Below are 72089 nucleotides of genomic sequence, written 5' to 3'. Positions count from 1 at the left end.
TTTTGCTCCTTTGCACCCCATTATTTCTATCTCTACTTTTTTTTACTTTTTTTTACTTGCTATATTGTATTTACTTCGCCACCATGGCCTTTTTATATTTTTATTTATTTATATATATATTTTGTTTGCCTTCACCTCCCTTATCTCACCTCACTTGCTCATATTGTATATAGACTTATTTTTCACTGTATTATTGACTGTATGGTTGTTTTACTCCATGTGTAACTATGTGTTGTTGTATGTGTCGAACTGCTTTGCTTTATCTTGGCCAGGTCGCAATTGTAAATGAGAACGTGTTCTCAATTTGCCTACCTGGTTAAATAAAGGTGAAATAAAAAAAATAAAAAGATCAAATCAAATTGTATTGGTCAGATACACATGGTTAGCAGATGTTAATTAATGGGAGTGTAGCGAAATGCTTGTGCTTCTAGTTCTGACAGTGCTGTAATTGTAACGATCTGAGTGTCGGGAGGTGCGAAGTCAGACGCAGGAACAGCAGAGCTTCAATAGGTTGAGTCTTTAATACCCAACTAACAAACGAAATGTCCAACACGGACGTACTGGGTGTCATACACAACGGTCCAATGACACGGGAAACAAACCCAGTCCACAATAATCATAAACACTCCCGAAATCCCAAAAGCTACAATGAAACAATCCCGCACAAAGAAGCGTACGGGCTGGCTGACTAATAAAGCCACACTAATTAACAATTAACTAAACACAGGTGATACAAATAAACACATAAGGAGGGGGAGGAAAAAGAGTCAGTGGCAGCTAGTAGGCCGGTGACGACGACCGCCGAGCGCCACCCGAACGAGAAGGAGAGCCTCGGTTGAAGTCGTGACAGTAATATCTAACAAGTAATCTAACAATTCCCCAACAACTACCTAATACACACAAGTGTAAAGGGATAAAGAATATGTACATAAAGATATATGAAAAGGGGTGAATAAGAATATGTACATATAAATATATGGATGAGCGATGGCCGAGCGGCATAGGCAAGGTGCAATAGATGGTATAAAATACAGTACATACATGTGATATGAGTAATGTAAGATATGTAAACATTATTAAAGTGGCATTATTTAAAGTGGAATTGTTTAAAGTGACTAGCGATCCATTTATTAAAGTGACCAGTGATTGGGTCTCAGTGTAGGCAGCAGCCTCTCTGAGTTAGTGATGGCTGTTTAACAGTCTGATGGCCTTGAGATAGAAGCTGTTTTTCAGTCTCTCGGTTCCTGCTTTGATGCACCTGCACTGACCTCGCCTTCTGGATGATAGCGGTGTGGAACAGGCAGTGGCTCGGGTGGTTGTTGTCCTTGATGATCTTTTTGGCCTTCCATTGACATCGGGTGCTGTAGTTGTCACGGAGGGCAGGTAGTTTGCCCCCGGTGATGCGTTGTGCAATACAATGAGGTTTTCAGTACATTTATCTAAAGCCATTCCTTTAAATTTGGTGTACCTTTAATTACAATTTTTGTGATAGGCTCACTAGAATATAATGTAGGGAGAGAACGGTTCAGAATATTAGGGATCAATGACAGAAAACCATGTAAATACATACATATTCATCTCCTTTTCAGCACCAATTGGTATATAAAAAAATACTCTGATCTTGCATATTTGTTTGAGATAGGAAATTATTTGTGAATAATAATAATAAAAACAGGTTTGGAGAGCCAAGACACAAAACATACCACTGAACAAAAATATAAACACAACATAGTAAGTGTTAGTCCCATGTTTGATTTGCTGAAATAAAAGATCCCAGAAATGTTCCATACGCACAACAGGCTTATTTCTCTATAATTGTGTGCACAACTGTGTTTATATCCCTGTTAGTGAGCATTTCTCCTTTGCCAAGATTATCCATCCACCTGACAGGTGTGGCATATCAGACGCTGATGAAACAGAATGATCATTATACAGGTGCACCTTGTGCTGGGGGACAATAAAAGGCCACTCTAAAATGTGCAGTTTTGTCACACAACACAACGTCACAGATGTCTCAAGTTTTGAGGGAGTGTGCAATTGGCATGCTGACTGCAAAAAATGTCCGTCAGAGCTGTTGCCAGAGAATTGAATGTCAATTTCTCTATCATAAGCCGCCTCCAACTTTGTCTTAGAGAATTTGGTAGTACGTCCAACCGGCCTCACAACCGCCGACCACGTGTACGCCAGCCTGAGACCTCCACATCCGGCTTCTTCACCTGCGGGATGGTCTGAGATGAAACTGTGGGTTTAGACAACCGAAGAATTTGTGCACAAACTGTCAGAAACCATCTCAGGGAAGCTCATCTGCGTGCTCGTCATCCTTGCCAAGGTCTTGACCTGACTGCAGTTCGGTGTTGTAACCTACTTCAGTGGGCGAATGCTCTCCTTCGATGGCCACTGGCATGCTGGAGAAGTGGGCTCTTCATGGATGAATCCCGGTTTCAACTGTACCGGGCAGATGGCAGACAGCGTGTATGGTGTCGTGTGGGCGACCGGTTTGCTGATGTCCACGTTGTGAATAACAAATACAATTGCAATTTATCTATGGCAATTTGAATGCACAGAGATACCGTGACGAGATCCTGAGGCCTATTGTCGTGCCATTCATCCGCCGCCATCACATGTTTCAGCATAATAATGCACAGCCCCATATCGCAAGGATCTCTACACAATTCCCAAAAGCTAAAAATGTCCCAGTTCTTCCATGGCCTGCATACTCACCAGACATGTCACCCATTGAGCATGTTTGGGATGCTCTGGATCGACATGTACGACAGCATGTTCCAGTTATTGCCAAAATCCAGCAATTTCACAAAACCAATGAAGAGGAGTGGAACAATATTCCACAGGCCACAATCATCAGCCTGATCAACTCTATGCGAAGGAGATGTGTTGCTCTGCATGAGGCAAATGGTCACACCAGATACTTCCTGGTTTTTCTGATCTACACTCCTACTTTTTTTTTAAAGGTATCTGTGACCAACAGATGCATATGTATATTTCTAGTTATGTGAAATCCATAGATTAGGGCCGAATGAATTTATATCAATTGACTGATTATCTCATATGAAGTGTAACTCAGTAAAATCTTTGACATTTTTGTATGTTGTGTTTATATCTTTGTTCAGTAAATTGGTAAAAAAAACAACTATACTTTTATTCATTCTGAAAGTTGTCTTATTCAATAATGCAATCCATGAAATATTGGAAGGTGAGAAAAGTGTACTGTAGTGGTTGAACAGTATTCCAATCCCAACTAATGATGGAACTGTGTCCAATGGGTCCATTGATCGTGGACCGTACGCCAGGCTCCAGGTTTAAACTGCTACAGTATGGTGGGAGTTCCAATAAATATTCATATAGGATGTCCCAAATTATTGTCCAACTTGTTATACGTTAGCCTAATATGATTCATTGTTGCTAGCGATCCTCAGCAACAACCTCAGCAACAATAACAATTTAAATTCATTAAAAGTCCTACATTGTGATTTTCTGGATTTTATTTCCTCATTATGTCTGTCATAGTTGAAGTGTACCTATGATGAAAATTACAGGCCTCTCTCATCTTTTTAAGTGGGAGAACTTGCACAATTGGTGGCTGACTAAATATTTTTTGCCCCACTGTACAGTATAGAAAAACAGTATATACATAAAGAGATGATTAAAGCAAGATAACAAATCAAAGGTTATTTGTCACGTGCGCCGAATACAACAGGCACTGTACAACCTTACAGTGAAATGCTGAATACAACAGGCACTGTACAACCTTACAGTGAAATGCTGAATACAACAGGCACTGTACAACCTTACAGTGAAATGCTGAATACAACAGGCACTGTACAACCTTACAGTGAAGTGCTGAATACAACAGGCACTGTACAACCTTACAATGAAGTGCTGAATACAACAGGCACTGTACAACCTTACAGTGAAATGCTGAATACAACAGGCACTGTACAACCTTACAGTGAAATGCCTAATACAACAGGCACTGTACAACCTTACAGTGAAATGCTGAATACAACAGGCACTGTACAACCTTACAGTGAAATGCCGAATACAACAGGCACTGTACAACCTTACAGTGAAATGCTGAATACAACAGGCACTGTACAACCTTACAGTGAAATGCTGAATACAACAGGCACTGTACAACCTTACAGTGAAATGCTGAATACAACAGGCACTGTACAACCTTACAGTGAAATGCTGAATACAACAGGCACTGTACAACCTTATAGTGAAATGCTGAATACAACAGGCACTGTACAACCTTACAGTGAAATGCTGAATACAACAGGCACTGTACAACCTTACAGTGAAATGCTGAATACAACAGGCACAGTACAACCTTACAGTGAAATGCTGAATACAACAGGCACTGTACAACCTTACAGTGAAATGCTGAATACAACAGGCACAGTACAACCTTACAGTGAAATGCTGAATATAACAGGCACTGTACAACCTTACAGTGAAATGCTGAATACAACAGGCACTGTACAACCTTACAGTGAAATGCTGAATACAACAGGCACAGTACAACCTTACAGTGAAATGCTGAATATAACAGGCACTGTACAACCTTACAGTGAAATGCCAAATATAACAAGCACTGTACAACCTTACAGTGAAATGCTTACTTACAGTCTCTAACCAACAGTGCAATTTTTAAGTAAAAAAAAAAGGTATTAGTTGAACTATAGATAAGTAAAGAAATATTAACAACAGTGAAAAAGCCTGAAAAATAACAGTAGCGAGGCTATGTAAGGATTAGTAAGTGAATGAGATATCGTAGAATACTATAGAAAACAGTATATGCATATGAGATGAGTAATGGCAGATTTGTAAACATTGTTAAAGTGACTAGTGTTCCATTCCTTAAAGTGGCCAGTGATTCCTAGTCTATGCCTATAGGCAGCAGCCTCTAATGTGCAAGTAATGGCTGTTTAAAAGTCTGATGGCCTTGAGATAGAAGCTGTTTTTCAGTCTCTCGGTCCCAGCTTTGATGCACCTGTACTGACCTCGCCTTCTGGATGATAGCGGGGTGAAGAGGCAGTGGCTCGGGTGGTTGATGTCCTTGATGATCCTTATGGCCTTCCTGTGACATCGGGTGGTGTAGGTGTCCTGGAGGGCAGGTAGTTTGCCCCCGTTAATGCGTTGGGCAGACCGCACCGCCCTCTGGAGAGCCTTACGGTTGTGGGCGGTGCTGTTTCCGTAACAGGCGGTGATACAGACCGCCAAGATGCTTTCATTTGTGCATCTGTAAAAAAAATGGTGAGGGTTTTACGTGACAATACACATTTCTTTAGCCTCCTGAGGTTGAAGAGGCTCTGTTTCACCTTCTTCACCACACTGTCTGTGGTGTGTCGGTGATGTGTACGCCCAGGAACTTAAAACTTTCCACTTTGTCCACTGCTGTCCCTTCGATTTGGATAGGGGGGGTGCTTCCTCTGCTGTTTCCTGAAGTCCACGATCATCTCCTTTGTTAACGTTGAGTGAGAGGTTGTTTTCCAGGAACCAGCCCACACCTCATCCCTGTAGGCCGTCTCGTCATCGTTGGTAATCAAGCCTACCACTGTTGTGTCGTCTGCAAACTTGAGGATTGAGTTGTCGGCGTGCTTGGCCAAGCAGTCATGGGTGAACAGGGAGTACAGGAGGGGGCTGAGCACGCACCCTTGAGGGGCCCCAGTGTTGAGGATCAGCGGAGTGGAGGTGATGTTTCCTACCTTCACCACCTGGGGGCGGCCTGTCAGGAAGTCCAGGACCCAGTTGCACAGGGCGGGGTTCAGACCCAGGGCCTCCAGCTTGATGACGAGTTTGGAGGGTACTATGGTGTTGAATGCTGAGCTGTAGTCAATAAACAGCATTCTTACATATGGTGCCTTGCAAAAGTAATCGTCCCGCCATGGCGTTTTTCCTATTTTGTTGCATTACAACCTGTAATTTAAATGTATTTTTATTTGGATTTCATGTAATGAACATACACAAAATAGTCCAAATTTGTGAAGCGAAATGAAAAAAATAATCTAAAACGGAAAAGTGGTGCGTGCATATGTGTTCACCCCCTTTGCTATGAAGCCCCTAAATAAGATCTGGAGCAACCAATTACCTTCAGAAGTCACATAATTAGTTAAATAAAGTCCACTTGTGTGCAATCGAAGTGTCACATGATCTGTCACATGATCTCAGTATATATACAACTGTTCTGAAAGGCCCCAGAGTCTGCAACACCACTAAGCAAGGGGCACCACCAAACAAGCGCCACCATGAAGACCAAGGAGCTCTCCAAACAGGTCAGGGACAAAGTTGTGGAGAAGTACAGCTCAGGGTTGGGTAAAAAAAAAATATCAGAAACTTTGAACATCCCACAGAGCACCATTACATCCATATTTTTTTTTTTTTTTAAGAATATGGCACCACAAGACACCTGCCAAGAAAGGACCGCCCACCAAAACTCACGGACCAGGCAAGGAGGGCATTATTAATCAGAGAGGCAACAAAGAGACCAAAGATAACCCTGAAGGAGCTGCAATGCTCCACAGTGGAGATTTGAGTATCTGTCCATTGAACCACTTTAAGCCGTACACTCCACAGAGCTGGGCTTTACTGAAGAGTGGCCAGAAAAAAGCCATTGCTTAAAACTTCTACTGGGTCACCATCCCGGATCCGGGAGCATCCTCATCTGTAAAAAGCTGACTAGCATAGCCTAGCATAGCGCCACAAGTAAATACTAGCATATAAATATCATGAAATCACAAGTCCAAGACACCAAATGGAAGATACACATCTTGTGAATCCAGCCATCATTTCTGATTTTTTTAATGTTTTACAGCGAAAACACAATATGTATTTTTATTAGCTAACCACAATAGCAAAAGACTCAACCGCATATTTTCACTATTTTTTACCGCATAGGTAGCTATCACAAAACCGACCAAATAGAGATATAATTAGTCACTAACCAAGAAACAACTTCATCACAAATATCACCAAAGCAGCCGGAATAATTACAGAGAGCAACGTGAAATACCTAAATATTCATCATAAAACATTTATGAAAAATACATGGTGTACAGCAAATGAAAGAGAAACATCTTGTGAATCCAGCCAATATTTCAGATTTTTTAAGTGTTTTACAGCGAAAACACAATAAAGCATTATATTTGCTTACTACAATAGCCAACCACACAACTGCATTCATTCACCGCAAAGGTAGCGATCGCAAAAAAACAGCAAAAGATATAAAATGATTCACTAACCTTGACAAACTTCATCAGATGACAGTCCTATAACATCATGTTACACAATACATATATGTTTTGTTTGAAAATGTACATATTTAGCGGTACAAATCGTGGTTTTACAATGTGAATATGTAGTCAAAATTCACAAAATTCTCCGGAGATATCTTGGACAGTCACCTAATCTAATCAAATAACTCATCATAAACTTTACTAAAAAATATATGTGTACAGCAAATGAAAGATACACTAGTTCTTAATGCAACCGCTGTGTTCGAATTTTTAAAATAACTTTAGTACAACATACAGCTTACGTTATAGCAAGACAGTGCCCAAAATAAGGGCGGAAAATATGACTAAACATTTTCCACAGAAATACGAAATAACATCATAAATGTTTCCTACTTTTGCTGAGCTTCCATCAGAATCTTGTACAAGGAGTCCTTTGTCCAGAGTAATCATTGTTTGGTTTTAGAATGTCCTCTTCTCCTGTCGAATTAGCAACCATAGCTAGCCATGTGGCGCAAACGTGGCCAACTTCACATGACGCAAAGAAAAGAAAATTCCAAAACTCGCAATAAACGTTCAATAAACTGATAAAACTCGGTTTAAAAAAACTACTTTATGATGTTTTTATCACATATATCAAATAAAATCAGAGCCGGAGATATCTAACGTGTATACCGAAAGCTTTTCAGAAGGCAATCTCGGGTTCCTTCTCGCGCCAAGACAATGACATTTCCAGACATGTCATTCCAAAAGCTCTTGTTCGGCCTCAGATCAAGCTAGACACCCCATTCCACCTCTCACTGCCTGTTGACATCTAGTGGAAGGCGTATGCAGTGCATGTATATCCATAGATTTCAGGCAAATTAATAGGAAGGCCCTGGAACAGAGCCTCGATTTCAGATTTTTCACTTCCTGTCAGGAAGTTTGCTGCAAAATGAGTTCTGTTTTACTCACAGATATAATTCAAACGGTTTTAGAAACTAGAGAGTGTTGTCTATCCAATAGTAATAATAATATGCATATTGTACGAGCAAGAATAGAGTACGAGGCAGTTTAATTTGGGCACGATTTTTTACAAAGTGAAAATAGCGCCCCCTATTGACAAAAGGATTTATTAAAGAAAAAAATAAGCAAACACATTTGGTGTTTGCCAAAATGCATGTGGGAGACTCCTCAAACATATGGAAGAAAGTACTCTTGTCAGATGAGACAAAAATGTTGCTTTTGACCATGAAGGAAAATTCTAAGTCCAGCACAAAACCAACACCTCCCATCACCCCGAGAACACCACAGTGAAGCATGGTGGTGGCAGCATCATTTTGTGGGGATGTTTTTCATCGGCATGGACTTGGAAACTGATCAGAATTTAACCTGTTTGGCGTGCAAGCCCGACCTCGGACCGAAAATGACACCCCTGCAGGGCGCGAAATTCAAAATCTATTTTTTAAAAATATTTAACTTTTACACATTAACAAGTCCAATACAGCATTTGAAAGATAAACATCTTGTCAATCCAGCCAACATGTCCGATTTTTTAAATGTTTTACAGAGAAAACACCACATATATTTATGTTAGCTCACCACCAAATACAAAAGTGGACAGACACGTATGAATTATGATTATGAAGTATGAATTATGATTGAAGTAGCATGCACAACCAACCGAAATAAACTAAAACCAACCTAAAGAGCCCAGAAAAAACGACCTCAGATGACAGTCATATAACATGTTACACAATAAATCTATGTTTTGTTCATAAAAAGTGCATATTTTAGCTATAAATCAGTTTTACATTGATGCTACCCAAAAATGCTAATACATAGCTTGAGTCTGAATCCAGCCGGGAGTAGCCAGAGAAAATACATACACCAACGTCGGCTACTAATTACACCTCATAAAACATTTCAGAAAAACATATGGTGGATAACTAATGAAAGACAGATATCTTGTGAATACAGACAACATTTCCGATTTTTGAAGTGTTTTACAGCGAAAACACAATATATCGTTATATTAGCTAACATCATAAGCTAGCATAAGGCAGCATTGATTCTAGTCAAGCGCTAGCCTAGCATAGTTAGCAGAGTTAGCATTCAACAGTTCGACATATATATGAAAAAGCATCCCAAATTGGGTCTTATCTTTCTTGGTGCTCCATCAGAATGTTGTAACGGGGTCCAATGTCCAGTAGAGTCTTTAGTTGGGTTCCAGAACGAATTATTTCCCTCTTTGGTTAGCTAGCACGGTAGCATTGCTGCGCCAGAAAGCGTTTCTTCAAAAAATTCTTCCGTCGTTTCACATCTAAAGTCCAGAATAAATTGCAATAATATAATTAAAGTATATTGAAAAAACATACTTTAGGATGATTTTGTGACATGTAGCAAATAATATCGTAGTCAGGCATCATATTCAACGTTATCTACCTTGTTCCAGAAGCCGAGATCAAATTATCCTTCGCGCCCGGATTTTTATTTTAACTGCGCAGGTCTCACAAGAAGTTCTGTTATTCAGTCCAGGGACGAGATATTCGACTCCTTTCAATTCTCACTTCCGCATTACAGTCTGACGAACGCCTCTGACGTGTTAATATGGTCCCAAGTCAAATGGCCTTTTATAGAGAAGGTCTTAAAGAGACACATCGCATTTTGGGAAACTCAATTCGGCTGGGAAAATGGCTGTAAAAATATTTCTGTTCGACTTAGAGAAACAATTCAAACCTTTTTAGAAACTACAGACTGTTATCTATCCAACAGTAGTAAATATATGCATATTGGAAAATAAAAAGTTTCTTAGGAGGCCGTTTGAAAATGTGCACACATTTTCCAGTTTTTTCAATATTCAGCGTGCAGCCATAACAGGTTAATCTCATCAACTTTGTTATCCAAAGACTGAACATTAGCGAGTAATATACTCGGAAGCGGTGGGTGGTGTGCGCGCTTCCTAAGTCGAACCAGCAGGCCGCCTCGAGTGCCTCTCCTCCGCCGGCGATGTTTCCGGAATAAGTTCAGTTGCTCTGGAGAGAGAGAACAAAGGATCTGCTCCAGGGAAGTCGTATTCCTGGTCGTAATGTTGGTAGATCTGGTGAGTTACCGCCGCTCTAACATCCAATAGTTCTCCCCGGCTATATGTAATGACACGAAGCATTTCCTGAGCTAATAATGTAAAAAAAAAAAAATACAGAAAAAAACGAAATACTGCAAAGTTTTCAAAGAGCTAGTCGTGGTGCTGCCATCTTCGTCGGCGCCATCTTTGTCCTTTGATCGCACGTAAAGGTTGTGGAATTATGAGGGAATTAGGTCAAGATCAGAATACACCGTGTCTGTAGACACACCGTCATTTCATTGATCTCCACCCCAAACGAATAGCGGGTGAATGATATTACATGATATTATCATGCTTAAATTCAAGGTCAGAATATGCGTAGAGAGATAATTGCATAAAATGGGAATTATGTTCCATTTACGCTTGAATTTCACCCCCTAATGAACAAACTAAAATGTGTTGTTATCAGTGACTGAGATACTTTTATTATAAATATAAAATGATCCATTCTAACAGCAGGTGTGAGAGCCACGGGAAGTGTTTTTTCCTGGTGGGCAGCTAGGTGTAGAGAGACACTGGTGTGGGAGTTCAAGTGCCATGTATCAGGTCCAAGATCTCAGAAGGAACTGAGGAATTATCGAAACAGGTGGTGAGTGACCTCACAAACTGTGAATAATCCTAGAGAGAGAGACACAGAGAGAGAGATAGAGACAAACACTGAAAGAGAGAGAGGGGTAGAGAGAGAGAGAGGGGAGAGAGAGAGAGAGGTGGTGAGAGAGAGAGAGCGTGAGAGGGAGAAACATTGAAAGAGAGAGAGGAAGATAGAGAGACAAACACTGAAAAGAGAACGAGGGGAAGAGATAGAGAGAGCAAGAGGGGAAGAGAGAGAGAGAGGGGAAGAGAGAGAGAGATAGAGCGGGGAAGAGAGAGAGAGAGAGGAAGAGAGAGAGGGGAAAAGAGAGAGAGAGAGGGGAAGAGATAGAGAGACAAACACTGAAAGAGAGGGGGGAAGAGATAGAGAGAGAGAGAGAGGTGTGAACGGAAACCTTCCCTCTCACTGAGAGATGACTAAGGCTTAACCATCTGTTGCTGGATCAGAGAGAAAAGGAGGTGTGGCAGAAAAGAGAGTGTTCTCAAAATGTACACTACCATGCTCCAAGCACACACATCGGAGTATGAGTCCAAATCAAAGTATGTGAAACGGAGCAGGGAGGGCACTTCTCGAATGCGTACTCTGTTTGTACATATTTTGAAGCATGCATCAATGCAAGCTTCAACAGAAAGTATGCATTGTAATATTTCTTTAAATCAATGGCAGCCATTATTTGAGCTGACACGAGAGAAAATACACTCCGATTTCGGAAGAAAATGTTGCATATTCACATCTCATATGTTGCCTGACTACAATATTGTATCTTGATATGTCAACTTCTTATGGCTGGGTGGCAGTATTGAGTAGCTTGGATGAAAAGGTGCCCAGAGTAAACTGCCTGCTACTCAGGCTCAGAGGCTAAGATATGCATATTATTAGTAGATTTGGATAGAAAACACTCTGAAGTTTCTAAAACTGTTTGAATGATGTCTGTGAGTTTAACAGAACTCATATGGCAGGCAAAAACCCGAGAAAAAATACAACCAGGAAGTGGGACATCTGAGGTTTGTAGGTTTGCCTATCCAATATACAGCGGGATATTGGTAATTTTGCACTAGATGTCAACAGTCTTTAGAACCGTGTTTGATGCTTCTAGTGTGAAGAATGAGGGAAGGAGAGCTCATTGAGTCAGGTGTCTGGCATGAGCTGAACATGCGCGCTCACGTGAGAGCGACCTGCGTTCCATCGCATTTCTGAAGACAAAGCAATTCTCCGGTTGAAAGATTATTGATGATTTATGTTAAAAACATCCTAAAGATTGATTCTATACATCGTTTGACATGTTTCTACGAACTGTAATGGAATTGTTTGACTTTTCGTCTGACCTGCTCGTCATGAATGCGGATTATTGGAATGAACGCGCGAACAAAATGAAGGTATTTGAACATAAATTATGGACTATATCGAACAAAACAAACATTTATTGTGGAACTGGGTTTCCTGGGAGTGCATTCTGTTGAAGATCAACAAAGGTAAGTGAATACTTATAATGCTATTTCTGACTTCTGTTGACTACACAACATGGCAGATATCTTTATGGCTTATTTGGGCTCTGAGCGCCATACTCAGATTATAGCATGGTGTGCTTTTCCGTAAAGTTTTTTTGAAATCTGACACAGCGGTTGCATTAAGGAAAAGTTTATCTAAAGTTCCATGTTTAATACTTGTTACTTTTATCAATGTTTATTTTGAGTATTTCTGTAAATTGATGTGGCTCTCTGCAAAATCACCAGATGTTTTGGAGGAAAAACATTGCTGAACATAACGCGCCAATGTAAACTAAGATTTTTGGATATAAAAATGAACTTTATCGAACAAAACATATATGTATTTTGTAAAATGAAGTCATATGAGTGTCATCTGATGAAGATCATCAAAGGTTAGTGATTAATTCTATATGTATTTCTGATTTTTGTGACTCCTCTCTTTGGCTGGAAAAATGGCTGTGTTTTTCTGTCACTTGGCTCTGACCTTACATAATCTTTTGTGGTGCTTCGCCGAAAAGCCTATTTGAAATCAGACACCGTGGTGGGATTAACAAGAACTCTATCTTTAAAATGGTGTGAAATACTTGTATGTCTGAGGAATTTTAATTATGAGATTTCTCTGGTTTTGAATTTGGCGCCCTGCAGTTTCTCATCCCCGCTGTAATGCCTCAGCGGCTGTAAACTGTCATCACATCAGTCAGACGGTGATACAAACTAGCAAAAAACTTCACTCTGTAGATCTACCCTAACTTATGTATGTATTCCCCCAGTGGAAGTGTATTGGGACCTTGTAATAATGTATTTTTTTACTTTGACTTTAGCCTGACTATATCCTTTAAGTCACTCAATGGACGAACACGAGAAAACACTGTAGAAGCCTGGAGGTGAAAGTGGCTATTTATTTGGACAGCTGTAGAGCTCTGGAAGGCCATGTAGCTGTTGAAAAGCATGTGGGGTGTTTGACACGCTTTGGCTGTGGGAGATTTATTGCATCTCATTGTAAAATAGACTGACTAAATTTCTGTTACTCCGCATATTCAACATCACTCCCCTCAACAACTCTTTAGATGAAATATTCAACAGCATTTTATCTCCAAGACAAATTGCCTCCGTCTTACAAACCCCACAAACAGCTTCTCTGTTAATGCCTCTGTGCAGAAAGATTTCCACTCAACTTGACAAACATGCTGCTGTAGTCATTTATACCGGGTACAGAGGGTGCACACAGACACATCTCACACAGACACGTCTCACACAGACACATCTCACACAGACACAACTCACACAGACACAACTCACACAGACAGATCTCACACAGACACGTCTCACACAGACACATCTCACACAGACACAACTCACACAGACACAACTCACACAGACACAACTCACACAGACAGATCTCACACAGACACATCTCACACAGACACGTCTCACACAGACACGTCTCACACAGACAAAACTCACACAGACACGTCTCACACAGACACATCTCACACACATCACACAGACACATCTCACACAGACACAACTCACACAGATCTCACACAGACACGTCTCACACAGACACAACTCACACAGACATGTCTCACACAGACACAACTCACACACACACACATCACACAGACACGTCTCACACAGACACATCTCACACAGACACACATCACACAGACACGTCTCACACAGACACAACTCACACAGACACAACTCACACAGACATATCTCACACAGACACAACTCACACAGACACATCTCACACACACACACATCACACAGACACATCTCACACAGACACATCTCACAGACACAACTCACACAGACATATCTCACACAGACACAACTCACACAGACATATCTCACACAGACACATCTGACACAGACACATCTCACACAGACACAGACACGTCTCACACAGACACAACTCACACAGACACATCTCACACAGACACATCTCACACAACTCACACAGACACGTCTCACACAGACACAACTCACACAGACACAACTCACAGACGCATCTCACACAGACACATCTCACACAGACACAACTCACACACACACACATCACACAGACACGTCTCACACAGACACAACTCACACAGACACGTCTCACATAGACACAACTCACACAGACACATCTCACACAGACACAACTCACACAGACACACATCACACAGACACGTCTCACACAGACACAACTCACACAGACACGTCTCACACAGACACATCTCACACAGATCTCACACAGACACATCTCACACAGACACGTCTCAAACAGACACGTCTCATACAGACACATCTCACACAGACACATCTCACACAGATCTCACACAGACACATCTCACACAGACACAACTCACACAGACACAACTCACACAGACACATCTCACACACAACTCACACAGACACATCTCACACAGACACAACTCACACAGACACATCTCACACAGACACGTCTCACACAGACACATCTCACACAGACACATCTCACACAGACACAACTCACACAGACACAACTCACACAGACACATCTCACACACAACTCACACAGACACATCTCACACAGACACATCTCACACAGACACATCTAACACAGACACAACTCACAAACAACTCACACAGACACATCTCACACAGACACAACTCACACAGACACATCTCACACAGACACAACTGACACAGACACGTCTCACACAGACACATCTCACACAGACACATCTGACACAGACACGTCTCACACAGACACATCTCACACAGACACATCTCACACAGACACATCTAACACAGACACATCTCACACAGACACAACTGACACAGACACGTCTCACACAGACACATCTCACACAGACACATCTGACACAGACACGTCTCACACAGACACATCTCACACAGACACATCTCACACAGACACGTCTCACACAGACACAACTCACACAGACACGTCTCACACAGACACAACTCACACAGACACAACTCACACACACACGTCTCATACAGACACATCTCACACAGATCTCACACAGACACGTCTCACACAGACACATCTCACACAGATCTCACACAGACACGTCTCACACAGACACATCTCACACAGATCTCACACAGACACGTCTCACACAGAACTCACACAGACACATCTCACACAGATCTCACACAGACACGTCTCACACAGACACATCTCACACAGACACATCTCACACAGACACATCTCACACAGACACAACTCACACAGACACAACTCACACAGACACAACTCACACAGACACATCTCACACAGACACAACTCACACAGACACAACTCACACAGACACGTCTCACACAGACACAACTCACACAGACACAACTCACACAGACACAACTCACACAGAAACATCTCACACAGACACATCTCACACAGACACATCTGACACAGACACATCTCACACACACACACATCACACAGACACGTCTCACACAGACACAACTCACACAGACACAACTCACACAGACACAACTCACACAGACACATCTCACACAGACACATCTCACACAGATCTCACACAGACACGTCTCACTCAGACACATCTCACACAAAGAGACTCAAGAAGTAGGAATATGATTTAATTGATTTAATTTTTACTTCTGTTGACACAATTTTAGTAAAAACATAATTGAATGTTGATAATAATTCATCAGGCTACTATAAAAACAGAACTGTATCATACAATATAAATATGTCTAATTTACAACATGTCATTTTTTTTTATTTCTCAGAGCAAGTGGAATTAATTATATAACAGAATGGTAGGACAGTTTTTTCACCCCGGCAACAGCTACGCTCCTTTACGTACTTATCTGGACAGCGAAGCTACTACTTTTAATTTGTCTCCATAGATTAACTGTTTCATATGAAGCGACAGTAGAGAAGGTACTACATTCATACGTATCTGTTTATAAACCGTTTAGATATGACAGTACTTTATGTATCTCGTTCCTCCCACACAGACACATCTCACACAGGTGTCTATAAGTATTTGTACAAAATTCACTTCAAGTGTATTACATTTTTTTGCGTGTCATTTTGTGTCACTTTAATTAAAAGAATAGAACATGTTCTGAAAATGCATTAATTGTTAAGGCTGTCGCTTTCCTCATCCTCGGAAGAGGTGAGGAGAGAAGGATCTTCAGACCAAAATGCGGAGTCAGGGAAATAAGCCATCTTTATTACAAATAACGAAAACTGATGACACGAAAACAAACACTTTCAAAACTTACAAAAATAACAAAACGACGTAGAACGGAACCTGAACATAAACTTACATCGACAAACGTAAACTCACGAACAGGAACGTTACATCGAAACGTACGAACAGCCAAACAGCCCCGATAGTGAATAACATCGAACACAACGAAGACATCACAGGAGACAATCACCCACAAACAAACAGTGAGAATGCCCTACCTAAATATGACTCTTAATTAGAGGCAAACGCAAACCACCTGCCTCTAATCAAGAGCCATACCAGGCAAACCAAAACCAACATAGAAACAGATAACATAGACTGCCCACCCAAAACACATGCCCTGACCATAAACACATAAAAACAACATAAAACAGGTCAGGACTGTTACAGTACCCCCCCCTCAAGGTGCGCACGCCGGGCGCACCAGCACAAAGTCCAGGGGAGGGTCCGGGTGGGCAGTTGACCACGGTGGTGGTTCCGGCTCAGGACGCTGTCCCCATACCACCATAGTCACTCCCCTCTTCTGTCTACCCCTTCTAATGACCACCCTAACACTACCCTCCCCTAAATAAACGGCCAGCACCGGAACAAGGGGCAGCACCGGGACAATGGGCAGCACCGGGACAAGGGGTAGCACCGGGACAAGGGGCAGCACCGGAACAAGGGGCAGCACCAGGATAAGGACCAGCACCGGAATAAGGGGCAGCACCGGGACAAGGGGCAGCACCGGGACAAGGGGCAGCACCGGGACAAGGGGCAGCACCGGGACAAGGGGCAGCACCGGGACAAGGGGCAGCACCGGGACAAGGGGCAACACCGGGACAAGGGGCAACACCGGGACAAGGGGCAGATCCCGGCTGAAGGACTCTGGCAGGTCCTGTTTGGACGGCTCTGGCAGGTCCTGGCTGGACGGCTCTGGCAGGTCCATGCAGGCTGACGGCTCTCGACACTCATGGCAGACTGACGGCTCTCTACGCTCATGGCAGGCTGACGGCTCTCGACGCTCATGGCAGGCTGACGGCTCTCGACGCTCATGGCAGGCTGACGGCTCTCGACGCTCATGGCAGGCTGACGGCTCTCGACGCTCATGGCTCTCTAACGGCTCTGGCTGCTCATGGCTCTCTGACAGCTCTGGCTGCTCATGGCTCTCTGACAGCTCTGGCTGCTCATGGCTCTCTGACGGCTCTGGCAGATCCTGTCTGGTTGGCGGCTCTGGCAGATCCTGTCTGGTTGGCGGCTCTGGCAGATCCTGTCTGGTTGGCGGCTCTGGCAGATCCTGTCTGGTTGGCGGCTCTGGCAGATCCTGTCTGGTTGGCGGCTCTGGCAGATCCTGTCTGGTTGGCGGCTCTGGCAGATCCTGTCTGGCGGGCGGCTCTAGCGGCTCCTGTCTGGCTGACGGCTCTAGCGGCTCCTGTCTGGCGGATGGCTCTGTAGGCTCATGGCAGACGGGCGGCTTTGCAGGCTCATGGCAGACGGGCGGCTTTGCAGGCTCCTGGCAGACGGATGACTCAGATGGCGCTGGGGAGACGGATGGCTCAGATGGCGCTGGGGAGACGGATGGCTCAGATGGCGCTGGGGAGACGGATGGCTCAGATGGCGCTGGTGAGACAGATGGCTCAGATGGCGCTGGTGAGACGGATGGCTCTGGCCGGATACGGCACACTGTAGACCTGGTGCGTGGTGCCGGAACTGGAGGCACCGGGCTAAGGATAAGCACCTTCCTACTAGTGCGGGGAGCAGGAACAGGGCACACTGTATTCTCAAAGCCTACTCTATCCCTGATGCGTGGTACCGGCACTGGTGACACCGGGCTGAGGACAAGCACATCAGGATTAGTAGGGGGAGAAGATACAGTGTGTTTAGGGCTCTGGAGACGCACTGGTAGCTTAGTGCGTGGTGCCGGAACTGGAGGCACCGGGCTAGATACACGCACTACAGGGAGAGTGCGTGGAGGAGGAACAGGGCTCAGGATACGCACTGGTAGCCTAGTGCATAGTGTAGACACTGTAGGTACTAGGCTGGGGCGGGGAGGTAGTGCCGGAAATACCGGACCGTGGAGGCGTACTGGCACTCTTGAGCATTGAACCTGCCCAACCTTACCTGGTTGAATGCTCCCGGTTGCCCGACCAGTGCGGGGAGGTGGAATAACCCGCACCGGCCTATGTAGTCGAACCGGGGAAACCATGCTTAAGGCAGGTGCCATGTATGCCGGCCCGAGGAGACGCACTGGAGACCAGACGCGTTGAGCCGGCCTCATGACACCTGGCTCAATACCCAATCTAGCCCTACCAGTGCGGGGAGGTGGAATAACCCGCACTGGGCTATGCACTCGTACAGGAGACACCGTGCGCTCTACTGCGTAACACGGCGCCTGCCCGTACTCCCGCTCTCCACGGTAAGCCCGGGAAGTGGGCGCAGGTCTCCTACCTGCCCTTGGCCCACTATCTCCTAGCCCCCCCCCAAGAAATTTTTGGGAATTACTTACGGGCTTTTTTGGCTTCCGTGCCAGACGCGTTCCCTCATAGCTCCGGTTCCTCTCTCCGGTAGCCTCCGCTCTCCTCAGTGCCTCCAGCTGTTCCCATGGGAGGCGATCTCTACCAGCTAGGATCTCCTCCCATGTGTAGACACCCTTTCCATCCAAAACATCGTCCCATGTCCATTGCTCCTTTCTCTCCTGTCCCTTACTCCGTTTAGTTTCCCTTTGCCGCTTGGTCTTAGCGTGGTGGGTGATTCTGTTAAGGCTGTCGCTTTCCTCATCCTCGGAAGAGGTGAGGAGAGAAGGATCTTCAGACCAAAATGCGGAGTCAGGGAAATAAGCCATCTTTATTACAAATAACGAAAACTGATGACACGAAAACAAACACTTTCAAAACTTACAAAAATAACAAAACGACGTAGAACGGAACCTGAACATAAACTTACATCGACAAACGTAAACTCACGAACAGGAACGTTACATCGAAACGTACGAACAGCCAAACAGCCCCGATAGTGAATAACATCGAACACAACGAAGACATCACAGGAGACAATCACCCACAAACAAACAGTGAGAATGCCCTACCTAAATATGACTCTTAATTAGAGGCAAACGCAAACCACCTGCCTCTAATCAAGAGCCATACCAGGCAAACCAAAACCAACATAGAAACAGATAACATAGACTGCCCACCCAAAACACATGCCCTGACCATAAACACATAAAAACAACATAAAACAGGTCAGGACTGTTACATTAATGTGGATGCTAACATGATTTTTTTGCTCCCGATTGGCACAGCTGTCCAAGGCACTGCATCTCAGTGCTTAAGGCGTCACTACAGACACCCTGGTTCGATTCCAGGCTGTATCACAACCGGCCGTGATTGGGAGTCCCATAGGGCGGCACACAATTGGCCCAGCGTCGTCCAGATTTGGCCTGTGTAGGCCGTCATTGTGAATAAGAATTTGTTCTTAACAGACTTGCCTTGTTAAATAAAGGTAAAAGAAAATATAAAAATAAACAGATAATTCTATAAATAGATAATAAATCATGAATAATGATGAGGGAGACATGTTTAGGGGTAATGATTTGTGTCACTTTTTTAGTCACCATTATTCATGATTCATTCATGATTCATTCATGATTCATTCATGAATAATTCATGATTGTCCATAATCATGATAGCATACACATTATTAATGTAGTAGTGTTCGGGAAACGTATTCTACTCTCATTTACAGTAAAAGTCAATCCAAAATGACACAATACATTATTGACCATTCATTCTTTTTGACCAAAAAATTTAATACACTTTAAGTGAATTTGTCCAAATACTTAGGACACCTTTCAAATGGAGGGACTAGATATAGTACATCAAATGCATGCCTTTATAACCAGTATCAAAATACCTTCAAATAAAAGGTGACATTCTGTACTGTCGCCTCATATAAACCATTAAAAAAAAATCTCAAATCCAAAATGCTGCGTTTCAGAGCCAAATACTTTTGTTTCAGCTTCACTGTCCAAATAAATATGTAGGAGAGTATATCTACTGTATTACAGCTACATGAAGACCTACGGAGAGGCTTGAAACCACACGGCAACCAGGTTTACATATCAGATCTGTGTTTTTTACGTGATTATAAAGACACTGGGTCATTTTTAAACCAAAGAAAACTAGTTGATTAGACATTTTCTACGCTATCCTGCTTTAGAATCAGAAGGGGTCTCATTTACGTCAAATATAAAGACGTGTAACGGTGAAGTCACCAGACCCGACCACATCAGTTGTGTTTCTTGTTCAGAAACTAAGGAAGAATAGAATAAAATAGAATAAAAATAAGTAAATAAAAATAGTGGACAAATTTAAATAGTGGTCAAATTAATTTAGAGTCAGATGGGTAAATCCTTACAAAGAACATATTTTAGGACATAAAAAAAAAATATATACTTTTGGAATACTGTAGTATCTGGATCAATTCAGGGGTAAATGTTACATGAATGAATTGTCATCGTTTAGGAAAGCAAATGAACGTAGAGGGAACGTCATCGACACACGCTATTACACTAGATACAGCACTTTATTGTGTGTGTTCATGTTTAATTGAACTAGTATTGCATTAAATGCCCAAAGGTAGACTATTGAAGCACATCACTAGCAGAAAAACACAGACGTTAATAATGAATCTGCCTGCGACAGTTTCTACATCGGACTGGTTTTAAATGTGCACACGTCCAAATTCTTTAGTTATGCTTGATTGTCTCTCTAAAGGAAATATTTCTGTCTAATATAGTATGAATGAAAGGCACGTATCACTATCAATACTACAGAAGCCTTTCCATTGATAAAACAGGGTTGGATGTTACATGAAGGACAAAACTACATGAAAAAAGTAACAGCTGGATGTAAATTAAATGTTTTGTTGGAAGCAACAAAAAGAAACATGATTGAATGGGCTGCAGTGGAGATGTGATGTCTTAAAACAAGGGCTGCAGTGGGATGTGTTGTCTTAAAACAAGGGCTATAGTGGGATGTGATGTCTTAAAACATGGGCTGCAGTGGGATGTGTTGTCTTAAAACATGGGCTGCAGTGGAGATGTGTTGTCTTAAAACATGGGCTGCAGTGGGATGTGTTGTCTCAAAACATGGGCTGCAGTGGGATGTGTTGTCTTAAAACATGGGCTGCAGTGGGATGTGTTGTCTCAAAACATGGGCTGCAGTGGGATGTGTTGTCTTAAAACAAGGGCTGCAGTGGGATGTGATGTCTTAAAACATGGGCTGCAGTGGGATGTGATGTATCAAAACATGGGCTGCAGTGGGATGTGTTGTCTTAAAACATGGGCTGCAGTGGAATGATGGTGGGATGTGGGTGTGACTGAAGCATCGAGGGAGGGAACATGGTTGGGCGGGGCATGGCGTGAAACGTCACTGCCATTGGGTGGTGGTGTAAACTGGGCGTTGCCACAACAGAGAGATGCGGCGTTGAGGTAAGAAAGGGAGGCGGTCCAGGGGGACATATATCCACTCCCATAGGCCGGCGGCTGACTGGGACTGGCAGGACCTGGGGGAAGAGAGGGGGCTGGGGATGAGGGGGCAGGAAGGCGGCATGGTGGTAGGCATGGTGGTGCTGGTGGTGCTGGTGGTGCTGGTGGTGCTGGTGGTGCTGGTGGTGCTGGTGGTGGAGGATGGTGATGGACCCGTTAGGCATGGGAGACAGGTGGACGGGGTGGAGCATGGGAGGACAGGAGGGGGACATGGGGACAGGAGACCCAGACAAGACAGGGTTCATCTTTCCTGGGAACACCTGTTGTTGCTGATGGTGATGGAGAACGTGTCTATGGGTCTGGATTTGAACGACACAGTGGTGTTTCTCCATGCCGTCAGACGGGTGCTGCGGATGGAAAGTTGGAGGTCTGTGATTGTGGTAAGGGCTAGCTGGTCTATGATAGGGACTACACGGGCTGCCTGTCATGTTAAGGCCTCCTGGACTCAGGCCCTCCCTGATCCCCCTCTCCTCATGAACCCTAATCCCAGGGTGACACCTCTGTTGGTTGGGGTAGCTCTGGAGACTATGCTGACACGACTTGTCCAGACTCGCATTCTGTATCTGAAACCTCTGTGGAGGGATGAATGGAGGGGTGATCTCTCTCGCACCCGATGGACTGACATGAGCTGCTAATGTCACTGTTTGTCTTCTTATACAATCTTGCCCATTGTTGCCCATTTCTAGACGATGTACCATGATCGGGAAAGAAACGGTGGGAGAGTTTTGGAGACAAATAGTGAAGTTTTTGTTTTCATGAGTAAAACTGATTCTTTCTGGGGGATTTGGGGGATCTTGTACAGGCGCAGGTTGAGAGGGAGAGGAGGAACTGTCTTCTTTCATGCTGGGAACATTGTTCTGGATCTGGAGCCCAGGAGAGCCTCCCATTGACTTACTGCTGTGCTCTACAGCTGGCTGACTCGGGGTACTACATCTGGCCAGTGGACCTTTAATCACAAGGTATTCTACGTCTGTCTTCATTAGATTCTGGACGTTCAGCTTACATCTGTCATCAGACAGTACATCCACAGGAGGTTCTGCCATGTGAACATTGTGACCTACAGGAGCGTCTGAGATGTGAACATTGTGTCCTACAGGAGGGTCTGAGATGTGAACATTGTGTCCTACAGGAGGGTCTGAGATGTGAACATTGTGACCTACAGGAGGTTCTGAGATGTGAACATTGTGTCCTACAGGAGGGTCTGAGATGTGAACATTGTGACCTACAGGAGGTTCTGAGATGTGAACATTGTGCCCTACAGGAAGGTCTGAGATGTGAACATTGTGACCTAGAGGAGGGTCTGAGATGTGAACATTGTGCCCTACAGGAGGGTCTGAGATGTGAACATTGTGCCCTACAGGAGGGTCTGAGATGTGAACATTGTGCCCTACAGGAGGGTCTGAGATGTGAACATTGTGACCTACAGGAGGTTCTGAGATGTGAACATTGTGCCCTACAGGGGGTTCTGAGATGTGAACATTGTGACCTACAGGAGGTTCTAAGATGTGAGGAATATAACTGGCCCCTCTCTGTCTCTTCCTCTGTCTCCCCTCCCCACCACAGGAAACACAGACAGACCAAGAGGACCCCTCCTCACCCATTGAACCATCTGGCCCATTGGGCTCTACCGCTACAGGTGACTGACACTTGGTGCATGGAACCTGATGGTCAAGGCCAAGCTCATCAGCGTCAAGCAAAGATGATGCTGTCCGTTTCCTTCTCAACGATTGACCGATACAATAGTCTTTACCACAGCTCTCTGGTGAAAGGGATTTAGTCGTGCTTGGTTTTTGGGTAATGGTCCCTGGGCTTTGTGGTGACAGATGTGTCATCACCATGGTTATGTTTTGTCTAACATCCCCAGCAGGGTTCTCTGTGCAGGGGTTGTCTTGGCTCCGTGAGCCGTGTCCTGCAGCGTTTCTCTGTTCTGTTGATGGATCGACTGGGTCTGTCCTGCCGTCGCTCCCGAACACCTTTTCAGAATCCGTGGCGCCCTCATCAGAGAGACTGAGGCTGCCCGCTGATCCGTTTACGCTGCCTGCTGTTTCCTGTCTGCTTCTCTCTTTCTCCCTCTCCTCCCTCTTCTCCCTCTCTCTCTCCTCCCCCTCTCTCTCCTCCCTCTCTCTTTTCACCCTCTCTCTCTCCCTGTCCTCCGGGGCAGCGTGGCCACTGTCAGCCGGATTTTGAGCTGATTGCTTTGACTTCTCTAATGGCTGTGAAGTGGGGCCTCTAAATTGGCTATCAAGTCCTTCCCAACACTCTGACTGTCTCTGGAATGTGTTGCATTTCTCCGCATCGCTCTCCACGCCTCCATCCGTCTCCATCTCTCTGTGCCTCTCTTCCTCATATCCTCCTCTCCTCCTTCTTCTTCTCCTCCTCTTCTTCTTCTTGTGGCTCCTGTAATGGCGCCTGTCTCTGAATTTCCATTTCTTGGTGCCTGCTGCTCTCTTGCCAGTCTGATCTTTTGACTGACTACTAGATTTACCACTGCTGTAGACTCTGCTCTGTCTCTTCAGTTGCAAGCTGCAGCTTTCTGTGTCTATGTCACTCATGTGGTGCTCACATATGAGACAATCCTTCCTCTCCACTGTCTCCCTGTCATCTCTGATAGGGATATGATGGTCTGGCCTTGAGTAGGCCTCTTTGTTGTGCTTGTTGTCTATTAGTTCCTCAGAGCAGACAGAGGTTGAGCCGATACACAACGCCTCAGATAACCTCAGCTCCGTCTTACTCTGACTGTCACCAGTACTAACCTTCGCCCTGCTCTGCGACTGCTGCGAGGCCTTAAAGTCAAAATGGAGGGGGTTGCAGCTGTAGGAGAGACAAGGCTCTGTCCTGGTGAAGGTCAGCATTTCTGAAGGCCATTGGAGAACAGTGTATCCATCTTTGCTGAGCACAGAGAAGAACGGCTGACTGGGCTTGGTGAAAGGACACGACTGTGTCTTCACCACCGCCGTAATGTCTTCTCCTTTCTCTCTCGCAGTCCCAGGACACTCGGGGGACTGAGCGGAGGAGGAGCCGATCTCAGGGGGACCATCAGAACTGGCGATGACCTCTGAAAAGGAACTGGCGATGACCTCTGAAAAGGAACTGGCGATGACCTCTGAAAAGGAACTGCTAATGGAGGAGTTTTCTTCCCCCGAGACACTCCTTTTTACTTGATGAACTTGTTGCTGTTTGCTTGTTTCCGGTTCAACCTCTGTCGGTCTGTTTCTCCGAGTTTCCTCAGAGTTCTGTGTATCTAGTACTGTGTCTGGGTCATCTAAGGGAATGTGACAAGGGGATGCAGGTAATTGGGAGACAGAGGACACATAATGTCTGGCGATATCCTCAGAGTTAACCAGGACAGAATACAGATGTGAGACCTGTGGTGGCATGGGGATGTCAGACCTGGACAGTGTATCTGACGACCTCTGGATCCCATCACTAACACTGTTAGGGCTGAGATCACCAGGCTTAGTGCCATTAGTCTCCACACCCGCACGACCCCGTCCTTTCTCCTCTGCAGCGGTTGAAACAGGGATGTTCAACTCAACGAGGGGAATTCTGAGCTTCTGTGTTCCGATACGTTCTTTGGAACCCTCCTCTGTGTTCCGATACGTTCTTTGGAACACTCCTCTGTGTTCCGATACGTTCTTTGGAACCCTCCTCTGTGTTCCGATACGTTCTTTGGAACCCTCCTCTGTGTTCTCGCAGAACACAGCCGCTGCAGATTCCAGCTTCACTGACGCTTTCTTCGGGAAGGAGAACGAGAAGGCGATTTTGTGCCTTTTGTAAGTTTGTTTCTTGGCCTTGCCGTTGTAGGGCCAGTAGAGTGTCTGCTGGGTCTTGCTGTTGGAGGCCAGGCCAGTGCTGGTGCCTGTGGTACGGTTGTGGGTCCCTGTTTCCAGCACTGTGGAGTTGTGGCTCTCTTCTGACAGTCCGTCGGTACAGCTCTCTCTGCAACTGGCGTCCACCGCTACAGTAGTAGACTTGAACTTGGGGCCACTGCCTGGAGCGCTGAAATAGAAAAATAAACATTTGAATGAATATCAGCAAGTAAGTCCGTATATACATGTGCATATTACTACGTTGTTACGTGTAAATCCCTTAAGGATATTAACGCTCATGATTCATGTGGATATATTAAACAAGGACTCATCCCTCGACAACTGAAATCCCTTAAGGATATTAACGCTCATGATTCATGTGGATATATTAAACAAGGACTCATCCCTAGACAACTGAAATCCCTTAAGGATATTAACGCTCATGATTCATGTGGATATATTAAACAAGGACACATCTCTCGACAACTGAAATCCCTTAAGGTTATTAACGCTCATGATTCATGTGGATATCTTAAACAAGGACTCATCCCTAGACAACTGAAATCCCTTAAGGATATTAACGCTCATGATTCAAGTGGGTATATTAAACAAGGACTCATTCCTAGACAACTGAAATCCCTTAAGGATATTAACGCTCATGATTCAAGTGGATATATTAAGCAAGGACTCATCCCTAGACAACTGCTGCGTACAGTACAATTATACAGTGTATACATTTTTTTTTTTTTTTACAGTTTACACCCAGCAGGAAAAAATGGTTGAAATTATAAATAAACCCAGAAGGAAAAGATGGTTGAAACTATAAATACACCCAGAAGGAAAAGACGGTTAAAATTATGAACTATAAATACACCCAGCAGGGGAATATGGTTAAAAATATACATTATTAATAAACCCAGAAGGACAAGATGGTTTGAAACTATAAATACACCTAGTGGGAAAAGATGGTTGAAATTATAAATAAACATTACGGGAAAAGATGGTTGAAACTATAAATTATAAATACACCCAGCGGGAAAATATGGTTGAAATTATAAGTTATAAATACACCCAGCAGGAAAATTTGAATGAAATTATAAATTATAAATAAACCCAGTGTGAAAAGATGGTTGAAACTCTAAATTAACCCAGCCGGAAAAGATGGTTGAAATTATGAATTTACCCAGCGGAAAAAGATGGTTGAAATGATGAATTTACCCAGCGGGAAAAGATGGTTGAAATGATGAATTTACCCAGCGGGAAAAGATGGTTGAAATGATGAATTTACCCAGCGGGAAAAGATGGTTGAAATGATGAATTTACCCATCGGGAAAAGATGGTTGAATTTATGAATTTACCCAGCGGGAAAAGATGGTTGAAATGATGAATTTACCCAGCGGGAAAAGATGGTTGAAATGATGAATTTACCCAGCGGGAAAAGATGGTTGAATTTATGAATTTACCCAGCGGGAAAAGATGATTGAAATTAGGAATTTACCCAGCGGGAAAAGATGGTTGAAATTATGAATTTACCCAGCGGGAAAAGATGGTTGAAATTATGAATTTACCCAGCGGAAAAAGATGGTTGAAATGATGAATTTACCCAGCGGGAAAAGATGGTTGAAATGATGAATTTACCCAGCGGGAAAAGATGGTTGAATTTATGAATTTACCCAGCGGAAAAAGATGGTTGAAATTATGAATTTACCCAGCGGGAAAAGATGGTTGAAATGATGCCATTCCAACCGATTTTAAAGCAGGAATGACAACATTACAACCAGAAGATGTTCTGTGTGACTACTAGTGCTTTATAATGTCATGAACTATTAGACATTGTCTGTGACAGATCACATCCCGTAGGCAAGAGGAACTTGGACCAACGACTGTAACCAAATCCTGGAGGTATGTTAATGGATTTATGGTACCCACCATTGGACCTCTCTGCGTTGTTCGGCCAGCTCATGTAACCTCTGAAGTGCTCTCTCCTGTTTCTTCTCATCTTTCCTGGTTTTAGAGGCCACGTTTCGAGCAAACTCTCTCTGCTTCAGCTCCTTCAGCCGCTGTGGATGGCAGAGAACAAATATTCAGTTTAATATCTCCATCATCTCTAGATATCGCTTTTAGGGTGTGTCCCAAAATACCAATTTATTTCCACTATAGTGGATTAGTTTTTTACCAGGATTAGTGTTCACCAGGGCCCAAGAGGTGTACTATATCGGAGAGAGTTGTGTTGAGGATATTGGCGCCCAGCCTGATTACCTCTCCCCAAACAATCTACATCTAATCCCACACTATATATGGAAGGAGGTACGTCTAATCTAACACTATATATAGAAGGAGGTACGTCTAATCTAACACTATATATAGAAGGAGGTACGTCTAATCTACCACTATATATAGAAGGAGGTATGTCTAATCTACCACTATATATAGAAGGAGGTACATCTAATCTACCACTATATATAGATGGAGGTATGTCTAATCTAACACTATATATGGGAGGTATGTCTAATCTACCACTATATATAGAAGGAGGTACATCTAATCTACCACTATATATAGAAGGAGGTATGTCTAATCTAACACTATATATGGAAGGAGGTACGTCTAATCTAACACTATATATGGAAGGAGGTACGTCTAATCTAACACTATATATAGAAGGAGGTACATCTAATCTACCACTATATATAGATGGAGGTATGTCTAATCTACCACTATATATAGAAGGAGGTACGTCTAATCTAACACTATATATAGAAGGAGGTACGTCTAATATAACACTATATATAGAAGGAGGTACGTCTAATCTAACCCTATATATAGAAGGAGGTACGTCTAATCTAACACTATATATAGAAGGAGGTACGTCTAATCTAACACTATATATAGAAGGAGGTACGTCTAATCTAACACTATATATAGAAGGAGGTACGTCTAATCTAACACTATATATGGGAGGTATGTCTAATCTAACACTATATATAGAAGGAGGTAAATCTAATCTAACACTATATATAGAAGGAGGTACGTCTAATCTAACACTATATATGGGCGGTACATCTAATCTAACACTATATATAGATGGAGATATGTCTAATCTATCACTATATATGGGAGGTATGTCTAATCTACCACTATATATAGAAGGAGGTACGTCTAATCTAACACTATAAATAGAAGGAGGTATGTCTAATCTAACACTATATATAGAAGGAGGTACATCTAATCTACCACTATATATAGAAGGAGGTATGTCTAATCTAACACTATAAATAGAAGGAGGTATGTCTAATCTAACACTATATATGGGAGGTATGTCTAATCTAACACTATATAGATATTGGAGGTATGTCTAATCTAACACTATATATAGAAGGAGGTATGTCTAATCTAACACTATATATAGAAGGAGGTATGTCTAATCTAACACTATAAATAGAAGTAGGTACGTCTAATCTAACACTATATATAGAAGGAGGTACGTCTAATCTAACACTATATATGGGAGGTATGTCTAATCTAACACTATATATAGAAGGAGGTATGTCTAATCTAACACTATAAATAGAAGGAGGTACGTCTAATCTAACACTATATATAGAAGGAGGTACGTCTAATCTAACACTATATATGGGAGGTATGTCTAATCTAACACTATATATAGAAGGAGGTATGTCTAATCTAACACTATATATGGGAGGTATGTCTAATCTACCACTATATATAGAAGGAGGTACATCTAATCTACCACTATATATAGAAGGAGGTATGTCTAATCTAACACTATATATGGAAGGAGGTACGTCTAATCTAACACTATATATGGAAGGAGGTACATCTAATCTACCACTATATATAGATGGAGGTATGTCTAATCTACCACTATATATAGAAGGAGGTACGTCTAATCTAACACTATATATAGAAGGAGGTACGTCTAATATAACACTATATATAGAAGGAGGTACGTCTAATCTAACCCTATATATAGAAGGAGGTACGTCTAATCTAACACTATATATAGAAGGAGGTACGTCTAATCTAACACTATATATAGAAGGAGGTACGTCTAATCTAACACTATATATAGAAGGAGGTACGTCTAATCTAACACTATATATGGGAGGTATGTCTAATCTAACACTATATATAGAAGGAGGTAAATCTAATCTAACACTATATATAGAAGGAGGTACGTCTAATCTAACACTATATATGGGAGGTACATCTAATCTAACACTATATATAGATGGAGATATGTCTAATCTATCACTATATATGGGAGGTATGTCTAATCTACCACTATATATAGAAGGAGGTACGTCTAATCTAACACTATAAATAGAAGGAGGTATGTCTAATCTAACACTATATATAGAAGGAGGTACATCTAATCTACCACTATATATAGAAGGAGGTATGTCTAATCTAACACTATAAATAGAAGGAGGTATGTCTAATCTAACACTATATATGGGAGGTATGTCTAATCTAACACTATATAGATATTGGAGGTATGTCTAATCTAACACTATATATAGAAGGAGGTATGTCTAATCTAACACTATATATAGAAGGAGGTATGTCTAATCTAACACTATAAATAGAAGTAGGTACGTCTAATCTAACACTATATATAGAAGGAGGTACGTCTAATCTAACACTATATATGGGAGGTATGTCTAATCTAACACTATATATAGAAGGAGGTATGTCTAATCTAACACTATAAATAGAAGGAGGTACGTCTAATCTAACACTATATATAGAAGGAGGTACGTCTAATCTAACACTATATATGGGAGGTATGTCTAATCTAACACTATATATAGAAGGAGGTATGTCTAATCTAACACTATAAATAGAAGGAGGTACGTCTAATCTAACACTATATATGGGAGGTATGTCTAATCTAACACTATATAGATATTGGAGGTATGTCTAATCTAACACTATATATAGAAGGAGGTATGTCTAATCTAACACTATATATAGAAGGAGGTATGTCTAATCTAACACTATAAATAGAAGGAGGTACATCTAATCTAACACTATAAATAGAAGGAGGTACGTCTAATCTAACACTATAAATAGAAGGAGGTATGTCTAATCTACCACTATATATAGAAGGAGGTACATCTAATCTAATACTATATATAGAAGGAGGTACATCTAATCTAACACTATAAATAGAAGGAGGTATGTCTTATCTAACACTATATATGGGAGGTACATCTAATCTAACACTATATATAGATGGAGATATGTCTAATCTATCACTATATATGGGAGGTATGTCTAATCTACCACTATATATGGGAGGTATGTCTAATCTAACACTATATATAGATTGAGATATGTCTAATCTAACACTATATATGGGAGGTATGTCTAATCTAACACTATATATAGAAGGAGGTATGTCTAATCTAACACTATATATAGAAGGAGGTACATCTAATCTAACACTATATATAGAAGGAGGTATGTCTAATCTAACACTATAAATAGAAGGAGGTATATCTAATCTAACACTATAAATAGAAGGAGGTACGTCTAATCTAACACTATATATGGGAGGTATGTCTAATCTACCACTATATATAGAAGGAGGTATGTCTAATCTAACACTATATATGGGAGGTATGTCTAATCTAACACTATATATAGAAGGAGGTATGTCTAATCTAACACTATATATGGGAGGTATGTCTAATCTAACACTATATATAGATGGAGATATGTCTAATCTATCACTATATATGGGAGGTATGTCTAATCTAACACTATATATAGAAGGAGGTATGTCTAATCTAACACTATATATGGGAGCTATGTCTAATCTAACACTATATATAGATGGAGATATGTCTAATCTAACACTATATATGGGAGGTATGTCTAATCTACCACTATATATAGAAGGAGGTATGTCTAATCTAACACTATATATGGGAGGTATGTCTAATCTAACACTATATATAGATGGAGATATGTCTAATCTATCACTATATATGGGAGATATGTCTAATCTATCACTATATATGGGAGGTATGTCTAATCTACCACTATATATAGAAGGAGGTACATCTAATCTACCAATTTATATAGAAGGAGGTACATCTAATCTACCACTATATATAGAAGGAGGTACGTCTAATCTAACACTATATATAGAAGGAGGTACGTCTAATCTAACACTATATATAGAAGGAGGTACATCTAATCTAACACTATATATAGAAGGAGGTACGTCTAATCTAACACTATATATAGAAGGAGGTACGTCTAATCTACCACTATATATAGAAGGAGGTACGTCTAATCTACCACTATATAAAGAAGGAGGTACGTCTAATCTACCACTATATATAGAGGGTACGTCTAATCTAACACTATATATAGAAGGAGGTATGTCTAATCTAACACTATATATAGAAGGAGGTACGTCTAATCTAACACTATATATAGAAGGTACATCTAATCTAACACTATATATAGAAGGAGGTACGTCTAATCTACCACTATATATAGAAGGAGGTACGTCTAATCTAACACTATATATAGAAGGAGGTACGTCTAATCTAACACTATATATAGAAGGAGGTACGTCTAATCTACCACTATATATATAGAAGGAGGTACGTCTAATCTACCACTATATATAGAAGGAGGTACGTCTAATCTAACACTATATATAGAAGGAGGTACGTCTAATCTAACACTATATATAGACATTACATTACATTTACATTTAAGTCATTTAGCAGACGCTCTTATCCAGAGCGACTTACAAATTGGAAAGTTCATACATATTCATCCTGGTCCCCCCATGGGAATTGAACCCTGGTCCCCCGTGGGAATTGAACCCACAACCCTGGCGTTGCAAGCGCCATGCTCTACCAACTGAGCCACACGGGACCTAGAAGGTACATCTAATCTAACACTATATATAGAAGGAGGTACGTCTAATCTAACCCTATATATAGAAGGTACATCTAATCTAACACTATATATAGAAGGAGGTACGTCTAATCTACCACTATATATAGAAGGTACATCTAATCTAACACTATATATGGAAGGAGGTACGTCTAATCTAACACTATATATAGAAGGTACATCTAATCTACCACTATATATAGAAGGAGGTATGTCTAATCTACCACTATATATAGAAGGAGGTACATCTAATCTACCACTATATATAGAAGGAGGTACGTCTAATCTAACACTATATATAGAAGGAGGTACGTCTAATCTAACACTATATATAGAAGGAGGTACATCTAATCTAACACTATATATAGAAGGAGGTACATCTAATCTAACAATATATATAGAAGGAGGTACGTCTAATCTATCACTATATATAGAAGGAGGTACGTCTAATCTACCACTATATATAGAAGGAGGTATGTCTAATCTAACACTATATATAGAAGGAGGTACGTCTAATCTAACACTATATATAGAAGGAGGTACGTCTAATCTAACACTATATATAGAAGGAGGTACGTCTAATCTAACACTATATATAGAAGGAGGTACGTCTAATCTATCACTATATATAGAAGGAGGTACGTCTAATCTAACACTATATATGGAAGGAGGTACGTCTAATCTAACACTATATATAGAAGGAGGTACGTCTAATCTAACAATATATATAGAAAAGGGTTCAACTACAGTATCTATACTATGTGTATGTAGGGAGTAAAGGGACAATAGTGTGTCAGTGCACTACTCCATGTGTAAGTAACAAAACTGACTGCATAATAATCCTCCTCCTCCTCCTCCGAGAGAGAGAGAGAGAGAGAGAGAGAGAGAGAGAGAGAGAGAGAGAGAGAGAGAGAGAGAGAGAGAGAGAGAGAGAGAGAGAGAGAGAGAGAGAGAGAGAGAGAGAGAGAGAGAGAGAGAGAGAGAGAGAGAGAGAGAGAGAGAGAGAGAGAGAGAGAGAGAGAGAGAGAGAGAGAGAGAGAGAGAGTGTGTGTCTCCTTCTTTTTCTCCTCAGCCCTGTTATTTTAACAGACTGCATGGGTATCTATCTTGGTATGTCATGGATTCAACAGTATAATGCACTAGCAGCACAGATTAAAAGTTCCTTCAGAACCACTATGGGAGGTAATAAAGGTGTTTTCACACCACTGTTACGCTTCGTCAAACCTATTTTCTGCACAAATGAAAAAAAACTGGCTTCAGATGTGGCCGCTAAACTCCATGAAATTGGCCTATTTAACTTCTCAGATCAAAACTCGCTGATATTAATTGGAATTTGCTTCCACTGTATGAATATATTTGTGTTTCTGAGGGGCCAGGAGGGGAGAGATGGAAACAGTATTTTTCTATGTCACAGTGTATATAGATATGATTACAGTGTATATAGAAATGCAAATGGATAGTTGCATATTGGATGTTTTAATATATATATTTTAAAACCTATGTTTAAGTTGGTTAGCAAAATGTTAAATGTCACTTAAACGTTGCATTCCTTAAGTAGAATACGTTAACAATTTCCATTGACACGCATTCAACACTTTCCTTATATAACGTCAGCCAATTGCACTTATCTGTATTTGCAAAGCTGTTACATTTATACATATCTGTTGTTTGCTCAGTGTTACTATGTCATTGTAGTCACCAATTGTGTGGTATGATAAAAATAGCATTGGTCACAACAGCATTAAGAGTTTGGTTCCAACAGACAGCCTGAGGAGTCCAGCTCCAACATTGGTTACAACAGACAGCCTGAGGAGTCTAGACCCAACATTGGTTACAACAGACAGCCTGAGGAGTCTAGACCCAACATTGGTTACAACAGACAGCCTGAGGAGTCCAGCTCCAACATTGGTTACAACAGACAGCCTGAGGAGTCTAGACCCAACATTGGTTACATCAGACAGCCTGAGGAGTCTAGACCCAACTATGGTTACAACAGACAGCCTGGGGAGTCTAGACCCAACAATGGTTCCAACAGACAGCCTGAGGAGTCTAGACCCAACATTGGTTACAACAGACAACCTGAGGAGTCTAGACCCAACATTGGTTACAACAGACAGCCTGAGGAGTCCAGCTCCAATGTTGGTTACAACAGACAGCCTGAGGAGTCTAGACCCAACATTGGTTACAACAGACAGCCTGAGGAGTCTAGACCCAACAATGGTTACAACAGACAGCCTGGGGAGTCTAGACCCAACAATGGTTACAACAGACAGCCTGGGGAGTCTAGACCCAACATTGGTTACAACAGACAGCCTGAGGAGTCCAGCTCCAACATTGGTTACAACAGACAGCCTGAGGAGTCTAGACCCAACATTGGTTACAACAGACAGCCTGAGGAGTCTAGACCCAACATTGGTTACAACAGACAGCCTGAGGAGTCCAGCTCCAACATTGGTTACAACAGACAGCCTGAGGAGTCCAGCTCCAACATTGGTTACAACAGACAGCCTGAGGAGTCCAGCTCCAACATTGGTTACATCAGACAGCCTGAGGAGTCTAGACCCAACAATGGTTCCAACAGACAGCCTGAGGAGTCTAGACCCAACAATGGTTCCAACAGACAGCCTGAGGAGTCTAGACCCAACATTGGTTAGAACAGACAGCCTGAGGAGTCTAGACCCAACAATGGTTCCAACAGACAGCCTGAGGAGTCTAGACCCAACAATGGTTCCAACAGACAGCCTGAGGAGTCTAGACCCAACAATGGTTCCAACAGACAGCCTGAGGAGTATAGACCCAACATTGGTTAGAACAGACAGCCTGAGGAGTCTAGACCCAACAATGGTTCCAACAGACAGCCTGAGGAGTCCAGCTCCAACATTAGTTACAACAGACAGCCTGAGGAGTCTAGACCCAACAATGGTTCCAACAGACAGCCTGAGGAGTCCAGCTCCAACATTAGTTACAACAGACATCTCAAGGAGTCCAGCTCCAAAAGTTTAGCACTGCAACGCACCCTCTCTCGTTTGAGACTTCACTATTAATAACATCTTCTGCGTCCCAAATACCACCCCGTACCCTGTATAGAGCACTACTGTCGACCAGGGCCCATAGGGTGTGAATTTTAGTGCACTGTATAGGGAATTAGGGTACCATTTGGCATGCGTTAACAGTGTCTGGGGTCTCATAGCAAGGATGTGATGCGGTGAGATCCCATATATATTTGTCATGATAACAGACCTTTACCTCTCTGAGGGAGCAGGCTGGGTTAACTTGTCTGATCCTCTCTGGATGGTGTTTAACACTACAGTGTGTGTGTGTGTGTGTGTGTGTGTGTGTGTGTGTGTGTGTGTGTGTGTGTGTGTGTGTGTGTGTGTGTGTGTGTGTGTGTGTGTGTGTGTGTGTGTGTGTGTGTGTGTGTGTGTGTGTGTGTGTGTGTGTGTGTGTCCAGATACATCCCAGTCAGCCTTCCTAACCACACTGGTCTCTGTCAGCCTCAATGCCTTATGCCTCCCTGTCTGGCAGAAAATACCAGGCACGTTTGCATCTCCTATATATATCGCAGTGCCAGGTGCGTTAGCGCAACGATTAGTGTCGGTGGTGTAGCTATCTATCGATCGCACAAAGCGATACATTTGGAAAAGGCTTCCTGAGTTCTGAACGATTGGTGGAAGAGGAGGAGTGACCTGTGTTGCATTAGGATGCCTTGGGTTACATCATGTGGAAGAGAGCGGTAATACCTCAGACTTAGAGGCCACGTTCCTCATCTCCTGCGATCCGCAGGGGAAACCTGTCAGGCTTTTAGAGCTGTAATACTGAAATACACCCATTTTCAACTCATTTTGTAGAAGGCGTTTCGACACGGTGGTGAGCTGAGATGGGGGGGTAAATCAATGTCTCTCAGTCTCAGACTGAAATACTTTTTCATCTCCTAACTTTTGAAAGTCAGAGTTTTAAGAGAATGTCTTCTAGTTCCTTACGGGCTATGAACACCGGACAGTGTTTGGTTGTGTTTTGATTCTCCTAGTAATATTATTCTGGTCTGGCTATTCCCTGCTATTGATGGGTGTTTTGAGTCTCGTACCACCACCACAGTGATATTATTCTGGTCTGGCTATTCCCTGCTATTGATGGGTGTTTTATTCTCGTACCACCACCACAGTGATATTATTCTGGTCTGGCTATTCCCTGCTATTGATGGGTGTTTTATTCTCCTACCAGCACCACAGTGATATTATTCTGGTCTGGCTATTCCCTGCTATTGATGGGTGTTTTGATTCTCGTACCACCACCACAGTGATATTATTCTGGTCTGGCTATTCCCTGCTATTGATGGGTGTTTTATTCTCGTACCACCACCACAGTGATATTATTCTGGTCTGGCTATTCCCTGCTATTGATGGGTGTTTTATTCTCGTACCACCACCACAGTGATATTATTCTGGTCTGGCTATTCCCTGCTATTGATGGGTGTTTTATTCTCGTACCACCACCACAGTGATATAATTCTGGTCTGGCTATTCCCTGCTATTGATGGGTGTTTTATTCTCGTACCACCACCACAGTGACATAATTCTGGTCTGGCTATTCCCTGCTATTGATGGGTGTTTTATTCTCGTACCACCACCACAGTGATATAATTCTGGTCTGGCTATTCCCTGCTATTGATGGGTGTTTTATTCTCGTACCACCACCACAGTGATATAATTCTGGTCTGGCTATTCCCTGCTATTGATGGGTGTTTTATTCTCGTACCACCACCACAGTGATATAATTCTGGTCTGGCTATTCCCTGCTATTGATGGGTGTTTTATTCTCGTACCACCACCACAGTGATACAATTCTGGTCTGGCTATTCCCTGCTATTGATGGGTGTTTTATTCTCGTACCACCACCACAGTGATATTATTCTGGTCTGGCTATTCCCTGCTATTGATGGGTGTTTTATTCTCGTACCACCACCACAGTGATATTATTCTGGTCTGGCTATTCCCTGCTATTGATGGGTGTTTTATTCTCGTACCACCACCACAGTGATATAATTCTGGTCTGGCTGTTCTCTGCTTCTCTACTCAATGGGTGTTCTGGTTTCTGGTTTCACATCCTCATCCAGCTCCCTGGCGTTTGGTTGGAGGCAGAACTACAGAACAACTGAAAACTGAACTAAACAACAGAACAACTGAACATCCTAACTGAACAACAGAACAACAGAACATCTGAATATCTGAATAACTGAACAACTGAACAACTGAACATCAGAACATCAGAACAACTGAACAACTGAACATCAGAACAACTGAACAACCGAACAACTGAACATCCTAACTGAACAACAGAACAACAGAACATCTAAATAACTGAACAACTGAACAACCTAGCAACTGAACAACTGAACATCAGAACATCAGAACAACAGAACAACTGAACATCAGAACAACTGAACAACCGAACAACTGAACATCCTAACTGAACAACAGAACAACTGAACATCAGAACAACTGAACAACCGAACAACTGAACATCCTAACTGAACAACAGAACAACAGAACATCTGAACAACTGAACATCTGAACAACTGAACAACAGAACTGAACAATAGAACACATGAACAACAGAACAACTGAACAACAGAACTGAACAATAGAACACATGAACAACAGAACAATGGAGCTGAAGAACAGAAGATCAGAACAACAGAACATCAGAACTGAATAGCAGAACAACTGAACGACAAAACTGAACAACATTACAACATAACAATGGACGAATGGAACAGAAGAACAGAAGAACAGAACAATAGAACAAAATAACTGACCAACTGATCAACAGAACAACGGAACAGAAGAACAGAAGAACAGAACAAAATAACTGACCAACTGAACAACAGAACAACGGAACAGAACAATAGAACTCAACAACCAAGCAAGGTTTTCAACATTTTAATCTCCACAATCCTCTGGGAGTAGGCAATGTGACGTTGGCTGTGTGGTTCCTAATAGTGTGATGAATGTGGCTGGACCAAGGCAGAAACGTAGATGTGGTCTATGATATACTGGCTGTGTGGTAACCAGTCGATGGACCCAGTCTAGCAGAGGGGTGTGTGTGTGTGTGTGTGTGTGTGTGTGTGTGTGTGTGTGTGTGTGTGTGTGTGTGTGTGTGTGTGTGTGTGTGTGTGTGTGTGTGTGTGTGTGTGTGTGTGTGTGTGTGTGTGTGTGTGTGTGTGTGTGTGTGTGTGTGTGTGTGTGTGTGTGTGTGTGTGTGTGTGTGTGTGTGTGTGTGTTGGCATGCAGGGGGTTCTATCTAAATCCCCCAGAAATCCATGCGTTCATTTCTCTCACGCTGGCTACATTCAATAGTGGGTTCACGGGGGGTGGGGGGGGGGGGGGGGGGGGGGGGGGTTTGTAGATGCTTCAATAGTTGACTGAGCCCCTGGTGTTCACAGCACCGACCCGGGAGACTTTTAGCTTTCAGGTGCTGTGCGAGTCAAGAGCAACGGGGTCAGAAACACATCAGAAAGCAGGACTAGTGGTGGAATTACAGGTTTAAACTCGCTATTTAAACATTAGCGTTGATGTTGATTCCCCTTTTAAGTAACATTATCCTATATTGAATACATGTTGAGAAAGAAAACACTGTCATCTACAAATATTTTGAAAAGGACACAGAATCGTCAGTGTTTAGTTGGTTTCTGTGAAATGTTTCGCAGAGACAGCAGCAGTGTCTTGTCAAGTGTATGACAATTTAACTTTATCCGTTGCAAATGAAATGGCTCCTTGTGTACAGTTCAATAGGTACACTATTCAGAATTTTTCTCGACAGAGACACTGGCTGGTACTGGCTGACAGAGACACTGGCTGACAGAGACACTGGCTGGTACTGGCTGACAGAGACACTGGCTGACAGAGACACTGGCTGGTACTGGCTGACAGAGACACTGGCTGACAGAGACACTGGCTGGTACTGGCTGACAGAGACACTGGCTGACAGAGACACTGGCTGGTACTGGCTGACAGAGACACTGGCTGACAGAGACACTGGCTGGTACTGGCTGACAGAGACACTGGCTGGTACTGGCTGACAGAGACACTGGTTGGTACTGGCTGACAGAGACACTGGCTGGTACTGGCTGACAGAGACACTGGCTGGTACTGGCTGACAGAGACACTGGCTGGTACTGGCTGACAGAGACACTGGTTGGTACTGGCTGACAGAGACACTGGCTGGTACTGGCTGACAGAGACACTGGCTGACAGAGACACTGGCTGGTACTGGCTGACAGAGACACTGGCTGGTACTGGCTGACAGAGACACTGGCTGACAGAGACACTGGCTGGTACTGGCTGACAAAGACACTGGCTGACAGAGACACTGGCTGACAGAGACACTGGCTGGTACTGGCTGCATCGAACAAGCAGAAAGGGAAGGGTTATATGTATCTAACAGAAAGGGAAGGGTTATATGTATCTAACAGAAAGGGAAGGGTTATATGTATCTAACAGAAAGGGAAGGGTTATATGTATCTAACAGAAAGGGAAGGGTTATATGTATCTAACAAACAGAAAGGGAAGGGTTATATGTATCTAACAGAAAGGGAAGGGTTATATGTATCTAACAGAAAGGGAAGGGTTATATGTATCTAACAAGCAGAAAGGGAAGGGTTATATGTATCTAACAGAAAGGGAAGGGTTATATGTATAGAACAGAAAGGGAAGGGTTATATGTATCTAATAGAAAGGGAAGGGTTATATGTATCTAACAAGCAGAAAGGGAAGGGTTATATGTATAGAACAGAAAGGGAAGGGTTATATGTATAGAACAGAAAGGGAAGGGTTATATGTATCTAATAGAAAGGGAAGGGTTATATGTATCTAACAAGCAGAAAGGGAAGGGTTATACGTATCTAACAGAAAGGGAAGGGTTATATGTATCTAACAAGCAGAAAGGGAAGGGTTATATGTATCTAACAGAAAGGGAAGGGTTATATGTATCTAATAGAAAGGGAAGGGTTATATGTATCTAACAAGCAGAAAGGGAAGGGTTATATGTATCTAACAGAAAGGGAAGGGTTATATGTATCTAACAGAAAGGGAAGGGTTATATGTATCTAACAGAAAGGGAAGGGTTATATGTATCTAACAAACAGAAAGGGAAGGGTTATATGTATCTAATAGAAAGGGAAGGGTTATATGTATCTAATAGAAAGGGAAGGGTTATATGTATCTAACAAGCAGAAAGGGAAGGGTTATATGTATCTAACAGAAAGGGAAGGGTTATATGTATCTAACAGAAAGGGAAGGGTTATATGTATCTAACAGAAAGGGAAGGGTTATATGTATCTAACAAACAGAAAGGGAAGGGTTATATGTATCTAACAAACAGAAAGGGAAGGGTTATATGTATCTAACAGAAAGGGAAGGGTTATATGTATCTAACAAGCAGAAAGGGAAGGGTTATATGTATCTAACAAGCAGAAAGGGAAGGGTTATATGTATCTAACAGAAAGGGAAGGGTTATATGTATCTAACAGAAAGGGAAGGGTTATATGTATCTAACAAGCAGAAAGGGAAGGGTTATATGTATCTAATAGAAAGGGAAGGGTTATATGTATAGAACAGAAAGGGAAGGGTTATATGTATCTAACAGAAAGGGAAGGGTTATATGTATCTAACAGAAAGGGAAGGGTTATATGTATCTAACAGAAAGGGAAGGGTTATATGTATCTAACAAGCAGAAAGGGAAGGGTTATATGTATCTAACAAGCAGAAAGGGAAGGGTTATATGTATCTAACAGAAAGGGAAGGGTTATATGTATCTAACAGAAAGGGAAGGGTTATATGTATCTAATAGAAAGGGAAGGGTTATATGTATCTAACAGAAAGGGAAGGGTTATATGTATCTAATAGAAAGGGAAGGGTTATATGTATCTAATAGAAAGGGAAGGGTTATATGTATCTAACAGAAAGGGAAGGGTTATATGTATCTAACAGAAAGGGAAGGGTTATATGTATCTAACAGAAAGGGAAGGGTTATATGTATCTAACAGAAAGGGAAGGGTTATATGTATCTAACAAGCAGAAAGGGAAGGGTTATATGTATCTAACAAGCAGAAAGGGAAGGGTTATATGTATCTAACAGAAAGGGAAGGGTTATATGTATCTAACAGAAAGGGAAGGGTTATATGTATCTAATAGAAAGGGAAGGGTTATATGTATCTAACAGAAAGGGAAGGGTTATATGTATCTAACAGAAAGGGAAGGGTTATATGTATCTAACAAGCAGAAAGGGAAGGGTTATATGTATCTAACAGAAAGGGAAGGGTTATATGTATCTAACAGAAAGGGAAGGGTTATATGTATCTAACAGAAAGGGAAGGGTTATATGTATCTAACAGAAAGGGAAGGGTTATATGTATCTAACAAGCAGAAAGGGAAGGGTTATATGTTTCGAACAGAAAGGGAAGGGTTATATGTATCTAACAGAAAGGGAAGGGTTATATGTATCTAACAGAAAGGGAAGGGTTATATGTATCTAACAAGCAGAAAGGGAAGGGTTATATGTATAGAACAGAAAGGGAAGGGTTATATGTATAGAACAGAAAGGGAAGGGTTATATGTATCTAACAGAAAGGGAAGGGTTATATGTATCTAACAAGCAGAAAGGGAAGGGTTATATGTATCTAACAAGCAGAAAGGGAAGGGTTATATGTTTCGAACAGAAAGGGAAGGGTTATATGTATAGAACAGAAAGGGAAGGGTTATATGTATCTAACAGAAAGGGAAGGGTTATATGTATCTAACAGAAAGGGAAGGGTTATATGTATCTAACAGAAAGGGAAGGGTTATATTGTCACGATCGTGTGGCGGATTAACGGACCAAAATGCAGCAGTTGGAAAATATGCCATCTTCTTTTATTATAACACGAAGATGAACACGACACAAAAACACTTTAACAAAACAACAAAACAACAAAACGACCGTGAAGCTACAAACGTTGTGCACAAACATACAGGCTACTAACGTTCTTACATAGACAATTACCCACAACCAATGAGAGCCTATGGCTACCCTAAATAAGGCTCCCAATCAGAGACAACCGAAATCAGCTGTCTCTAATTGGGAACTCATTCATGTAACCATAGACTCTCCTAGATAACTAACCAACATAGACAACACTAGACATATACACTCAACACAAAACCATCTACTACACCCCATAACCCCTTTACCAAATAAACACCCAAAACCAACAAAACATAAACATTACCCATGTCACACCCTGACCTAACTAAAATAATAAAGAAAACAAAGAATAATAAGGCCAGGGCGTGACATAACCCCCCCCTTGAGGCGCGAACTCCGGGCGCACCATACACAGTCTAGGGGAGGGTCTGGGTGGGCTCCCCTCCACGGTGGCGGCTCCGGCTCTGGTCGTAGTCCCCACGTCACCACAGTACCTAACCACCTCCTAGGCTTCCTCCAAACGACCCCCCTCCACATTAACCCCATTGCATTAAGGGGGAGTTCCGGACTAAGGGACAGCTCCGGACTAAGGACCAGAACCAGGGTAAGGGGCAGTACCAGGGTCAGGGGCAGTACCAGGATAAGGGGCAGTACCAGGGTAAGGGGCAGCACCAGGGTAAGGGGCAGCACCAGGGTAAGGGGCAGCACCAGGGTAAGGGGCAGCTCCAGGGTAAGGGGCAGCTCCGGACTGAGGAATGGCAGCTCCGGACTGAGGGACTGCAGCTCCGGACTGAGGGACTGCAGCTCCGGACTGAGGGACGGCCCATGGCTGGCTGACAGATCTGGCTGCTCATGGCTGGCTAACGGATCTGGCTGCTCATGGCTGGCTAACTGATCTGGCTGCTCATGGCTGGCTGACGGATCTGGCTGCTCATGGCTGGCTGACGGATCTGGCTGCTCATGGCTGGCTGACGGATCTGGCTGCTCATGGCTAGCTGACGGATCTGGCTGCTCATGGCTAGCTGACGGATCTGGCTGCTCATGGCTAGCTGACGGATCTGGCTGCTCATGGCTAGCTGACGGATCTGGCTGCTCATGGCTAGCTGACGGATCTGGCTGCTCATGGCTAGCTGACGGATCTGGCTGCTCATGGCTAGCTGACGGATCTGGCTGCTCATGGCTAGCTGACGGATCTGGCTGCTCATGGCTAGCTGACGGATCTGGCTGCTCATGGCTAGCTGACGGATCTGGCTGCTCATGGCTAGCTGACGGATCTGGCTGCTCATGGCTGGCTGACTGATCTGGCTGCTCCTGTCTGGTTGGCGGCTCTGGCAGATCCTGTCTGGTTGGCGGCTCTGGCAGATCCTGTCTGGTTGGCGGCTCTGGCAGATCCTGTCTGACGGACGGCTCTAGCGGCTCCTGTCTGGCTGGCGGCTCTAGCGGCTCCTGTCTGGCGGACGGCTCAGTGGGCTCATGGCAGACGGGCGGCTTTGCAGGCTCATGGCAGACGGGCGGCTTTGCAGGCTCATTGCAGACGGATGGCTCAGATGGCGCTGGGGAGACGGATGGCTCAGATGGCGCTGGGGAGACGGATGGCTCAGATGGCGCTGGGGAGACGAGCAGTTCAGTCAACGCTGTGCAGACGGCAGACTCCTGCCGGCTGAGGCGCACTGTAGGCCTGGTGCGTGGTGCCGGGACTGGTGGCACCGGGCTGGAGACACGCATCTCAGGGCTAGTGCGGGGAGCAGCAACAGGACGCACAGGACTCTGGGGACACACAGGGGGCTTGGTGCGTGGTTTAGACACTGGTGGTAAAGGGCTGGAGACACGCACCATATAGCTAGTGCGTGGAGGAGGCACTGGTGGTACTGGATTGGGGCGGGGAGGTGGCGCCGGAAATACCGGACCGTGCAGGCGTACTGGCTCCCTTGAACGCCGAGCCTGCCCAACCTTACCTGGTTCTATGCTCCCCGTCGCCTGACCAGTGCGGGGAGGTGGAATAACCCGCACCGGCCTATGTAGGCGAACCGGGGACACCATGCGTAAGGCTGGTGCCATGTACGCCGGCCCGAGGAGACGCACTGGTGACCAGATGCGTTGGGCCGGCTTCATGACATACGGCTCAACGCTCAGTCTAGCCCGGCCGATACGTGGAGCTGAAATGTACCGAACCGGGCTATGCACGCGTACAGGAGACACCGTGCGCTCTACTGCGTAACACGGTGTCTGCCCGTACTCCCGCTCTCCACGGTAAGTACAGGGAGTAGGCGCAGGTTTCCTACCTGACTTCGCCACACTCCCTTTAAGGCCCCCCCCAAGAAATTTTTGGGGTGTACTCACGGGTTTCCAGCCTTGTCTCCGTGCTGCCTCCTCATATCGCCTCCTCTCGGCTTTCGCTGCCTCCAGCTCTTCACGAGGGAGGCGATATTCTCCAGGTTGATCCCAAGGTCCATCTCTTTCCAATTCCTCCTCCCAACTCCAGAGATCCTGTGTAGGTAGGTCCTGTTGCCGCCTTCCATGCCGCTTGGTCCTATGGTGGGTAATTCTGTCACGATCGTGTGGCGGATTAACGGACCAAAATGCAGCAGTTGGAAAATATGCCATCTTCTTTTATTATAACACGAAGATGAACACGACACAAAAACACTTTAACAAAACAACAAAACAACAAAACGACCGTGAAGCTACAAACGTTGTGCACAAACATACAGGCTACTAACGTTCTTACATAGACAATTACCCACAACCAATGAGAGCCTATGGCTACCCTAAATAAGGCTCCCAATCAGAGACAACCGAAATCAGCTGTCTCTAATTGGGAACTCATTCAGGTAACCATAGACTCTCCTAGATAACTAACCAACATAGACAACACTAGACATATACACTCAACACAAAACCATCTACTACACCCCATAACCCCTTTACCAAATAAACACCCAAAACCAACAAAACATAAACATTACCCATGTCACACCCTGACCTAACTAAAATAATAAAGAAAACAAAGAATAATAAGGCCAGGGCGTGACATATATGTATCTAACAAACAGAAAGGGAAGGGTTATATGTATCTAACAGAAAGGGAAGGGTTATATGTATCTAACAAGCAGAAAGGGAAGGGTTATATGTATCTAACAGAAAGGGAAGGGTTATATGTATCTAACAGAAAGGGAAGGGTTATATGTATCGAGCAGAAACTGAGTGGTTGTCACTAGTTACAGTATATATCTACTGAACAACTGAGTGGTTGTCACTAGTTACAGTATATATCTACTGAACAACTGAGTGGTTGTCACTAGTTACAGTATATATGTACTGAACAACTGAGTGGTTGTCACTAGTTACAGTATATATCTACTGAACAACTGAGTGGTTGTCACTAGTTACAGTATATATCTACTAAACAACTGAGTGGTTGTCACTAGTTACAGTATATATCTACTGAACAACTGAGTGGTTGTCACTAGTTACAGTATATATGTAGTCACTAGTTACAGTATATATGTAGTCACTAGTTACATTATATATCTACTGATCCAATGAGTGGTTGTCACTAGTTACAGTATATTTTTTAGTCACTAGTTACAGTATATATGTAGTCACTAGTTACAGTATATATCTACTGAACAACTGAGTGGTTGTCACTAGTTACAGTATATATCTACTGAACAACTGAGTGGTTGTCACTAGTTACAGTATATATGTAGTCACTAGTTACAGTATATATCTACTGAACAAATGAGTGGTTGTCACTAGTTACAGTATATATGTAGTCACTAGTTACAGTATATATCTACTGAACAACTGAGTGGTTGTCACTAGTTACAGTATATATGTAGTCACTAGTTACAGTATATATCTACTGAACAACTGAGTGGTAGTCACTAGTTACAGTATATATGTAGTCACTAGTTACAGTATATATCTACTGAACAAATGAGTGGTTGTCACTAGTTACAGTATATATCTACTCAACAACTGAGTGGTTGTCACTAGTTACAGTATATATCTACTGAACAAATGAGTGGTTGTCACTAGTTACAGTATATATCTACTGAACAACTGAGTGGTAGTCACTAGTTACAGTATATATGTAGTCACTAGTTACAGTATATATCTACTGAACAAATGAGAGGTTGTCACTAGTTACAGTATATATCTACTTAACAACTGAGTGGTTGTCACTAGTTACAGTATATATGTAGTCACTAGTTACAGTATATATCTACTTAACAACTGAGTGGTTGTCACTAGTTACAGTATATATGTAGTCACTAGTTACAGTATATATCTACTGAACAACTGAGTGGTTGTCACTAGTTACAGTATATATGTAGTCACTAGTTACAGTATATATGTAGTCACTAGTTACAGTATATATGTAGTCACTAGTTACAGTATATATCTACTGAACCAATGAGTGTTTGTCACTAGTTACAGTATATATCTACTGAACAACTGAGTGGTTGTCACTAGTTACAGTATATATCTACTGAACAACTGAGTGGTTGTCACTAGTTACAGTATATATGTAGTCACTAGTTACAGTATATATCTACTGAACAACTGAGTGGTTGTCACTAGTTACAGTATATATGTAGTCACTAGTTACAGTATATATCTACTGAACAACTGAGTGGTTGTCACTAGTTACAGTATATATGTAGTCACTAGTTACAGTATATATCTACTTAACAACTGAGTGGTTGTCACTAGTTACAGTATATATCTACTGAACAACTGAGTGGTTGTCACTAGTTACAGTATATATCTACTGAACAACTGAGTGGTTGTCACTAGTTACAGTATATATCTACTGAACAACTGAGTGGTTGTCACTAGTTACAGTATATATGTAGTCACTAGTTACAGTATATATCTACTTAACAACTGAGTGGTTGTCATTAGTTACAGTATATATGTAGTCACTAGTTACAGTATATATCTACTGAACAACTGAGTGGTTGTCACTAGTTACAGTATATATGTAGTCACTAGTTACAGTATATATCTACTGAACAACTGAGTGGTTGTCACTAGTTACAGTATATATGTAGTCACTAGTTACAGTATATATCTACTGAACAACTGAGTGGTTGTCACTAGTTACAGTATATATGTAGTCACTAGTTACAGTATCTATCTACTGAACAACTGAGTGGTTGTCACTAGTTACAGTATATATGTAGTCACTAGTTACAGTATATATCTACTGAACAACTGAGTGGTTATCACTAGTGACAGTATATATCTACTGAACAACTGAGTGGTTGTCACTAGTTACAGTTTATATCTACTGAACAACTGAGTGTTTGTCACTAGTTACAATATATATGTAGTCACTAGTTACAGTATATATCTACTGAACAACTGAGTGGTTGTCACTAGTTACAGTATATATCTACTGAACAACTGAGTGGTTGTCACTAGTTACAGTATATATGTAGTCACTAGTTACAGTATATATCTACTGAACAACTGAGTGGTTGTCACTAGTTACAGTATATATGTAGTCACTAGTTACAGTATATATCTACTGAACAACTGAGTGGTAGTCACTAGTTACAGTATATATGTAGTCACTAGTTACAGTATATATCTACTGAACAACTGAGTGGTTGTCACTAGTTACAGTATATATGTAGTCACTAGTTACAGTATATATGTAGTCACTAGTTACAGTATATATCTACTGAACAACTGAGTGGTTGTCACTAGTTACAGTATATATGTAGTCACTAGTTACAGTATATATCTACTGATCCAATGAGTGGTTGTCACTAGTTACAGTATATATCTACTGAACAACTGAGTGGTTGTCACTAGTTACAGTATATATCTGCTGATCCAATGAGTGGTTGTCACTAGTTACAGTATATATCTACTGAACAACTGAGTGGTTGTCACTAGTTACAGTATATATCTGCTGATCCAATGAGTGGTTGTTACTAGTTACAGTATATATGTACTGAACAACTGAGTGGTTGTCACTAGTTACAGTATATATCTACTGATCCAATGAGTGGTTGTCACTAGTTACAGTATATATGTAGTCACTAGTTACAGTATATATCTACTGATCCAATAAGTGGTTGTCACTAGTTACAGTATATATGTAGTCACTAGTTACAGTATATATCTACTGATCCAATGAGTGGTTGTCACTAGTTACAGTATATATCTACTGAACAACTGAGTGGTTGTCACTAGTTACAGTATATATCTACTGAACAACTGAGTGGTTGTCACTAGTTACAGTATATATCTACTGAACAACTGAGTGGTTGTCACTAGTTACAGTATATATCTACTGAACAACTGAGTGGTTGTCACTAGTTACAGTATATATGTAGTCACTAGTTACAGTATATATCTACTTAACAACTGAGTGGTTGTCATTAGTTACAGTATATATGTAGTCACTAGTTACAGTATATATCTACTGAACAACTGAGTGGTTGTCACTAGTTACAGTATATATGTAGTCACTAGTTACAGTATATATCTACTGAACAACTGAGTGGTTGTCACTAGTTACAGTATATATGTAGTCACTAGTTACAGTATATATCTACTGAACAACTGAGTGGTTGTCACTAGTGACAGTATATATCTACTGAACAACTGAGTGGTTGTCACTAGTTACAGTATATATCTACTGAACAACTGAGTGTTTGTCACTAGTTACAGTATATATGTAGTCACTAGTTACAGTATATATCTACTGAACAACTGAGTGGTTGTCACTAGTTACAGTATATATCTACTGAACAACTGAGTGGTTGTCACTAGTTACAGTATATATGTAGTCACTAGTTACAGTATATATCTACTGAACAACTGAGTGGTTGTCACTAGTTACAGTATATATGTAGTCACTAGTTACAGTATATATCTACTGAACAACTGAGTGGTAGTCACTAGTTACAGTATATATGTAGTCACTAGTTACAGTATATATCTACTGAACAACTGATTGGTTGTCACTAGTTACAGTATATATGTAGTCACTAGTTACAGTATATATGTAGTCACTAGTTACAGTATATATCTACTGAACAACTGAGTGGTTGTCACTAGTTACAGTATATATGTAGTCACTAGTTACAGTATATATCTACTGATCCAATGAGTGGTTGTCACTAGTTACAGTATATATCTACTGAACAACTGAGTGGTTGTCACTAGTTACAGTATATATCTGCTGATCCAATGAGTGGTTGTTACTAGTTACAGTATATATGTACTGAACAACTGAGTGGTTGTCACTAGTTACAGTATATATCTACTGATCCAATGAGTGGTTGTCACTAGTTACAGTATATATGTAGTCACTAGTTACAGTTTAAATCTACTGATCCAATAAGTGGTTGTCACTAGTTACAGTATATATGTAGTCACTAGTTACAGTATATATCTACTGATCCAATGAGCTGTTGTCACTAGTTACAGTATATATCTACTGAACAACTGAGTGGTTGTCACTAGTTACAGTATATATCTACTGATCCAATGAGTGGTTGTCACTAGTTACAGTATATATGTACTGAACAGCTGAGTGGTTGTCACTAGTTACAGTATATATGTAGTCACTAGTTACAGTATATATCTACTGATCCAATGAGTGGTTGTCACTAGTTACAGTATATATGTAGTCACTAGTTACAGTATATATGTAGTCACTAGTTACAGTATATATCTACTGAACAACTGAGTGGTTGTCACTAGTTACAGTATATATCTACTGAACAACTGAGTGGTTGTCACTAGTTACAGTATATATCTACTGAACAACTGAGTGGTTGTCACTAGTTACAGTATATATCTACTGAACAACTGAGTGGTTGTCACTAGTTACAGTATATATTTAGTCACTAGTTACAGTATATATCTACTGAACAACTGAGTGGTTGTCACTAGTTACAGTATATATGTAGTCACTAGTTACAGTATATATCTACTTAACAACTGAGTGGTTGTCACTAGTTACAGTATATATCTACTGAACAACTGAGTGGTTGTCACTAGTTACAGTATATATCTACTGAACAACTGAGTGGTTGTCACTAGTTACAGTATATATCTACTGAACAACTGAGTGGTTGTCACTAGTTACAGTTTATATCTACTGAACAACTGAGTGTTTGTCACTAGTTACAATATATATGTAGTCACTAGTTACAGTATATATCTACTGAACAACTGAGTGGTTGTCACTAGTTACAGTATATATCTACTGAACAACTGAGTGGTTGTCACTAGTTACAGTATATATGTAGTCACTAGTTACAGTATATATCTACTGAACAACTGAGTGGTTGTCACTAGTTACAGTATATATGTAGTCACTAGTTACAGTATATATCTACTGAACAACTGAGTGGTAGTCACTAGTTACAGTATATATGTAGTCACTAGTTACAGTATATATCTACTGAACAACTGAGTGGTTGTCACTAGTTACAGTATATATGTAGTCACTAGTTACAGTATATATGTAGTCACTAGTTACAGTATATATCTACTGAACAACTGAGTGGTTGTCACTAGTTACAGTATATATGTAGTCACTAGTTACAGTATATATCTACTGATCCAATGAGTGGTTGTCACTAGTTACAGTATATATCTACTGAACAACTGAGTGGTTGTCACTAGTTACAGTATATATCTGCTGATCCAATGAGTGGTTGTCACTAGTTACAGTATATATCTACTGAACAACTGAGTGGTTGTCACTAGTTACAGTATATATCTGCTGATCCAATGAGTGGTTGTTACTAGTTACAGTATATATGTACTGAACAACTGAGTGGTTGTCACTAGTTACAGTATATATCTACTGATCCAATGAGTGGTTGTCACTAGTTACAGTATATATGTAGTCACTAGTTACAGTATATATCTACTGATCCAATAAGTGGTTGTCACTAGTTACAGTATATATGTAGTCACTAGTTACAGTATATATCTACTGATCCAATGAGTGGTTGTCACTAGTTACAGTATATATCTACTGAACAACTGAGTGGTTGTCACTAGTTACAGTATATATCTACTGAACAACTGAGTGGTTGTCACTAGTTACAGTATATATCTACTGAACAACTGAGTGGTTGTCACTAGTTACAGTATATATCTACTGAACAACTGAGTGGTTGTCACTAGTTACAGTATATATGTAGTCACTAGTTACAGTATATATCTACTTAACAACTGAGTGGTTGTCATTAGTTACAGTATATATGTAGTCACTAGTTACAGTATATATCTACTGAACAACTGAGTGGTTGTCACTAGTTACAGTATATATGTAGTCACTAGTTACAGTATATATCTACTGAACAACTGAGTGGTTGTCACTAGTTACAGTATATATGTAGTCACTAGTTACAGTATATATCTACTGAACAACTGAGTGGTTGTCACTAGTGACAGTATATATCTACTGAACAACTGAGTGGTTGTCACTAGTTACAGTATATATCTACTGAACAACTGAGTGTTTGTCACTAGTTACAGTATATATGTAGTCACTAGTTACAGTATATATCTACTGAACAACTGAGTGGTTGTCACTAGTTACAGTATATATCTACTGAACAACTGAGTGGTTGTCACTAGTTACAGTATATATGTAGTCACTAGTTACAGTATATATCTACTGAACAACTGAGTGGTTGTCACTAGTTACAGTATATATGTAGTCACTAGTTACAGTATATATCTACTGAACAACTGAGTGGTAGTCACTAGTTACAGTATATATGTAGTCACTAGTTACAGTATATATCTACTGAACAACTGATTGGTTGTCACTAGTTACAGTATATATGTAGTCACTAGTTACAGTATATATGTAGTCACTAGTTACAGTATATATCTACTGAACAACTGAGTGGTTGTCACTAGTTACAGTATATATGTAGTCACTAGTTACAGTATATATCTACTGATCCAATGAGTGGTTGTCACTAGTTACAGTATATATCTACTGAACAACTGAGTGGTTGTCACTAGTTACAGTATATATCTGCTGATCCAATGAGTGGTTGTTACTAGTTACAGTATATATGTACTGAACAACTGAGTGGTTGTCACTAGTTACAGTATATATCTACTGATCCAATGAGTGGTTGTCACTAGTTACAGTATATATGTAGTCACTAGTTACAGTTTAAATCTACTGATCCAATAAGTGGTTGTCACTAGTTACAGTATATATGTAGTCACTAGTTACAGTATATATCTACTGATCCAATGAGCTGTTGTCACTAGTTACAGTATATATCTACTGAACAACTGAGTGGTTGTCACTAGTTACAGTATATATCTACTGATCCAATGAGTGGTTGTCACTAGTTACAGTATATATGTACTGAACAGCTGAGTGGTTGTCACTAGTTACAGTATATATGTAGTCACTAGTTACAGTATATATCTACTGATCCAATGAGTGGTTGTCACTAGTTACAGTATATATGTAGTCACTAGTTACAGTATATATGTAGTCACTAGTTACAGTATATATCTACTGAACAACTGAGTGGTTGTCACTAGTTACAGTATATATCTACTGAACAACTGAGTGGTTGTCACTAGTTACAGTATATATCTACTGAACAACTGAGTGGTTGTCACTAGTTACAGTATATATCTACTGAACAACTGAGTGGTTGTCACTAGTTACAGTATATATTTAGTCACTAGTTACAGTATATATCTACTGAACAACTGAGTGGTTGTCACTAGTTACAGTATATATGTAGTCACTAGTTACAGTATATATCTACTTAACAACTGAGTGGTTGTCACTAGTTACAGTATATATCTACTGAACAACTGAGTGGTTGTCACTAGTTACAGTATATATCTACTGAACAACTGAGTGGTTGTCACTAGTTACAGTATATATCTACTGAACAACTGAGTGGTTGTCACTAGTTACAGTATATATGTATTCACTAGTTACAGTATATATCTACTTAACAACTGAGTGGTTGTCACTAGTTACAGTATATATGTAGTCACTAGTTACAGTATATATCTACTTAACAACTGAGTGGTTGTCACTAGTTACAGTATATATGTAGTCACTAGTTACAGTATATATCTACTTAACAACTGAGTGGTTGTCACTAGTTACAGTATATATGTAGTCACTAGTTACAGTATATATCTACTGAACAACTGAGTGGTTGTCACTAGTGACAGTATATATCTACTGAACAACTGAGTGGTTGTCACTAGTTACAGTATATATCTACTGAACAACTGAGTGTTTGTCACTAGTTACAGTATATATGTAGTCACTAGTTACAGTATATATCTACTGAACAACTGAGTGGTTGTCACTAGTTACAGTATATATCTACTGAACAACTGAGTGGTTGTCACTAGTTACAGTATATATGTAGTCACTAGTTACAGTATATATCTACTGAACAACTGAGTGGTTGTCACTAGTTACAGTATATATGTAGTCACTAGTTACAGTATATATCTACTGATCCAATGAGTGGTTGTCACTAGTTACAGTATATATCTACTGAACAACTGAGTGGTTGTCACTAGTTACAGTATATATCTACTGATCCAATGAGTGGTTGTTACTAGTTACAGTATATATGTACTGAACAACTGAGTGGTTGTCACTAGTTACAGTATATATCTACTGATCCAATGAGTGGTTGTCACTAGTTACAGTATATATGTAGTCACTAGTTACAGTATATATCTACTGATCCAATGAGTGGTTGTCACTATTTACAGTATATATCTACTGAACAACTGAGTGGTTGTCACTAGTTACAGTATATATCTACTTAACAACTGAGTGGTTGTCACTAGTTACAGTATATATCTACTGATCCAATGAGTGGTTGTCACTTGTTACAGTATATATGTAGTCACTAGTTACAGTATATATCTACTGATCCAATGAGTGGTTGTCACTAGTTACAGTATATATGTAGTCACTAGTTACAGTATATATCTACTGAACAACTGAGTGGTTGTCACTAGTTACAGTATATATCTACTGAACAACTGGGTGGTTGTCACTAGTTACAGTATATATCTACTGATCGAATGAGTGGTTGTCACTAGTTACAGTATATATGTAGTCACTAGTTACAGTATATATCTACTGATCCAATAAGTGGTTGTCACTAGTTACAGTATATATGTAGTCACTAGTTACAGTATATATCTACTGATCCAATGAGTGGTTGTCACTAGTTACAGTATATATCTACTGAACAACTGAGTGGTTGTCACTAGTTACAGTATATATCTACTGATCCAATGAGTGGTTGTCACTAGTTACAGTATATATCTACTGAACAACTGAGTGGTTGTCACTAGTTACAGTATATATCTGCTGATCCAATGAGTGGTTGTTACTAGTTACAGTATATATGTACTGAACAACTGAGTGGTTGTCACTAGTTACAGTATATATCTACTGATCCAATGAGTGGTTGTCACTAGTTACAGTATATATGTAGTCACTAGTTACAGTTTAAATCTACTGATCCAATAAGTGGTTGTCACTAGTTACAGTATATATGTAGTCACTAGTTACAGTATATATCTACTGATCCAATGAGCTGTTGTCACTAGTTACAGTATATATCTACTGAACAACTGAGTGGTTGTCACTAGTTACAGTATATATCTACTGATCCAATGAGTGGTTGTCACTAGTTACAGTATATATGTACTGAACAGCTGAGTGGTTGTCACTAGTTACAGTATATATGTAGTCACTAGTTACAGTATATATCTACTGATCCAATGAGTGGTTGTCACTAGTTACAGTATATATGTAGTCACTAGTTACAGTATATATGTAGTCACTAGTTACAGTATATATCTACTGAACAACTGAGTGGTTGTCACTAGTTACAGTATATATCTACTGAACAACTGAGTGGTTGTCACTAGTTACAGTATATATCTACTGAACAACTGAGTGGTTGTCACTAGTTACAGTATATATCTACTGAACAACTGAGTGGTTGTCACTAGTTACAGTATATATTTAGTCACTAGTTACAGTATATATCTACTGAACAACTGAGTGGTTGTCACTAGTTACAGTATATATGTAGTCACTAGTTACAGTATATATCTACTTAACAACTGAGTGGTTGTCACTAGTTACAGTATATATCTACTGAACAACTGAGTGGTTGTCACTAGTTACAGTATATATCTACTGAACAACTGAGTGGTTGTCACTAGTTACAGTATATATCTACTGAACAACTGAGTGGTTGTCACTAGTTACAGTATATATGTATTCACTAGTTACAGTATATATCTACTTAACAACTGAGTGGTTGTCACTAGTTACAGTATATATGTAGTCACTAGTTACAGTATATATCTACTTAACAACTGAGTGGTTGTCACTAGTTACAGTATATATGTAGTCACTAGTTACAGTATATATCTACTTAACAACTGAGTGGTTGTCACTAGTTACAGTATATATGTAGTCACTAGTTACAGTATATATCTACTGAACAACTGAGTGGTTGTCACTAGTGACAGTATATATCTACTGAACAACTGAGTGGTTGTCACTAGTTACAGTATATATCTACTGAACAACTGAGTGTTTGTCACTAGTTACAGTATATATGTAGTCACTAGTTACAGTATATATCTACTGAACAACTGAGTGGTTGTCACTAGTTACAGTATATATCTACTGAACAACTGAGTGGTTGTCACTAGTTACAGTATATATGTAGTCACTAGTTACAGTATATATCTACTGAACAACTGAGTGGTTGTCACTAGTTACAGTATATATGTAGTCACTAGTTACAGTATATATCTACTGATCCAATGAGTGGTTGTCACTAGTTACAGTATATATCTACTGAACAACTGAGTGGTTGTCACTAGTTACAGTATATATCTACTGATCCAATGAGTGGTTGTTACTAGTTACAGTATATATGTACTGAACAACTGAGTGGTTGTCACTAGTTACAGTATATATCTACTGATCCAATGAGTGGTTGTCACTAGTTACAGTATATATGTAGTCACTAGTTACAGTATATATCTACTGATCCAATGAGTGGTTGTCACTATTTACAGTATATATCTACTGAACAACTGAGTGGTTGTCACTAGTTACAGTATATATCTACTTAACAACTGAGTGGTTGTCACTAGTTACAGTATATATCTACTGATCCAATGAGTGGTTGTCACTTGTTACAGTATATATGTAGTCACTAGTTACAGTATATATCTACTGATCCAATGAGTGGTTGTCACTAGTTACAGTATATATGTAGTCACTAGTTACAGTATATATCTACTGAACAACTGAGTGGTTGTCACTAGTTACAGTATATATCTACTGAACAACTGGGTGGTTGTCACTAGTTACAGTATATATCTACTGATCGAATGAGTGGTTGTCACTAGTTACAGTATATATGTAGTCACTAGTTACAGTATATATCTACTGATCCAATAAGTGGTTGTCACTAGTTACAGTATATATGTAGTCACTAGTTACAGTATATATCTACTGATCCAATGAGTGGTTGTCACTAGTTACAGTATATATCTACTGAACAACTGAGTGGTTGTCACTAGTTACAGTATATATCTACTGATCCAATGAGTGGTTGTCACTAGTTACAGTATATATGTACTGAACAGCTGAGTGGTTGTCACTAGTTACAGTATATATGTAGTCACTAGTTACAGTATATATCTACTGATCCAATGAGTGGTTGTCACTAGTTACAGTATATATGTAGTCACTAGTTACAGTATATATGTAGTCACTAGTTACAGTATATATCTACTGAACAACTGAGTGGTTGTCACTAGTTACAGTATATATCTACTGAACAACTGAGTGGTTGTCACTAGTTACAGTATATATCTACTGAACAACTGAGTGGTTGTCACTAGTTACAGTATATATCTACTGAACAACTGAGTGGTTGTCACTAGTTACAGTATATATTTAGTCACTAGTTACAGTATATATCTACTTAACAACTGAGTGGTTGTCACTAGTTACAGTATATATCTACTGAACAACTGAGTGGTTGTCACTAGTTACAGTATATATCTACTGAACAACTGAGTGGTTGTCACTAGTTACAGTATATATCTACTGAACAACTGAGTGGTTGTCACTAGTTACAGTATATATGTAGTCACTAGTTACAGTTTATATCTACTTAACAACTGAGTGGTTGTCACTAGTTACAGTATATATGTAGTCACTAGTTACAGTATATATCTACTGAACAACTGAGTGGTTGTCACTAGTTACAGTATATATGTAGTCACTAGTTACAGTATATATCTACTGAACAACTGTGTGGTTGTCACTAGTTACAGAATATATGTAGTCACTAGTTACAGTATATATCTACTTAACAACTGAGTGGTTGTCACTAGTTACAGTATATATGTAGTCACTAGTTACAGTATATATCTACTGAACAACTGAGTGGTTGTCACTAGTGACAGTATATATCTACTGAACAACTGAGTGGTTGTCACTAGTTACAGTATATATCTACTGAACAACTGAGTGTTTGTCACTAGTTACAGTATATATGTAGTCACTAGTTACAGTATATATCTACTGAACAACTGAGTGGTTGTCACTAGTTACAGTATATATCTACTGAACAACTGAGTGGTTGTCACTAGTTACAGTATATATGTAGTCACTAGTTACAGTATATATCTACTGAACAACTGAGTGCTTGTCACTAGTTACAGTATATATGTAGTCACTAGTTACAGTATATATCTACTGATCCAATGAGTGGTTGTCACTAGTTACAGTATATATCTACTGAACAACTGAGTGGTTGTCACTAGTTACAGTATATATCTACTGATCCAATGAGTGGTTGTTACTAGTTACAGTATATATGTACTGAACAACTGAGTGGTTGTCACTAGTTACAGTATATATCTACTGATCCAATGAGTGGTTGTCACTAGTTACAGTATATATGTAGTCACTAGTTACAGTATATATCTACTGATCCAATGAGTGGTTGTCACTAGTTACAGTATATATCTACTGAACAACTGAGTGGTTGTCACTAGTTACAGTATATATCTACTGATCCAATGAGTGGTTGTCACTAGTTACAGTATATATGTACTGAACAGCTGAGTGGTTGTCACAAGTTACAGTATATATGTAGTCACTAGTTACAGTATATATCTACTGATCCAATGAGTGGTTGTCACTATTTACAGTATATATCTACTGAACAACTGAGTGGTTGTCACTAGTTACAGTATATATCTACTTAACAACTGAGTGGTTGTCACTAGTTACAGTATATATCTACTGATCCAATGAGTGGTTGTCACTTGTTACAGTATATATGTAGTCACTAGTTACAGTATATATCTACTGAACAACTGAGTGGTTGTCACTAGTTACAGTATATATGTAGTCACTAGTTACAGTATATATCTACTTAACAACTGAGTGGTTGTCACTAGTTACAGTATATATCTACTGAACAACTGAGTGGTTGTCACTAGTTACAGTATATATCTACTGAACAACTGAGTGGTTGTCACTAGTTACAGTATATATGTAGTCACTAGTTACAGTTTATATCTACTTAACAACTGAGTGGTTGTCACTAGTTACAGTATATATGTAGTCACTAGTTACAGTATATATCTACTTAACAACTGAGTGGTTGTCACTAGTTACAGTATATATCTACTGAACAACTGGGTGGTTGTCACTAGTTACAGTATATATCTACTGAACAACTGAGTGGTTGTCACTAGTTACAGTATATATCTACTGAACAACTGAGTGGTTGTCACTAGTTACAGTATATATTTAGTCACTAGTTACAGTATATATCTACTGAACAACTGAGTGGTTGTCACTAGTTACAGTATATATGTAGTCACTAGTTACAGTATATATCTACTTAACAACTGAGTGGTTGTCACTAGTTACAGTATATATCTACTGAACAACTGAGTGGTTGTCACTAGTTACAGTATATATCTACTGAACAACTGAGTGGTTGTCACTAGTTACAGTATATATGTAGTCACTAGTTACAGTTTATATCTACTTAACAACTGAGTGGTTGTCACTAGTTACAGTATATATGTAGTCACTAGTTACAGTATATATCTACTGAACAACTGAGTGGTTGTCACTAGTTACAGTATATATGTAGTCACTAGTTACAGTATATATCTACTGAACAACTGTGTGGTTGTCACTAGTTACAGAATATATGTAGTCACTAGTTACAGTATATATCTACTTAACAACTGAGTGGTTGTCACTAGTTACAGTATATATGTAGTCACTAGTTACAGTATATATCTACTGAACAACTGAGTGGTTGTCACTAGTGACAGTATATTTGTAGTCACTAGTTACAGTATATATCTACTGAACAACTGAGTGGTTGTCACTAGTGACAGTATATATCTACTGAACAACTGAGTGGTTGTCACTAGTTACAGTATATATCTACTGAACAACTGAGTGGTTGTCACTAGTTACAGTATATATGTAGTCACTAGTTACAGTATATATCTACTGAACAACTGAGTGGTTGTCACTAGTTACAGTATATATCTACTGAACAACTGAGTGGTTGTCACTAGTTACAGTATATATGTAGTCACTAGTTACAGTATATATCTACTGAACAACTGAGTGGTTGTCACTAGTTACAGTATATATGTAGTCACTAGTTACAGTATATATCTACTGATCCAATGAGTGGTTGTCACTAGTTACAGTATATATCTACTGAACAACTGAGTGGTTGTCACTAGTTACAGTATATATCTACTGATCCAATGAGTGGTTGTCACTAGTTACAGTATATATGTACTGAACAGCTGAGTGGTTGTCACTAGTTACAGTATATATGTAGTCACTAGTTACAGTATATATCTACTGATCCAATGAGTGGTTGTCACTATTTACAGTATATATCTACTGAACAACTGAGTGGTTGTCACTAGTTACAGTATATATCTACTTAACAACTGAGTGGTTGTCACTAGTTACAGTATATATCTACTGATCCAATGAGTGGTTGTCACTTGTTACAGTATATATGTAGTCACTAGTTACAGTATATATCTACTGATCCAATGAGTGGTTGTCACTAGTTACAGTATATATGTAGTCACTAGTTACAGTATATATCTACTGAACAACTGAGTGGTTGTCACTAGTTACAGTATATATGTAGTCACTAGTTACAGTATATATCTACTGAACAACTGAGTGGTTGTCACTAGTTACAGTATATATGTAGTCACTAGTTACAGTATATATCTACTGAACAAATGAGTGGTTGTTACTAGTTACAGTATATATCTACTGAACAACTGAGTGGTTGTCACTAGTTAAAATATATATCTACTGAACAACTGAGTGGTTGTCACTAGTTAAAATATATATCTACTGAACAACTGAGTGGTTGTCACTAGTTAAAATATATATCTACTGAACAACTGAGTGGTTGTCACTAGTTACAGTATATATCTACTGAACAACTGAGTGGTTGTCACTAGTTACAGTATATATCTACTGAACAACTGAGTGGTTGTCACTAGTTACAGTTTATATGTAGTCACTAGTTACAGTATATATCTACTGATCCAATGAGTGGTTGTCACTAGTTACAGTATATATCTACTGAACAACTGAGTGGTAGTCACTAGTTACAGTATATATGTAGTCACTAGTTACAGTATATATCTACTGAACAACTGAGTGGTTGTCACTAGTTACAGTATATATGTAGTCACTAGTTACAGTATATATCTACTGAACAACTGAGTGGTTGTCACTAGTTACAGTATATATCTACTGAACAACTGAGTGGTTGTCACTAGTTACAGTATATATGTAGTCACTAGTTACAGTATATATCTACTGAACAACTGAGTGGTTGTCACTAGTTACAGTATATATGTAGTCACTAGTTACAGTATATATCTACTGAACAACTGAGTGGTAGTCACTAGTTACAGTATATATGTAGTCACTAGTTACAGTATATATGTAGTCACTAGTTACAGTATATATGTAGTCACTAGTTACAGTATATATCTACTGAACAACTGATTGGTTGTCACTAGTTACAGTATATATCTACTGAACCAATGAGTGCGTGCGTGCGTGCGTGTGTGCGTGCGTGCGTGTGCGTGCGTGTGTAAACATGAGGTAGTCTAGGACCACATACCTGTTTGTGAGCATGGTCATAGGAGTTAATGTGGTTGTCAAACTCCTGGTGCTTGCAGTACTGCTTGTCACACAGATCACAGTAGAAGTTGGCCTTCGGGTCCTCCAAGGCTTTGGCCGCGGTCGTCGTCCTCTCCTTCTCCGCGTAGTCCTGGAAGAAACAATAAGGACAAGAACCACCTCTGTCAGGGAGGGAATCTAAATTATATCTCAACTCAGCAGGAACAGGTTGAAGTGGTGCCATTACAAGTAAATAGTAAGCAGTTGAATGTAATGACTTCATTTAGACAACCCATTGGGAAGGTCTTAAAACTCTCTGATATTATAGGGTTGGAGAGGAATGGACAACATCTCAGAGACAATCTGCATCCAAAAAACATTCCATTTTACATTCAGAACAAGTGGCTTTCAGTGTTGTACCCCTCAGGGCTAATGGTGAACTTCAGTGTTGTACCCCTCAGGGCTACTGGTGGCCTTCAGTCTTGTACCCCTCAGGGCTACTGGTGACCTTCAGTGTTGTACCCCTCAGGGCTACTGGTGGCCGTCAGTGTTGTACCCCTCAGGGCTAATGGTGGCCGTCAGTGTTGTACCCCTCAGGGCTACTGGTGGCCGTCAGTGTTGTACCCCTCAGGGCTACTGGTGGCCTTCAGTGTTCTACCCCTCAGGGCTACTGGTGGCCTTCAGTCTTGTACCCCTCAGGGCTACTGGTGGCCTTCAGTCTTGTACCCCTCAGGGCTACTGGTGGCCTTCAGTCTTGTACCCCTCAGGGCTACTGGTGGCCTTCAGTCTTGTACCCCTCAGGGCTACTGGTGGACTTCAGTCTTGTACCCCTCAGGGCTACTGGTGGCCTTCAGTCTTGTACCCCTCAGGGCTACTGGTGGCCTTCAGTCTTCTACCCCTCAGGGCTACTGGTGGCCTTCAGTGTTCTACCCCTCAGGGCTACTGGTGGCCTTCAGTGTTCTACCCCTCAGGGCTACTGGTGGCCTTCAGTGTTGTACCCCTCAGGGCTACTGGTGGCCTTCAGTCTTGTACCCTTCAGGGCTACTGGTGGCCTTCAGTCTTGTACCTCTCAGGGCTACTGGTGGCCTTCAGTCTTGTACCCCTCAGGGCTACTGGTGGCCTTCAGTCTTGTACCCCTCAGGGCTACTGGTGGCCTTCAGTCCTGTACCCCTCAGGGCTACTGGTGGCCTTCAGTGTTCTACCCCTCAGGGCTACTGGTGGCCTTCAGTGTTCTACCCCTCAGGGCTACTGGTGGCCTTCAGTGTTCTACCCCTCAGGGCTACTGGTGGCCTTCAGTGTTCTACCCCTCAGGGCTACTGGTGGCCTTCAGTGTTGTACCCCTCAGGGCTACTGGTGGCCTTCAGTGTTGTACCCCTCAGGGGCTACTGGTGGCCTTCAGTGTTCTACCCCTCAGGGCTACTGGTGGCCTTCAGTGTTGTACCCCTCAGGGCTACTGGTGGCCTTCAGTGTTGTACCCCTCAGGGCTACTGGTGGCCTTCAGTGTTCTACCCCTCAGGGCTACTGGTGGCCTTCAGTCTTGTACCCCTCAGGGCTACTGGTGGCCTTCAGTGTTCTACCCCTCAGGGCTACTGGTGGCCTTCAGTCTTGTACCCCTCAGGGCTACTGGTGGCCTTCAGTGTTCTACCCCTCAGGGCTACTGGTGGCCTTCAGTGTTCTACCCCTCAGGGCTACTGGTGGCCTTCAGTGTTCTACCCCTCAGGGCTACTGGTGGCTTTCAGTGTTATACCCCTCAGGGCTACTGGTGGCCTTCAGTGTTCTACCCCTCAGGGCTACTGGTGGCCTTCAGTGTTGTACCCCTCAGGGCTACTGGTGGCCTTCAGTGTTCTACCCCTCAGGGCTACTGGTGGCCTTCAGTGTTCTACCCCTCAGGGCTAATGGTGGCCTTCAGTCTTGTACCCCTCAGGGCTACTGGTGGCCTTCAGTGTTCTACCCCTCAGGGCTAATGGTGGCCTTCAGTCTTGTACCCCTCAGGGCTACTGGTGGCCTTCAGTGTTGTACCCCTCAGGGCTACTGGTGGCCTTCAGTGTTCTACCCCTCAGGGCTACTGGTGGCCTTCAGTGTTGTACCCCTCAGGGCTACTGGTGGCCGTCAGTGTTGTACCCCTAAGGGCTACTTGTGGCCTTCAGTGTTCTACCCCTCAGGGCTACTGGTGACCTTCAGTCTTGTACCCCTCAGGGCTACTGGTGGCCTTCAGTGTTCTACCCCTCAGGGCTACTGGTGGCCTTCAGTGTTCTACCCCTCAGGGCTACTGGTGGCCTTCAGTGTTGTACCCCTCAGGGCTAATGGTGGCCTTCAGTGTTGTACCCCTCAGGGCTACTGGTGGCCTTCAGTGTTCTACCCCTCAGGGCTACTGGTGGCCTTCAGTGTTGTACCCCTCAGGGCTACTGGTGGCCTTCAGTGTTGTACCCCTCAGGGCTACTGGTGGCCTTCAGTCTTGTACCCCTCAGGGCTACTGGTGGCCGTCAGTGTTCTACCCCTCAGGGCTACTGGTGGCCTTCAGTGTTGTACCCCTCAGGGCTACTGGTGGCCTTCAGTCTTGTACCCCTCAGGGCTACTGGTGGCCTTCAGTGTTGTACCCCTCAGGGCTACTGGTGGCCTTCAGTGTTCTACCCCTCAGGGCTACTGGTGGCCTTCAGTGTTGTACCCCTAAGGGCTACTGGTGGCCTTCAGTCTTGTACCCCTCAGGGCTACTGGTGGCCTTCAGTCTTGTACCCCTCAGGGCTACTGGTGGCCTTCAGTCTTGTACCCCTCAGGGCTACTGGTGGCCTTCAGTGTTGTACCCCTCAGGGCTACTAGTGGCCTTCAGTCTTGTACCCCTCAGGGCTACTGGTGGCCTTCAGTGTTCTACCCCTCAGGGCTACTGGTGGCCTTCAGTGTTCTACCCCTCAGGGCTACTGGTGGCCTTCAGTGTTCTACCCCTCAGGGCTACTGGTGGCCTTCAGTGTTCTAACCCTCAGGGCTACTGGTGGCCTTCAGTGTTGTATCCATAAGGGCTACTGGTGGCCTTCAGTGTTGTACCCCTAAGGGCTACTGGTGGCCTTCAGTGTTCTACCCCTCAGGGCTACTGGTGGCCTTCAGTGTTGTACCCCTCAGGGCTACTGGTGGCCTTCAGTGTTCTACCCCTCAGGGCTACTGGTGGCCTTCAGTGTTCTACCCCTCAGGGCTACTGGTGGCCTTCAGTCTTGTACCCCTCAGGGCTACTGGTGGCCTTCAGTCTTGTACCCCTCAGGGCTACTTGTGGCCTTCAGTGTTCTACCCCTCAGGGCTACTGGTGGCCGTCAGTGTTCTACCCCTCAGGGCTACTGGTGGCCTTCAGTGTTGTACCCCTCAGGGCTACTGGTGGCCTTCAGTGTTGTACCCCTCAGGGGCTACTGGTGGCCTTCAGTCTTGTACCCCTCAGGGCTACTGGTGGCCGTCAGTGTTGTGGAAGTAGGTTGAAGTGTGCTAAGGAAAAAATGGCCTATGTACAGTGTCGATTTCCAAACAATGTTTCCCTATAGCATACCTCATACACTCTGACATGTCTGTGATTGGTGTGGTCTGGGACAACATGTCTGTGATTGGTGTGGTCTGGGACAACATGTATGTGATTGGTGTGGTCTGGGACAACATGTATGTGATTGGTGTGGTCTGGGACAACATGTATGTGATTGGTGTGGTCTGAGGACAACATGTATGTGATTGGTGTGGTCTGGGACAACATGTATGTGATTGGTGTGGTCTGGGACAACATGTATGTGATTGGTGTGGTCTGGGACAACATGTCTGTGATTGGTGTGGTCTGGGACAACATGTCTGTGATTGGTGGGGTCTGGGACAACATGTCTGTGATTGGTGTGGTCTGGGACAACATGTCTGTGATTGGTGGGGTCTGGGACAACATGTCTGTGATTGGTGGGGTCTGGGACAACATGTCTGGGATTGGTGTGGTCTGGGACAACATGTCTGTGATTGGTGTGGTCTGGGACAACATGTCTGTGATTGGTGTGGTCTGGGACAACATGTCTGTGATTGGTGTGGTCTAGGTGAGACAACATTATTCTACTACGCTATACCAGATACTTAATTCAGACAGAAACAGATGACACTATGATGCATGTTATTTACCCTCAGATTTAATAACAGACACGTTATTCACGTCCTCTTGATTTATTTGCATAATTTGTAGCGAGGGATGTTTGTGGTGGAGCAGGGTCCTTTAATATAACGCTCCTTGAAAACCCCTGAATTCATATAGATCCTCATTTTCTCATTTTATTATTCGGTATTAAATATTGATTTACAGCTAAATGGGGGATGAGACTACTTTCACTAGGGTACAGATCATATTTCAAATCTAATTTATTTCATTCTCAGGATATATGGAAACTCGTACATTCAAAGCTCTATTGGATAGAGATACGTATTAAACCTCCTATTCCCAAAAGGTCTCCTGTTCAAACATCCCAGTGGCTAGCGAAGAAGAAAGTAAAACCATTCACGATTTTAATCTATTTACACTATATCTCATTCTTAGTGCTAACGTGAAATTCACTATCACAAAAAATGAAGCCATTACGTAGATCCTCCTCAAAGGAGAAAATCACACCGTGGCGAAATAGAAAATAAAATAAAAACCTGAAAACCCAGTGGACAATAGGGCTTCTCGTGATTTTTATTTTCTGGAATATAATTCAATGGTGTGTTTTCACACAGCGATGCGATTAGACTTAAAACAGCTGAACAGTTTAACCGTGAGCTGAACTTTCATTGGATAGCCAGGAGTCTTGTGTCCAAACTGGCTTCCTGTTCCCTATGCACAATGCCCGGCTTCCTGTTCTCTATGCGCACTGCCTGGCTCCCTGTTCCCTATGCACACTGCCCGGCTTCCTGTTCCCTATGTACACTGCCTGGCTTCCTGTTCCCTATGCACACTGCCTGGCTTCCTGTTCCCTATGCACACTGCCTGGCTTCCTGTTCCCTATGCACACTGCCTGGCTTCCTGTTTCCTATGCACACTGCCTGGCTTCCTGTTCCCTATGCGCACTGCCCGGCTTCCTGTTCCCTATGCACACTGCCCGGCTTCCTGTTCCCTATGCACACTGCCTGGCTTCCTGTTCACTATGCATACTGCCTGGCTTCCTGTTCCCTATGCACACTGCCTGGCTTCCTGTTTCCTATGCACACTGCCCGGCTTCCTGTTCCCTATGCACACTGCCTGGCTTCCTGTTTCCTATGCACACTGCCTGGCTTCCTGTTCCCTATGCACACTGCCTGGCTTCCTGTTCCCTATGCACACTGCCTGGCTTCCTGTTCCCTATGCACACTGCCTGGCTTCCTGTTCCCTATGCACACTGCCTGGCTTCCTGTTCCCTATGCGCACTGCCTGGCTCCCTGTTCCCTATGCACACTGCCTGGCTCCCTGTTCCCTATGCACACTGCCTGGCTTCCTGTTCCCTATGCACACTGCCTGGCTTCTTGTTCCCTATGCGCACTGCCCGGCTTCCTGTTCCCTATGCACACTGCCTGGCTTCCTGTTTCCTATGCACACTGCCTGGCTTCCTGTTCCCTATGCACACTGCCTGGCTTCTTGTTCCCTATGCACACTGCCTGGCTTCCTGTTCCCTATGCACACTGCCTGGCTTCTTGTTCCCTATGCGCACTGCCCGGCTTCCTGTTCCCTATGCACACTGCCTGGTTTCCTGTTCCCTATGCACACTGCCTGGCTTCCTGTTCCCTATGCACACTGCCTGGCCTCTTGTTCCCTATGCACACTGCCTGGCTTCTTGTTCCCTATGCGCACTGCCTGGCTTCCTGTTCCCTATGCGCACTGCCTGGCTTCCTGTTCCCTATGCACACTGCCTGGCTTCCTGTTCCCTATGCACACTGCCTGGCTTCCTGTTCCCTATGCACACTGCCTGGCTTCCTGTTCCCTATGCGCACTGCCTGGCTTCCTGTTCCCTATGCGCACTGCCTGGCTTCCTGTTCCCTATGCACACTGCTTGGCTTCCTGTTCCCTATGCACACTGCTTGGCTTCCTGTTCCCTATGCACACTGCCTGGCTTCCTGTTCCCTATGCACACTGCCTGGCTTCCTGTTCCCTATGCACACTGCCTGGCTTCCTGTTCCCTATGCGCACTGCCTGGCTTCCTGTTTCCTATGCACACTGCCCGGCTTCCTGTTCCCTATGCACACTGCCCGGCTTCTTGTTCCCTATGCGCACTGCCTGGCTTCCTGTTCCCTATGCACACTGCCCGGCTTCCTGTTCCCTATGCACACTGCCTGGCTCCCTGTTCCCTATGCACACTGCCCGGCTTCCTGTTCCCTACGCACACTGCCTGGCTTCCTGTTCCCTATGCACACTGCCTGGCTCCCTGTTCCCTATGCACACTGCCTGGCTTCCTGTTCCCTATGCACACTGCCTGGCTCCCTGTTCCCTATGCACACTGCCTGGCTTCCTGTTCCCTATGCACACTGCCTGGCTTCTTGTTCCCTATGCACACTGCCTAGCTTCCTGTTCCCTATACTCACTGCCTGGCTTCCTGTTCCCTATGCTCACTGCCTGGCTTCCTGTTCCCTATGCACACTGCCTGGCTTCCTGTTCCCTATGCACACTGCCTGGCTTCCTGTTCCCTATGCACACTGCCTGGCTTCCTGTTCCCTATGCACACTGCCTGGCTTCCTGTTCCCTATGCACACTGCCTGGCTTCCTGTTCCCTATGCACACTGCCTGGCTTCCTGTTCCCTATGCACACTGCCTGGCTTCTTGTTCCCTATGCGCACTGCCCGGCTTCCTGTTCCCTATGCGCACTGCCTGGCTTCCTGTTCCCTATGCACACTGACCGGCTTCCTGTTCCCTATGCACACTGCCTGGCTTCCTGTTCCCTATGCACACTGCCTGGCTTCTTGATCCCTATGCGCACTGCCTGGCTTCCTGTTCCCTATGCACACTGACCGGCTTCCTGTTCCCTATGCACACTGCCTGGCTTCCTGTTCCCTATGCACACTGACCGGCTTCCTGTTCCCTATGCACACTGCCTGGCTTCCTGTTCCCTATGCGCACTGCCTGGCTTCTTGTTCCCTATGCGCACTGCCTGGCTTCCTGTTCCCTATGCACACTGCCCGGCTTCCTGTTCCCTATGCACACTGCCTGGCTTCCTGTTCCCTATGCACACTGCCTGGCTTCCTGTTCCCTATGCACACTGCCTGGCTCCCTGTTCCCTATGCACACTGCCTGGCGTCTTGTTCCCTATGCACACTGCCTGGCTTCCTGTTCCCTATGCGCACTGCCTGGCTTCTTGTTCCCTATGCACACTGCCTGGCTCCCTGTTCCCTATGCACACTGTCTGGCTTCTTGTTCTCTATGCACACTGCCTGGCTTCCTGTTCCCTATGCACACTGTCTGGCTTCTTGTTCCCTATGCACACTGCCTGGCTTCCTGTTCCCTATGCACACTGCCTGGCTTCCTGTTCCCTATGCACACTGCGCTACCTGTAAAAAGAGCCCGATGGGTTACTATATTTGGAGACGCACACCTTGTATTCAGTTTCAAAGCCTCTGCTTTTAAACTATCAGTCTCATCCTGCCCATTTTGTCCAGTTGGCTCATATCTGAACTGAAGAGGCTTCGTGGTTCTATATACCCCTCAATCAGTTCGGGAGCCAAAGTGGCTCAAATTGCTGTGCGATAATATTATCATTAACGGGGGGAGAGAACCCACTCAGGCTATTGTGTGGGGTTAGTCCTGACATGGACCTTACCACTTTACGCTGATATCACAGTCCATTACAGACCCAGAGAGGTGTAATGGGGTGTGTGTGTGTGTGTGTGTGTGTGTGTGTGTGTGTGTGTGTGTGTGTGTGTGTGTGTGTTTTGTGTGCGTGCGTGCGTGCGTGCGTGCGTGCGTGCGTGCGTGCGTGAGCGCACCAAGCATCCCAAAGAGCCGTTAAGCTGTGAAAATGCCCTGCATGCACTAGGTATTATATCAGACCGCCAAACAAGTGATCCTGATTGACACAGCTCACGCTGAGATAAACTGTGAAACTATTACCAGTCTATTGCCCCGAATGGAAAGGTGGTGTAAATGTGGAAAAAAACTAGCATTGCGTCAAAGGCATTCAAATACAAGTAACCTGAATATATTGGATTCTTTGGTTAGGTAGTAATAGCATGTAACCTGGATATGCACTGAATGGACAAAACATTAAGAACACCTGCTCTTTACATGACACAGACTGACCAGATGAATGAACGTTATTGATGTCACTTGTTAAATCCACTTCAATCAGCGTAGATGAAGGGGAAGAGACGGGTTGAAGAAGGATTGTATAGCTTTGAGACAGCTGAGACATGGATTGTGTATGTGTGCCATTCAGAGGGTGAATGGGCAAGACAGAAAATGTTTGTGCCTTTGAATGAGGTATTGAAGTAGGTGCCAGGCACATTGGTTTTTGTCTAGAAGTCCCACCCTGTATCAATAACAAGGATCCTGGATATATATTATGGATTATTTGGTTAGGTTACAAGTACCGGTCTGTATCAATAACATGTAACCTGGATATTTTTGTATTATTATTTTGTTATGTTACGAGTTCCCGGCCGCAAAAACCCATTGTGGCTGATGGAGGAGCCCACGCGTCAGGCCCCCTCGAGGCCCGATGATCCGAGCCTAAGGCAGAATCTGAGGCAGATCCCCGCTGGGAAGGAGTCAGGAAAGGGGAACGATATAGCGCTGGAAACTCCGAAGCCAGGAGGGCGAAGCAACTGGATGTGTGTCATTGCTTCCCAACGCCAAAAGAAGCTCCACATCGCCACAGACCGCTTCCCTCTACTTGGCCTACGGTTGCGTGAAGTGCTTCCCACGGTCGGGCAGCAGGAACGGTGACAGCTTGATCCACCAAAATGAATCAGAAGTGATGGTCCTACTCCATGTTCCAAGGGAGACTTCTTTGGGGGAAAGGTCACCGGAAGGCATCGGCCATTCAGTCAATCGGTGTCGACACTGCGGTGATACTCTCAACACATCTGAACGGCATCCAGCCTGTGAAGTAGAGAAGGAGAAGATAGGCGGTGTGCACTCCCCAGGAGATTGTGCAAGTTATTCATCTGTTTGTTATTAGTAGCCACTTCTTTCCTTATGGTCCTCTGCCAGTAAACATTTGTTGCATCAGAACCCCTGTTGGTCCACATTGTCCTGGAAGAGACAGTTGTAAATACAGCTCCTGCAGCACACAAAATGCTACATTTTTCCTCTGAACAGGGGGAAGCCTCCATGAGAAGAGACATAGCGACAGAAGCCATGTCAGAGATAACGATTTACATAGCAACAGAATACATGTCAGAGATAACGATTTACATAGCAACAGAATCCATGTCAGAGATAATGATTTACATAGCAACAGAATCCATGTCAGAGATAATGATTTACATAGCAACAAAATCCATGTCAGAGATAATGATTTACATAGCAACATAATTCATGTCAGAGATAATGATTTACAGGCAGAGCAACACGATCCATGTCAGAGATAATGATTTACAGGCAAAGTAACATCATTCATGTCAGAGATAATGATTTACAGGCAGAGTAACAGAATCCAAGTCAGAGATAACGATTTACAGGCAGAGCAACAGAATCCATGTCAGAGATAATGATTTACAGGCATAGCAACAGAATCCATGTCAGAGATAATGATTTACAGGAAAAGTAACAGAATCCAAGTCAGAGCTAATGATTTACAGGCAGAGCAACAGAATCCATGTCAGAGATAATGTTTTACAGGCATAGCAACACGATCCAAGTCAGAGATAATGATTTACAGGCAGAGCAACAGAATCCATGTCAGAGATAATGATTTACAGGCAGAGCAACTGAATTCATGTCAGAGATAATGATTTACAGGCAGAGCAACAGAATCCAAGTC

General features: G+C 42.3%; 1 protein-coding gene across 1 annotated transcript; it reads right to left on the bottom strand.

Annotated features, from left to right (window-relative positions):
* Nucleotides 1–17958: 17958 nt before the first annotated feature.
* On the bottom strand, nt 17959–62425 carry LOC129816942 (zinc finger protein 804A-like). Its single transcript, XM_055871924.1, has 3 exons — nt 62168–62425; nt 27921–28051; nt 17959–26181 (listed from the first exon to the last, which is right to left on the bottom strand). The coding sequence occupies exons 1-3, from the start codon at nt 62408–62410 to the stop codon at nt 21969–21971; spliced, it is 4587 nt and encodes a 1528-aa protein (XP_055727899.1). The 5' UTR covers nt 62411–62425; the 3' UTR covers nt 17959–21968.
* Nucleotides 62426–72089: the final 9664 nt, after the last annotated feature.

Source organism: Salvelinus fontinalis, chromosome 19, assembly GCF_029448725.1.
Source record: "Salvelinus fontinalis isolate EN_2023a chromosome 19, ASM2944872v1, whole genome shotgun sequence".
Lineage (NCBI taxonomy): Eukaryota > Metazoa > Chordata > Actinopteri > Salmoniformes > Salmonidae > Salvelinus > Salvelinus fontinalis.
This window is presented reverse-complemented; position numbering and strand designations above follow the sequence as displayed.

Coding starts and splice junctions, on each gene's coding strand:
- LOC129816942 (XM_055871924.1), bottom strand. CDS start 62,410: ATGGCACCACTTCAACCTGTTCCTGCTGAGTTGAGATATAATTTAGAT. Junction 28,052..62,167: donor ATGACCATGCTCACAAACAG/GTATGTGGTCCT, acceptor TGCCATCCACAG/CGGCTGAAGGAGCTGAAGCA. Junction 26,182..27,920: donor CAACGCAGAGAGGTCCAATG/GTGGGTACCATA, acceptor TTTCTATTTCAG/CGCTCCAGGCAGTGGCCCCA.